Source organism: Barbus barbus, assembly GCF_936440315.1.
Source record: "Barbus barbus genome assembly, chromosome: 27".
Taxonomy (NCBI): Eukaryota; Metazoa; Chordata; class Actinopteri; order Cypriniformes; family Cyprinidae; genus Barbus; species Barbus barbus.
Window position 1 is genome coordinate 26404933 of NC_136755.1, and position 60948 is coordinate 26465880.

A 60948-nucleotide genomic window follows, 5' to 3' on the forward strand; every position below is an offset into this window, starting at 1 on the left:
GCCAGTGAGTCTACAGTTTTAAGGACGCCCCATCAGTGGGGGGCAAAGAAGCAAAACTTCCTGGATCTAAATCAGGTGAGCAAGAAAACCAGCTGCAACGGCCAAGCAGACGTGAAATAACCCTTATTATTCATGTGTGTTTCATAGGTAAACATTATTTACTCCAATTCAGTTGAACTCGACAACCTCAAGGTTGTTGGAATTCAAATCAATGACTCTGAGACATATACTCAACTTCAGTTCTCAGTAAAGCTCAGATTAGACTTGCCAAACCAATTAAAATGAGACAAAAATCATTTGTTTTAGTGCCTAAACAAAATTATTACCTGTGTCACAAACTGGCACCTCAACACGTTGGTGTAAGCAGCTTCCCACAAACTCCTCCTGATTCTTATGTTTTGGTGTCAGATGATGTATCCCACAATGCAATGCGCTTGACCTTTCATTTTAAGTATGATGAAAGTAACGATATCAACTCCAGAATTTGGTAATACTTAACTTGAAGCCTTATGTAAAATGCATCATACAAGTATTCATAATATATCAACGGTCAACGTCTCCTTGAGTTGTGCGCTGCTCATGACCTATGTTGACCGGTTGACCCATGACCGTGTTCCTTTTCATCTGGACCTATTAGATCCAAGGTTACCTGGATGCACCCCCGGTCCAAACATTGGCACCAACTTGATCACATTATTGTCAGGAGGCGCCAACTCAACGCTGTCAAGAGGTACAGGAGCATGCACTCTGCGGACTGTGACACCGACCACGCCCTTGTCCGCTGCATTTTAAGACTCACCCCAAAGAAGATTCACAGTGCCACTCCAAAGCTAAACACTGAGCTGATGCGGAAACATGAATACGTGACAAGATTCTGTGCGTGTATGGAGGGCCTTCACTTCAGAGTTGACGACACTCCTGAAAACATCTGGGCCGAGCTAAGAGGTTCCATGACGGAGGCTGCATCTGAGGTCTTCAGCCTTTGTAGTAGGAAACAGCCGGATTGGTTCCTTGCAAGCTCTGTGGGAGGGTAGAACGGTGTGCAAGTACTGGGGACATACGCGACATGTACAGCGGCATCAATGAGGCACTGGGTCCTACAGTGAAAAAAACAGCACCTTTGCGAACCAATAATGGCACCATCGTCAACGACCTTCCAGGCCAGCTTGGTAGATGGGTTGAACATTACAGCTTGCTGTATGGCACTCCTGTGGACGCTGATTTGAACGCTGTTTCTGCTGCTGTACCACAACTACCTGTCTTTAACGAGCTGGATGCGGAGATCTCAACAATGGAAATCGAGTGTGCGATTGCAGCTATGAAGGATAACAAGTCACGGGGCAGCGATGGAATTCCAGCGGAGCTACTGAAGTGTGGCGGGGCAGTGTTGGTCAGGCGGCTTCACTGCTTGTTTCGATGCTGTTGGCAGAATAAATGCATTCCTAGCGAACTCAAAGATACCAACATCATCACTCTTTATAAAAACAAGGGTGACAGGCAGGACTGCAACAACTATCGAGGCATCTCGCTCCTTAGCCTTCCAGGAAAATGCCTTGCCCGTGCAATCCTCCCAAGACTGCAGCGTGTTGCTGACCAGGTTCTGCCGGAGAGTCAGTACGGCTTCCGTGCTGGTCGCTTGACCTTGGACATAATTTTCTCGGTACGCCAGCTTCAGGAAAAGTGTGTGGAACAGCAACGCCCATTGTACATGGTGTTTGTTGATCTGACTAAGGCTTTCGATTATGTGAGTCGGCAATACTCCAAGGTTTCCATGATGGGATGCGGGCAACCGTACAGTTCAACGGTGCCTGCTCAAACGAGTTTGATGTCTGCTGTGGAGTAAAGCAGGGGTGTGTCCTCACTCCCACCTTGTTTGGCATTTATTTCTCGGCTGTGCTGCGACGGGCGTTTCTGGATCCAGGTGGGGTTCTGCTGCACACCAGGTGTGACTTCAACTTCTTCAGCCTGGCTCGTCTGAGGGCCAGAACCAGGGTGAAGCGCGTCCTTGTGCGCGAGTTGCTCTACGCAGATGACGCTGCCTTCGTGGCTCACACTGAACAAGAAATTCAGGAGATGTGCAATTCTTTTGCCGCTGCCTGCACAGAGTTCGGACTCACCATAAGCCTCAGTAAGACAGTGGTGATGGCTCAGAACGTTCCTGCTCCCCCTCACGTCACCATAAACGGCACAGTGCTATCGGTTGTCGAGAAATTTGTCTATCTCGGCTCAACTCTGACAGCAAACAACAGCTTTGATGCTGAACTGAATACCAGGATCGGTCGTGCCTCAACAACCTTTGGGCGACTTCAGTCTTGTGTCTGGAACAACAGCCACCTTTCTCTCAAAGTAAAGGTACGCGTATATGAATCCTGTGTGCTCTCTGTTCTACTATATGGAAGCGAAACGTGGCCTACATACCGGCGGGAGGAGCACAAGCTTAATGCTTTTCACTTCCATTGTCTACGACAGATCCTTGGCCTGTCATGGCAGGATCGGGTCCCGAACACCACCATGCTGAAGCTCACTAACGGCAGTGACATGTACACCGCAATCCGGATGAGACGTCTTAGATGAACGTATCCCAAAGTCCATCTTCCATGGGGAGTTAGCTGTTGGACACCGCCCTCGTGGCCGACCCAAGCTCCGCTTTAAGGATGTCGTCAAGCGGGACATGAACGTCTTTAACATCAACCCTGACCGATGGCATCATATTGCGGAAGACAGGGCAGATTGGCGGTCTGCGCTGACAGAGGGCACGACTCTGTCATGCCAAGCTTACATCAGCTTTTGCACAGAAAGACGGCATGTTAGACATCATTTAGATTGGCGCTTGCGCTGCGAAAGGCCTTGATGATGAATATTTGCAGATTCCTTGTTACATCTAAAAATTGTGTGTTTGTCATGTATTTCAATGCATTTTTCTAAAGGTATAACAATGATAATATATAAGTACTTTAACTGTGGTTATAGTTATTCATGAAAATCATACATGAATACATTCTAAGTTGCATTACAAAACATAATTAATGCATTCAAATTATTTTAGAATGCATTATTTTAAAATGATTTCACATAAAGTGTTACCCGGTCTTTTTCTTAATGCATCTGATTGTTTTACCATGACATTTTATAGTGCTGTCAAATGATTAATCACTTCCAAAATAAGTTTTTGTGTACATAATATATGTGTGTGTACTGTGTATATTTATTACATATATTTAAATACGCACATGCATGCACTGTAAAAAAATCCGTAAAATTCGCAGTAAAAAAATGGCAGCTGTGGATGCTGGAATTATAATGTAAAAAAAATACGGTAACAATATTTTAGGTTTTACACTTTTACTTAAATTTACAGTTAAATACCATAATTGTATTAACCGATATAATGTTAATATACCAACCTATTAAAGTACTGAAATCTGTTTTGTACCTTTGAAATACACTGATAACCACCAAATGCAGGTGGTGATGAGAAAGTCACATGATGAACCAAAGCCCATCACAAGCAGCTTTTAAATAATAACATTTATAGAACGTGCACAGTGATTCCTGAAGAGCCCTGTGATTGCTTCAGTCTGTCCCTGTCTGTTGTGCTGCTGAGAGGTTTGCGTTTGTAGCTCCGCTTTTTTATTGAATCTTTACCTTACTTTCACTCTCTGTTGTTTAAAGTGATAATATATAACTTAATTCCCACCATATTTCTGGTCTTATCTATCAAACTAAGCTTGTTACTAGCGGTTCAATTCGCGTTTCTATTCGCGCCTATTATTGTTTTCTTTTTTCTCGCTCCGTTTTCATTTTTCTCTCGCTCTGTTTTTCACAAGTTCATCAAACAACAATGGTAAGTGGTAAGTTCAGTTGGTATCATTCATCAGTCACGGTGAGTAATGGCTTATTCTCCTGCTATTGTTGTTTGCACTTCATGTCACATGTATAGTTTATCTCTCTCTGTGGCGATGAGGGATTCACATGTGATAAATGCAGGGAAATAGTTAGGCTGACAGAGAAGGTTTCAGAATTAGAGACACGCATCCAAACTTTAGCTGAGGATAGTAAGAATGTGAGGGCTGTAGATACTGCTTTGGATGCAATTAGCTCAGGGAGTCCTGTACATTGTTCGGTTCCGGTTGAGCCCGTGCAGCAGGGCAGCTGGGTGACTGTGAGGCAGCCTAGTCGCGGGTCAAAACACTGCTCTTCCGTTCCGATCAGAACATCAAACAGGTTCTCCCCACTCAGTGAGGCACCCACTGAGAAACCTGATGAAAGTGCTCTGGTTATTGGCGATTCTATTGTATGGAACGTGAAAATAGAGACACCAGCCACCATAGTCCAATGTTTACCAGGAGCCAGAGCGCCTGACATCTTAGCAAATTAAATGCTAATGCTAAACTTAAATTCAGTAAGATTGTTATTCACATCGGCGCTAATGATGTTTGACTTCGCCAGTCGGAGATCACAAAAAATAATGTTAAAGAGGTGTGTGAACTTGCAAGTACGATGTCAGACACTGCAATATGCTCTGGTCCGCTCCCTGCTTACCGTGGCGATGAGATTCATAGCAGACTGTCGTCACTCAATGGCTGGATGTCTAAGTGGTGCCCGCAGAATAGCATAGACTTTATAGACAATTGGACGAGTTTTTGTGGCAGACCTGACCTGTTGAAAAGAGATGGTGTTCATCCCTCCTGGGGGGGTGCTGCTCTTCTCTCTAGAAATATGGCACATAGTCTTAGAGTTCGTACTTGACTAACTGGGGCCCAGGTCAGGAAGCAGACAGACTGGCTAAACCGACCGTCTGCTAGCCACCTTACGTCACAGAAGTCAGTTAATTCTCAGCACATAGAGACTCCTTCACCCAGATATCACACTATAGAGAGTGTGTCTTTTCCCCGAACTAGAAAATACAGAAAACGTTCCAAACGAAATTAAGAGTAACAATTTAATTAATGTTCAACAAATAAAAAAAATGTTTACAATACAGAGAAACAATTTATAAAGCTTGGCTTACTGAATATCAGGTCCCTTTCTACAAAAGCACGTTTTGTAAATGTTTTGATCAATGATAATAATCTAGATTTGCTCTGTTTGACAGAAACATGGCTAAAACCAGATGAATACATTACTTTAAATGAGTCCACCCCCCAAGATTACTGCTATAAAAATGAGCCACGTCCGAAAGGTAAAGGGGGAGGTGTTGCTACAATTTATAGCAATATTCTCAGTAAAGGCAGGCTTTAAGCATAACTCGTTTGAAGTTATGGTGTTGCATATAACATTATCTAGAGAAACACGTGTTAGTGATAAATCCTCTGTGATGTTTGTAGTGGCTACTGTATACAGGCCACCAGGGTACCACACAGACTTTATTAAAGAATTTGCTGATTTTCTACCTGAGTTAGTACTGGCTGCAGATAAAGTCTTAATTGCTGGTGATTTTAATATCCATGTCGATAATGAAAAAGATGCATTAGGATCAGCATTCATAGACATTCTGAACTCTATTGGGGTTAGACAACACGTTTCCGGACCTACTCATTGTCGAAAGCATACTCTAGATTTAATACTGTCACATGGAATAGATGTTAGTGGTGTTGAAATTCTGCAGCAAAGCGATAATATCTCAGATCTTTATCTAGTCTTGTGTAAACTCCATATAGCTAAAATTGTAAATTCTACACCTTGTTACAAGTATGGTAGAACCATCACCTCTACCACAAAAGACTGCTTTGTAAGTAATCTTCCTGATTTATCTAAATTCCTCAGCATATCCAACAGCGCAGAAAAACTTGATGATGTAACAGAAGCTATGGACTCTCTCTTTTCTAGCACTTTAGATACAGTTGCTCCTTTACACGCTTAAGGAAGATCAAAGAAAACAGTCAGACTCTGTGGTATAATGAGCACACTCGCATCTTAAAGAGAGCAGCCCGGAAAATGGAGCGCAGATGGAGGAAAACAAAACTAGAGGTATTTCGTATAGCCTGGCGGGAAAATACCCTATCCTACAGAAAAGCATTAAAAACTGCTAGATCTGATTACTTTTCGTCTCTTATAGAAGAAAACAAACATAACCCCCGGTATTTATTCAATACAGTCACTAAATTAATGAAAAATAAAGCATCAACAGGTGTTGGCATTTCCCAGCAGCACAGCAGTAATGACTTTATGAACTACTTCACTTCCAAGATCGATACTATCAGAGATAAAATTGTAACCATGCAGCCGTCAGCTACAATATCGCATCAGATAGATCCCCTGAGGAACAATTTCATTCATTCTCTACTATAGGAGAGGAAGAATTGTAAAAATTTGTTAAATCATCTAAACCAACAACATGTATGTTAGACCCTGTTCCATCTAAACTACTAAAAGAGCTGCTTCCAGAAGTCATAGATCCTCTTTTGGCTATTATTAATTCATCACTGTCATTAGGATATGTCCCCAAAACCTTCAAATTGGCTGTTATTAAGCCTCTCATTAAAAAAACACAACTTGACCCCAAAGATTTAGTTGATTACAGACCGACCTCAAATCTCCCTTTTCTGTCAAAGATACGTGTGACGTAGCATTAGATGGCTATTATCAGTGGTTTAGTGCTCGGTCTCAGTATGCCGGGTACAGGTTAACAGCTCTGGAGCTGCAGTCACCTTCCTCTGGCAGCTGATGCTGAGAAATTAAAAATATGTTTCCTTTGAAATGCTGCCCTTGCCTTAACCGACACAATGTTCCGTCGTGTTGACTTCACTGCCCCATTCAATATGCTGAGAGCCCGTTCGAGATGGGCCGAAGAGATCTGACCTCTGCAGCTGCTGGAGCAGAAACAGAGGGCATTATGGGTACCAGTGCTTAATTTGAAACATGCAGTACTCATGCGCTGTAGAAAGACTTTTGTACCCAAGAAGAGAACTGAAGAATATTGTAGAATAACATAAAGTTGCTTGCATCTAGTAAATAAATAAATATAGAATAAAACAAGAAGTTGCTTTAGGTGAATGCGTGTAGTAAATAAATTAATATAGAATAGAATAGAATGTAATAGAATAATATAAAGTTAAGTTGTGTAAATGTATCTGCTAAATTAATAAATATAGAATATAGTAAAATAACATGAAGTTGCTTAAGGTAAATGCATCTAGGCAATAAATAAATATAGAATGAAATAAAACAATAGAATAATATAAAGTTGCTATATGTAAATGCATATGTTAAATAAAAATAGAAAATAATATTAAAAAGTTGATTTAGGTAAATGCATCTAGTAAATATAGAACATAACAGAATAATACAAAATTTTGTGTAAATTAATCTGCTAAATAAAATAAAATCTAGAATAATACGTTGCTTGTGTAAATGCATCTGCTAAATTAATAAATAATAGTAACATATAAATAGAATAATATGGTTGAGGTAAATGCACCTCCTTATTAATAAAAATAGATAAAATAGAAGATAATAGAAAAATATAAAGTTGCTTTGGGTAAATGTATCTACTTAATTAATAAACAAATTAGAATAATATGAAGTTGGTTTGGGTAAATGTATTTATTAAATGTGACCCTGGACAACAGAACCAGTCTTAAGTCGCTGGGGTATGTTTGTAGCAATAGCCAAAAATACTTTGTATGGGTCAAAATTATTGATTTTTCTTTTATGGCAAAAATCATTAGGATATTATGTAAAGATCATGTTCCATGAAGATATTTTGTAAATTTCTTACTGTAAATATTTCAAAACTTAATTTTTGATTAGTAATATGCATTGCTAAGAACTTCATTTGGACAACTTTAAAGGCGATTTTCTCAATATTTAGATTTTTTGCACCCTCAGATTCCAGATTTTCAAATAGTTGTATTTCGGCCAAATATTGTCCTATCATAACAAACCATACATCAATGGAAAGCTTATTTATCCAACTCTCCGATGATTCAGACAAATTTACCCTAAATACAGAATAAAATGGAACATAATTGAATAATATAACTTTTTTTGGGGGGGGGGGGGGGGGGGGGAGATAATGCATTCGTTGAATAAATAAATACAAATAGAACATAACAGAATAATATGAAGTTGATTAGGTCAATTTTCAAAGAAGTAAAATAGATTATAACCGATTTCTTTCTATAATTTTAGGTCTCATTATAATTAGATCAGGGTTTTATTCATGTGTAAGATTTACTCATGTAATTCGATTTGGATAGTGGAGTGGTATGACATGATGAAACAATATTGGTTTAACTGAGTTCACTACTTCCTTTACAGGCAGTAATCACACACAGCGGACATTACCGAACATTAAACCGCTATCAAAAATCTTGTTTGCAAAGGAAGTCTGGGAAATGAATCTCTCGGTGTGTTTGGACTGTGAAGGGTTCAGTTGAATGTATTACAGCGGGACTGAATTACTGGACACCTTTAATATTGTAACCCACATTTCCCAGAGTGCACTTCCAGCAATATTCAATGTTTTTGCGCAACAGTATGTGTGTGAGCAGTCATAAATCTACTGCTGACTGAAGACACTTGCTCGACTTGCCTGCTTAATTAATTCTGCAGGCCGTGGGCTTGCTGTGAGTGATCTATGATTTCATTCTGGCTAGAGTGAAGAGCCTTATGGGCCTGTCAGGTTGACTCCGTCTGTCTGTGTGTGTGCGCGCATATATCTATTTGAGCCTCCGTGTTTGTAATTGAACATAGCAAATGTTAATGGCACTTTACATGATTGGGCCACTCTTAATCAAATGAAGTCACTTATACAAATAATCAGTGAAAGGAAGTTGTTAACCTGCAGAAAATGTTCTTCATCCACCTCAGAAAATCGAATTTGTCTAGTTTACAAAGTTTTTTTTTTTTTTTTTTTTATGGTAATTACCTTTGGCTTCACAACAAATGTGTTATAGAACAGAACATCTCTCTTTCTATGTGCATGCCATTCAAAAGCTTGGGATCAGAAGTTTTTTTTTTTTTTTTTTCAAGTCTCATGCTCTTCCAGGCTGCATTGATTTGATCAAAAATACAGAAAAAAAACTGTGATACTGTGAAATATGTATTATGTATTTTAATATACTTTGAAATATAATTTATCCCTGTCATCCAAATCAATGTTGGAAACAGCAGTGCTGCGGAATATTTTTTTTTTTTTTATGGAATCTGTGATACTTTTAGACATCTAGAAATCTTTTCTAACAATATATTTTTCAAAAGTAGTGTAGAGATTGTGTGTGTGTGTGTGTGTGTGTGTGTGTGTGTTTTATTCCTCAAAAATCATTGAATCACTGAAACCATTGATGATAAATCATCATATTAGACTGATTTCTGAAGGATCATGTGGCACTGAAGACTGAAGTAATGGCTGCTGAAAATTCAGCTTTGCATAACAGGAATATTAAATTGTATATTAGTATATTAAAATAGAAAACTGTTATTTTAACTGTTATTTTTTCTGTAATTTTGATCAAATAAATGCAGCCTTGATGAAACGTTTTTTTTTTTTTTTCAATTAATTATATTTTTCAATATCTTTTTTTTGCTACAATTAATTGATTGTCAAAAATCTGCACACTGCATCCAGTTGTATCTTGCTGGTTGTCAGACAGGAAGTAAGCCAGCGGACATTGGCTTCACCCCTCATTTGAGTCATGGCTGAATCGATCAATAAACACACCCAGAAAGTCGGTGAGTCACAAGCTTTCTTGTAGTCAGTTTAAATGCTCCTTTACCTTCTTTGAAGGTGTTTTCCTATTCATTCAGAGCTCATTGCAACATTTATGAGATTTATGTATTTTCTAAATCTATTAAAATGCATTTTGATGCAGCACAAACTTTTTGTACTTTAAAAATGAATTCAATCGCAATGCCAATGATGCTCATCCAATACAAGAATATGACAGATATGGAATAAACCTAAACACAACAAATTCACCTTAGTCTCCACACGGCCATGGCAAGAAAGACAAATATGCAACAACTAGTTCAGTGATTCTGGCTAGAAAAGCTTAAAAAACTGCTGACTCGGCTCAGAAACCTGCCAACAACAATTTAGACGGCACCCATCAGCATGCACAATGTTGTTGGGTTTATACAAAAAATGGCAATGAATAAAGTTGTTGAACTGGAACATTTAATACTGTCGTTTGTCAACATACAGCACATTCCTTGAACTAAAATGACTTTGTATTTTCTGTTTTACAGCACAAATCAACTTCATCAGCCCTGAACTACACACACATCTCAAAAGTCAGGTGAACCTCTGTCTAACGTGAGTACACTCTGAACACTCACACTACCTACTATTTTCAAAAACAGTATTCACAAATATTAAAAGAGTAGTATGCTATGTTGTCACGTGACCTCTTTATGCTGCATGTATAATTCAGAGAGACAGTGAGATGACAGTGGTTTGGTTTGTGGTTAGATCACAAGGCACATAATTGTTTTAATTGAATGTCTAAAGCCAAAAAATGCATGATGATTCTTACTGTGCCTGGGTATAAAGAGATGGATGGATGGATAATTGAAGATAGATAGATAAATCTAATCTGCATGTCTCACAGCAGTGATATTCAGCTCTGTATAATGAAGTCCTGCAGTAGGACAATGGTGCTGGTGAAATATTTATACGGCATGCGCTTGAACCTGCGGGAATAATGTAATAGTGAAAAGAGATTAGACAAATCACATGAGAGAGAGTCACAGGACCGCATGAGCACAAACTCTTACAAATCCACACAAAGAGACCTGAGAAAACCTGACACGACACACAGTATCTGATGGTTCACACACAGAGCGGTTCACATTACAGTATTCACAGCTGACTCAAATTCTAATGTGAGAAATTGCCCTCAATAGTCACAGATGTCACAGATCGGCCAGACTCTCCTCTCCGCCAATCACAACGTTCCGCATCACCTGAGTTCTGATCACGCTCACCTGCACCTCATCACCGCAGCAATCATCCCCAGCACTTAAGCACACACTCCATTCACTCCAGCGTCCGATCTTGTACACAACGAAGTGGACTTCTCGCCAGACATCGGCTCGTTGAGTATATGCAATTGAAACTCGCCCTCTGCTACTTACCTCCTGTGTCTTCCTCCTGTGTGTTCCTCTCCTGCCAGATTGGGCGTCTCCGTGATCTGTGTGCTCCAGGAATCTCCCCCGTGCTGTCTGTATACCGATACCTGTGGAAGAAAGGAACAGGCTCATTAGACCACTCACCTCCATCAAACAACGTCTTCTATATTCAACCACTCACCTCCAGTCATCACTGCACAACCTTGGTTACTCACCTGTTCAATAAAACACCAACTCTCTTTTACCAACATCTGTGTCCGGGGCTCATGTTACAACAGATAGCAGCCTAAAATGAGAGAGATGAAATCGTGCTGTGTTACACCGTGTGTGACACAACAGGTCGTCTTTATGCTCAATTAGGGCAAAAATACTGTGTAATGCAAAGCAGAACATTAAGATTATTAATACGGAGTGTCTATTTACACTAAGTGCAAATAGCCCATCTTGTTGGCAAAGGCTATTTACACTAACTCCACCCACTAACGTGTGATTGGGTTAGTCAACATTAAAAAAAGAAAGGCGCATGCTTTTTGACGCGAGCGACCCGAGTTCGAGTCCACCTTTTGCCAAACATTAAAATGTAACTTATTCCTGTGATGCAAAGCTGAATTGTCAACATCATTACTCCCGTCTTCAGTGTCACACGATCCTTCAGAAATCATTCTAATATGCTGATTTGCTGCTCAAGAAACATTTCTGATTATCAATGTTGAAAACAGTTGTGCTGCTGAATATTTTTTTGGAAACTGTGATACATCCATTATATGCAGAAATAAACTTGCCAAGATTAATAAATGCTTTAGAATTATTTTTAATTGATAGGTCATGGTATCTACTGCATTAATGTTAACGTTATTGTAACTTTTTTTTCTTTCTAAAGAGGCGTTCGTTAAACCTCATTCAAAAATACCTAGAAATTCTGTCCTCTGAGCATTACAGAACTTTGTGTTGATTTTTCTAGATCAGATACAATGCCTAAACTAGCTGTTATTCTTTCTCCCAGCATTCCCACAAGATCGTCTCTTACGTTTTTGCCTGAAGCAGTGTGGACAGATCTGGCCGATCGGAAGTCTGCTGGAAAATCTGCTATTTTACCACATCAGTTAGAGCACGCTGGTGTCTGGGGTATTTCATGTCCTCCGGCAAGCCCGGGCCCCATCCGTTAAAGCACTCGGGCCCCTGCGGGACTTGCAAGTTTGCGTTTGAATGCCACCATCTATACGGTCCAATTGCATTATTCACAGCGCTCATTAACAGTCCAGATTATTCCAGATTTTACATCGCCTGTAAATGCCAGCCTGAGACAAAATTGAAGTCTCCTTTACACGAGTAATTTGGAAAAATAGATCCGCAGTCCTGCTTGCCAAGACGGTGCTGTGAATGTCATATTTATTGACCTTTACAAATACAAGCCAGATATACATTTAGAAGAGTTTAGATCTGTTGATCTTCTGAAACTGTCCCATTTAAGGCAAACGTCAGGATTTCCCTAATGCAGAATAACTCCAGTGGTTTTAGTGAGCTCCTGTAAGATGGAGTTTCTTGAGTCTTCAGCTGGCTGTTTTTGACAGTTCAGCCCTGCTAGAAACAACTCATTACTTGAAACCTCTCAGAGCGGAAGAAGAGATGTTTACACTCAGTTTTGTACCAGATACATGAAGGAAAACCAAAAGCCTAGATGTTTTTCCTCACTGTTACATAGAAATGTGTCATGCAAATCCTTGTCATGACTCGTATGTCTATACAGTTCCTTCAGGATTTGATTGAACTCATTCTGACCCATCAAATGACATATTAGCCATCTAACAGAACATAAATCAATGCACCTTAAATCAAATCACTCCCAACCGTGGTGTCCGGCACACTGCGTACCGCTCAAGTCAACATCAATGTCACATGCTTCAAATGCGTTGTTGTTGTGTAGAAATACAGTGCTGTGTGTTTCTGCTGGAGCCAGATGGCTGGCGCGTTGCATTGGCAGAATATGCATCCAATATGTTCCTAACAGGGATTTATGCCGGATAACGGAATATTTCCCTGCCGGTCCACCTAAGAGCGGCTTAAAGACCAGACCAGACCAGACTAGACAGTCATTAGGAAACGGCAGTCAAAAGCAAGTCCGTGAGCCAAACACAGATGAACAATAACAGAGAAAGAGCGTAAACGTCCGTCAGCTTACCTGCCTGTGCGACGACGCTGCTGCGTAACCGAGAGGCGTGATCCACGCACCCGCTTTGATCCTATGTCATTAAGTTGAGAGGGAGGGAGTGTGTGTTGAGAGCAGGAGCAGGTCTCAGTGTTGACACGGGCATGAGCGGCTCACGGCTGCTGCTGCTGCTGGTACTGATGCTGATGCTGTTGTTGCCATGGTGATCATTCAGCTCCTGCGTGTTGCGGTAGCGCGCTTGCGTTCTCCCACCTCCAGAGATGATGTCCAATCTGCCTAAGTGCTGCTGCGCCACTCGCTTGGCCCCTCTCTCTCTCTCTCTCTCGCTCTCGCTCTCTCTCTCCTCTCTGTCTGAGCCTGGATACATGATAATAAGGGATGGATGTGTGCTCTGTGTTGTCAGATGCACTATACAGGCTTACGTCAGTGTCAATAGATGTGAGATAATTTAGATTTACTCATGATTAACACCCTGAGTGTGTTTCTGCACTTACAGTTTAAGTTTAGGATTAATATTTATGTGAAAAATAAACAGCCATTCACTTAGGTTGGATCAAATTGTTTTCCTTTTAACAATATCTTTCAATTAATCAACCAATCAATACAAAAATAAATGTAAAATAGCCAATATTCTTTTCCCCTTTTGTGTTCACCGCGGCCTATTATATTAGCATTGGTTGGTATCTTATAAAAGCCATTTTATGAATGACTTTTTGCTTAAATGGCTAAATAATATTTCAGACTATCCAGACTCTAAATTTGAGAATCTTTTGCAAATCACAGTCCTAGCAATTGTCAGAGATTTATTATTAGTAGTAGCAGTAGCATTGTTACTAATAATATACTGCTACTAACATGTTAGTTGATGCTGATTAATGTTAACAATTTTAGTATTTGTCAGAGGAATTGTTATTACTATTATTATTGCAATAATTAATTATTTTCATTGCCATTTTATAGATCATTTAATCTCAGAGGCAAAAATCATATTCAATTACATAATGCGTAAAAAAGATTTTATTAAGTATTGCTGTTTCAAGTATTTTGTTTAACATTGTTTCTGAATTATACAAAATAAATGTGTATAATATGCATGTATATAGTATACTGTATATTATTCATAATATATTGTTTGTTTGTGTATATACAGTGTGTGTGTGTGTGTGTGTGTGTGTGTGTGTGTGTGTTTAAGAGGTTTACATAGATAAAGTATCAATGCAACAAAACAAAAACCTTGTTTTATGTGTACTTACAATAAAAATGTCAGGATTGACCCTGTATTTACCTTTTGTAACTCCCCTTAATATTCCCAGAAAATGGAGATACTTTAATCAGACATGAGGAATTTTGTGTTTTTAATGTGTTAATGGTATGCATTTATGATGAATATAGTTTTAATGTAGTAATAAATGTGGATCTGATGAAATATAGTCTGACGTTAACTAATATTTAATTTAATCACCTGCCCATGATGGTTAGGTGTTAGACCTCTGCTATTCAGATGACATATTTAAATTACCCAGCATTCAATGCATTCACACTGCTGGTTGTCTAAACACACAGTGTGTGCTATGCACTAAAAGCATGCAGGCCTGTTTTGGCCAGTGAACACTGCGGTCACCTTGCCCTCTCTGTGTACCAATCAAATTTTGATGCTGTATCGGTGCAGACAGTACAGTATATACATCTTTCTGAGTGTTTTTAAAAGCTTACGTGGGTAGTTGCACAATAACTCTGCATTTCTGAGTAGCAGACTGTACAGGTGTGCAGACATTGTTATGGGTTTATCTAAACTCTGCAACATCTGGTCTTGGACAGGGTACTTCCTGATTTTATCTACACACAGGAAACCCCAAATACTAAGGTTGGTGTCATTGCATAAGCATAACAAAATACCTTGAGTCCTGCAAACTTTTGATACTCGGAATAGCATTGATAACATACGAATCTTTGCCATTTTTCGCCATGTTTAGTATTAATGCTGTAAATAATAAGCACATTTTCTGTATGCATACTAGAATATGAGCTGAATATGAGAATTGCAGCAACTTGACCTTGACCAGTATAATGAATTAACTGTAAGTAATATTCAGCTCAATTTTTTTATTTTTTATTTGTTTGTTTATTTATTTATTTTTGTGGAATTGTATGGAAAGAACTTCTTCAAACAGGTTCCCTTCCCCCAGTTGTCATTGGATAAACAGTGTTTGTTTGTTTAGGAGGAAGTATTTTAATAATGCATTTAATTATATATATGCATACTCCATTTTTAAGAAATTATTACAAAAGAAAATGCACACTTTTTTGAAACGTCACTTGCTGAAGGTCATGTGACAGCAATGTCAGTGAGGGAATGCAGCAATTTAGAATATGATTGAAGACTTTTGTGTGTTTTTCAAATAAATAGTCTGCATTTATCTGATGAAAAATACAGTAATATTGTGAAATATTATTGCAATTAAAATTAATGAAACATTTTTTCTTATTATCAATTTTGAAAACAGTTGTGCTGCTTTATATTTTTGTGGAAACCATGATAAAATTATTATTATTATTTTTTTTCAGGAATCTTCGATGAATATAAAGTTCAAAATAACAGCATTTATTTGAAATAAAAACTATTTTGAAACATGAATTTATTTACGTAACTTTTTATCAATTTAATGTATACTTGCTGAATAAAAGTATTATTTTTATTTTTTTTTACCCCACACTGAACAGTAATTTAAAGACGTAGTCACTGCATAATGCATACATTTTACATATTAATATACATATACATAGTATTCATTAAGCAGTATATCAGTATTCTATTTCAATCCTGTCCTCAGGCACTGTCACTCTTGAACTGATTGACCACACATGCTCTCGGTCTCCACATGTGTATTATAGCAGCATTACTATCAGCAAACAAGAAGCCAGAGAAAGTCTGACAAAATAATTTTGCAGTGTTCACACATTCTTCAAGCTTTTTGCCTGGTGTCTAAAATCTTTAATTAATGACCAGCTATCCAGATGTTCCATGACAGCCTGAACATGCGTTTTATGAGGACATCATGCATGCTTCAGCATTTCTTTGCTTTAAGCTCATGCTATAACTTTTTCATGTGTTTCTCACTTTCTTGTATGCCTGAGATAAAACTGATAGCATGAATGAAGGTGGTGTTGAATTATATATCCTGTAAGATGAAATGCAGATTCTCTCTGGGCCCTGCGGCGATAGCATAAGTCCTCTCGTAAGGTATAAATTACATCACATTTGATGTAACAGAAGTCATTGTGGCTGACATGCCTGTGAGCACGTCACTTTCAAAGCCCCGTTTTGATGTCATTAGTATTTCCTGTCCCAGAATCCTCCTCTGATGAGGGCAAAGCTGCAAGGCAAGACCTTAATAGTGAGGGAGCTCATGCAAGCCGACACAGATTGACTTCACAGTTGTTTTAAAGCCACTTTACAATCTCCTTTCCTTTGAGAGCATTCCTAAAGTCTCTGCTGTGTCTCCTATATTATCAAAAAGTATTTTTCTTTATAATCCAATAAGGAGACTAAAGCAAAAACAAGGCTAATTAATCTACTATAAACATAAAAACGCTTTGTTGGTTTTATCATGCAGTATGTCCCATCTGTTAGATGTACTCCAGCATCCGTCACAGTTAGTCAAGATTGGCACTGCTGCTGCCTTTTCTTATCCCTCGCCTTTTTGGGTCTATTTTTTATTTTAATTTTTTTGCTGCTTTATTGTTTAAACACACATATTTTGGATATAAATCGAAGTTTGTTATGCAATATGTCCCATTTGACAGATTTATCTCAACATCCTTCAGCAATAGTCATCAGTGGCTCCAACCAGAAACCCGCGCCCACTGAATTCTGCAGAAAACTCCACGGAATTTCTACACCAAGTTCTGCTTGTATTCTTTTATTAGGTATTTTGGTTAATTAATGGTGATTGCCAAGGTAACTTAATGTATTATACATCATATTGTGCAATTGGACTTTTTTTTGGGGGGGGGGGGGGTTAATTGCCTGGCTTGTAAAAAAAAAAAAAACTGTGAAAACCCATAGACTTGGATCTAAATCCTAGAATATAAGGTTATTTTTGGCCTTGTAGAAGGTTTGCAAAGGGGCGGAAAATTTCTGGAAAATTTGGAATTCCAAAATTCTGAAAAGTTCTGGAAAAATTGGAAGTCTGAAAATTTTGGAATGTTTCTGGATATTTACCAAAAAGAAATTCCGCCCTTTTGTAAATATCTTTTTGATATTTACCAAAAATAAATTTCCACCCTACCTAGTACCTAGTCAAAACGTTATAACATTGAGTTTTGCATGGACAAACAATGCTCACACTTATTTGAATGTATAAAAATCTAAATATTTACAGTTTAGTTTTAATTTTTTTTTTATGCTTGTCAATTTGATTTTACCATTTTTATTTTACTTAAATTTTCTTTTATTTTTACCATTTCTTAACCATTTTTTTTATCTCTTTTGTAATTTTTTAAAAACAATTTTACAATTGTTTTTCTTTTTTCTGCAGATTTCCCCCTATAATCGAAGAAGAAAATGTGACAAAATGTAGTGAAGGACCACTACAGGCATTGCAGTGCCAGTCTTCCCAGAGAAAACTTGGTCTTTTGTTGAAGTACACTACCTTTCCAGATTTTGCAGCAACATCTCTACCTGCATATGCAACCTTTGTGCAATCAGCCCAGATTTATTCATACAGTTTGAAGTATGATTTGTGAATAATGCTTGTCAGCCAGATGGGATGCTGAACGTATTTCTAACCAGCGTCACACACACACAATCTAACTTGTTTATGACAAGCTTTCCCTGCAGTAGGGTTCCCCATTAGCAGAATTACCGCCATGTGTTATTAGCTCCTGTGCAGAAATGAAAAAAGGTGCTCGTAACACCCAAGGCTCAACACCTCTTTAAACATCAGTCGTAAAAAAGCCTTGCCACCACCCCTCGATTCTCGCCCAGCCAATCGGACGGCAGGAACCAAGCCAGGTCGCCCTTGCAAAAAAAACCTTAATGTGTCCCAAAGGTTTGGCATCTCCTGCACAGGTTGTCTTCAGTCAGAGAGGCCCGTGGGCACTGCTGAAGACGGACTGGAGGGGGACGACACATCTCTGGGACAAAGGACAGAACTTCTGCATCCTCTCACACTCTCACATCCCCGTTGAGGGACAAAAACATGGCTCCTCACCTCAGCATGAGCAGGTAAGATCTAAAACACTGGTGACACTCATGAAAGACATGGAAAAAGACTTAAACACTTTCTTGTGGCTAATTTTTGTTCTTAAAACACTCAGGCAGTGTGGAACAGAATTTGGCATATCATTTCAAACAACTTTACCGTTTTTAGTGCATTAGATGTTTAATACACTTATTTAGAGCCTTAACTGCATTTTATGTTCTGTTGGTGTTTTTATATTTGAGTTTTCAAGGCAGGTTCTTCTCTATTTGTGCAGTAAAGATAAAATGCTTCCACCATCAAAGATTTTTCTTTCTTCTAAGCGCCTTTGTAATTATAGTTTAGAAGAAAGTTGAGGAGGAAGTTCCCTCAACATCTGGATGAAAAACAGCAGTTGGTTTGCTCAGGAAAACAACAGTTGCCTAGCAGGAAAATTACACGCCCCAACAAACATCTGATGATATTTCCCATATTTCAGTGTGTTTGTTTGCTAGATGAATATGTCAGGCACATTAGGCCACATGATTGCTACTCAATAGATTGTTTTATTTTTTTATCTGATTATCATGGTCAGAGTTCCCATGATCATGCAAAAAATGTAAATTGTGGCCAGGTAGAGTCATAAAAAGGCTTCAAAAGGCTTCAAATTGTTTGGTCAAAATAAGTACCAAGTATATGATGTGTTACTGCCACAGATTTGTAAGGGCATTTACTTTGCATGGGTCTTTGTAATTATTTGACCAGCTTCTGAGCACAAGCATATGAGGGAATGAAGTGTATAAATTTACACGCAAATATAAATTTACTAGCAAAATTCAAAATTGAAACCCATACCATATCTGTTCTTTATAGCTCACGTTGAGTGAGTCAGATGTTATATAAATCGTTCAGAGTTCCCCCTCAGTTTTGGTATTTTTACGCTGTTGCTGGTCACAAATCTCTTGTACTATGATTAATCAGCAGCTTGTGATTTCCAGAGCGTTCCTTCATACGCTTGTCCTGATGACGGCTGTGAGTGGGAGGAGATATTCCTCCCTGCATGGATTATGAGTGTGTCAGCAGAACCAAATCCAAGATTTAGATAGCGCTGCCTCCTAATCTCAGCTTCACCCGCTACTGAGAATCAGACAAAACCTGCGCTATCAGATGCTCTCAAATGACAATACCATACTGCCTTCATTTATAGTGGATAATAGGACTAAATACTAAATGATTGCATATTATAGTTAAATGATACTGTAGTACTCCCAATGTTAACGTCTACAGTATTTATTTACTTATTTTATGATATGCATCTTTAGTCTTTGAAAATAATATTTTGAAGTGTTTGGAGAACTGTGATCACTAACTACCATTTTGTACCTTTCTAACAAGTTGTTCTCACAAAGACAGTCTAGGTCACATTTTTTCCCAAAATCTAAAGGATAAAATTATATGTATATTTATATATATATATATATAGAGAGAGAGAGAGAGAGAGAGAGAGAGAGAGAAAAATATGTAGTTTTTTTTATATTATTTTAATATTTTTCATTTGCTTCAGGTTTTTCCAAGTAGTTTTTTTTATTTTTATTTATTTTTTTATGTAACTTTATTTTTATGGTAATTAAGCATATTGTAGCCACAAATTCTTATTGCAGTAATGTGTCAGGATGTTCAGTTTTGATTTAAATAGTAAAATAATTAAATAATAATACAAAAATAAAGTATAAATATATTTCATATATATATATATATATATATATATATATATACATGCATGTGTGCATGTGTGTGTATTATCAATATGTATTGTTTATAATATATATAATATCTTTGTTTATAATATATATATACACACACAGAATTTATTATAATTTGTTATATATTATTTTTTTAAATTGTTTATTTTAATTTCACTAACAATTAAATTTGAGAGTCGTAACTGTAAAGGAGGGAAGGTTGGGAATACTTTAATTAAGACCCTGTGACTGTTCAGGAAAGCTGCCAGGGAATCTGGCTCACACACCAAAGCCACCACAGCTTGGGGGCCACTGCCATATGTGTGACACACACACACACACACACACACACACACACACACACACACACACACACACACACACACACAAACACACACACACACACACACACACCTCTTTATTTTTTATATTATAGTGGATTATTTCCCTTCATATGCACATTCGATCTTTTATTTCTCTCTATGGCCGTGAAAAATCAGTGATCTGAAGTTGTATAATTATCTGTATTGTGCTCTCATCCTTCTGTTGCATTATTCTGTCATCTCCAAGCACGCGTCTGCCTCAAGCTGCAAATGAAAAATACAAGCTGTTATTTTTGTATAATAGAACAATTGCTTGCAAAGCAAAACCATTTTTCAAGGGAGTGAGATTAAGCAGAGATCATTTTGACAGTCGTATGGTGTATGTGAGTTGCATTGTATATATACAAATATTATATGCCATTCAAAAGTTTGGGGTAAGTAAGATTTCATATTCTTTGATTAAAGAAATGAATACATATTCAGCAAGGATGCAACAAATTGATCAGAACTGACAGTAAAGACATGTATAGTGTTACAAAAGATTTCCGTCACAAATGCTGTTCTTTTGATCTTTTTATTCATCAAAAAATCCTGAAAAAATTTTCTTGTTTCCACAAAAATACTGAGCAGCACATCACAGGAAAAATAACACACTTTAATATATGTTCAAATAGAAAACGGTCATTTGAAATTGTAATAATTTTCCATAATATTACTGCTTTTACTGATTACTACCCTAAATGTTTGAACAGTATTTCATGTTGTTCCAAACCTGTAAGATGTAGAGTTAATACAATTGTTGTTCAGATCTTGACATCGGCCTAATCACATTCATGAGATTTCATCAGACGAGTTCTGGTGTCTCAGTCATTTTTTTGAGGCAGATATTTTTAACGAATCAGTGCCAGCAAACTCAAACACATAACGACTGACAGGCAGAGAGCTTGCCAAGTTTTGGATCGACCAACACATGCATAGGCCAATTCGTTTGTGCTGCACAGAGAATCTAGTGCTGTCAAAGAGACTGCTGTGAATTTTCACAGCATCTATTTCAGGTATATGTCAGGGAGCTGGACATTTTGTTCATAATATTTGCAAAAAGACACCTACAGTGGCTTTAACATGCTCACCATTAGTCCAGTAAGTGGAATGACTCTGCATGCGTCCTGTAGATAGATGGATGGGTGCCAGGGTTAGGTGTGTGTCTATGCTGTGGATAGATTGTGCATATTGTGTGTCAGTACCTCTGACCCAAGAGAATGACTCATTCATCATTGCTGTAGCAGAATATCTTCCTGTCACCTTCCTCTGCCTCTCTAGCCAATTTAAAGCAACACACACACACATAGGGATGCTAGAGTGGACAGGTGGCTCAGGGTCTGATCAAAAGCTCAGTGTCTCCATCTCTCTCAGCATGGCTCTGTTCCAGTGAGGAGCTGCTGAGGTTTCTCGAGGGTCTGTGTCTGACTGATTTTAATACTATGCTTTTCAGTGCTGTTAGATTATACCATTCAAAAGTTTGAGGTTGATACGATTTGTGTGTGTGTTTGAAAGTTTTTATCAGTTTCCTTGCTAAATAAAATGATTGATTCCTAAGATAGAAAGAAAGAGAGAGAGAGAGAAAGAAAGAGATTCTGACTGAACCCAAACATCTGAACATTTTGATTCAGAAACACCAAACCCAGTCTCAAACCTTCCATAGACACATCTCACCAATATTCAGAATAATAATTTTACAAGTTTCTCTTTTACATTGCTTTTTCCTCAGTGTAGAATATTTGTTTGCATGTATTAGTTTTATATTTTGCGAGTGTGAATAGTGCACGTCTCTGTCTCTGGCAGGAGTCGGGTCGGGCGACGGACGTTGGCAGGATGTTTAACACGTTTGATTGTCTTCATGTTGCTCTGTGCACCAGCTCTAACTCGTGAGTATCTTCTCAAAAGATTGTTTGATGTTTAATGTGTCCCAATGATAAAATGCTTCTCATCTCACAATGCCTTTGTCTTTCTTGTGTTTTTTGTTGTTTTTTTTTTTACTTGATATTTTCAGGTATCTTAAATGGATATGAGGAATCGAGAAATGTTATTTTTAAAGATTGATGATTAATTAATATTCTGTTAAATCATTTAGCAGACATTTTATTTAAAGCCATTTCATCCTTGACAACTGCATTGTTTTCCCCATTAGATCTTTATTAAAGGAACAAAGACAAAAATCTACCTGGAAATCTACCCACCCTCAGGCTAAGATGAAGATGAGTTTGTTTCTTTATCTGAATAGATTGGGAGAACTTTAACATTAATTGTATCACTTGCTCATTCCTTTGCAGTGAATGGGTGCCGTCAGAATGAGAGTCCAAACAGCTAATAAAAACATCACAATAACACACAAGTAATCCACACCACTCCATAATCCATAATAACAATTCTTCTAGTGAAAAAAATCTCACAGCGATCTAAATCCACCAATATATTTGTTTAGAACTGTTTTTGCTGCTTGATCTGTGCATATTTCCCCCCTGATTAAGATGAGACTATTTTTTTTTTTTCACTGGAGAAATCAATATTATGGATTATGGACTTGTATTTTAGCCAGAAGCAATGGACTAAAGAATGTCTTGATGGATTTGTTTCTTACAAACCTGCAGCTTTTCTCTTCAGGATGTCAATTGATGGACTGGAGACATGTAGATTACTTGCGGATTATTGTGATGTTTTTATCAACTTGCTTTTATCAGCAAGTGATGTAATGCTATTTTGTTTTTCATTTTTTTTTCTAAATTTGTTCAGATAAGGAAACAAACTCATCTACAACTGTCTTTTACGTTTTTATTTAAGCCTTTTACTTAATAAAGCACAAAAAAGTGTTCAAAATATACTAATATAATTATATTATATACTTTAATTTTACTTAAATATACTTTAAAAAATATACTTGGATAAATCAGTCGAATATAGTGATCACACTAAAGGACTTCACCAACCTCGAGTGATTTAAGCCCTGTCATGTGACCTTTACAGTTGTTTTGTTATGACATCGGTGTGTGGTCCTCATTGAATCACTGTGCATGTCTACAATCACGTATAAATGTGTGTGTATGCAGTTGCTCCAGCGCTGTGGCTTCAGTCTCAGCTTAGTCCCTCATTTACACTAATGGGTGGTTTTAAAACGGCACAAGAGGATATGAGGGTTTAAAGCACCCGGATAAACAGCACTGTAAAAACACAGGAGAATGGCCTTTTTACTCTGGTACCTCTCGCTAGTGCCTTTTTATTTCAGGCTTTCAAGAAGTTCCAGATGTCAGTGTGTCTGTTCGTACTATATCATGACGCATGTGCAAAAACATGGTAATATCATGACGCATGTCCAAAAACATGGTAATATCATGGTGCATTTATGACAGAGGGCTTTAGGGAATTGTGGGAATTATGAAGTGATCAAAAAGTTAAACCAACAACAAAAAATATATATGTAGCCAACTTTTGAGGATTTGGAAGCATTCTGAGAATGTTTTATATTTAGAATTTATTGTTGTTTTTTAGCATCTTTTTAGGTCATAGAACAGTGGAAACAAACTAAACAAATGTTTTAGCATCTTAAATCATGGTTATTATCTTTAACTAAACTAAAACCTTAAAAAATCATGCTCACTACATTTTTAATACTTTAAGCTTTAAATAAAATAAAATATAAAAATATATTTGATGTATTTTAGGGCAACATTTCTCATTTTTATTTAATTTACATTAAAGTACAATAAAAAAATTAAACATCAAAACCCAATAAAAACTATATACACATTTAATTACCTAACAAAAATGACAAAAAACACAACAAAATTGCTAAAATTTTAACTAAGATTAAAATTAATATACATAAAGACATCTAATTCAAAACATTAGACAAAAACATAATATTAATTATTTTATATTATCATTGATATAAATAAAATATATCAACTGTACTAAAATAATACTGTGTTGAAAGTTTTTCTTTAATAGACAATTCATATGAAAAACTAAAATAGCTAAAGTCTGTTCTCAGGGTATTTTTGGGTGCATCAGAGTGTCACATGGTAAATATAGAAAGGAATAAGAGCTGATCATAGGATCTTACGTTCATGGGAGGAAACTGTCTTTGTGATGGATGGAGTGTCACATTTGTTTTCCCGTCGTGTACTTACAGTAGATTAATACAAATGAGCACAGATGACTATATCTGTCAGTCTGACCTTCTGAAAGCTGTCCTGCAGGCCCACACATGTACACTTACATCCGTAATTTCAGAAAATACTTCCTTACTGTAATTATGACGCATTTATCAGAATCTTATACTCAGCCGCCCACATTTAATGCGGGTGCTGATTATGACTCCCTCTTTTGGTTAAAAAGTCATTTAGATTGAGTGGTGGGCTTTGCATTAAAAAAAAGCTAATCAAATTGAAAAGTGAATATATATTTGATATGTATTTATATTTAAATAATAGCTGTAAAATTGAATATTTATTCAATATATTTTAAGTCTCTTGTGTTTTTTTAATCTAAGTTTTTATTTAATAGTTTTAAATCATTTGCTGTTTATTGTTATTATTATTTTGTTGTTGTTGTAAAAGATATGTGTTTGTGGTACAATTTGTCTTCTGTTATGAGGTGGGTGAATGTCACATTTTTAACAATCTGAGCATATTCTCTGGTGATATGTCGCTGCAGACAGGCCTGAAATGACACTCATGTCACTTATGAATTTTTCAGAGCTGGATTTGAACAGATTAGATGGGGAAACGGTGTGCCCAACCATGAAGAATGGACAAGATGACCTTCCAGGTAAAATATAATCACTGTGAAAAACCATGCTGTGATGTGTTTTCATCATATGTTTGCATGCATACAATATAGTCTTTTGGGGATTGCATGTTTTATACAAATTGCATGATATATACAGTATATATAATTACATCTCCTTTATTTAAAAACATATCTGCACACTCGAGCACTTCTCATGACTATTTAACAACCATGCTTTATGCATCATCATTAAAACACTCTTAATTAAGGCATTGTTTACCTATAAGTAGTTTTCTGTATGCAGGACATGCAGCGGCACGAAGCTGTTTGGTTTATTAGGTAAAGATGCTGAAGCTGATAGTCACCTTGTTTTAAGACATCTTTATATCAAATGAGGCAAATAAAACTTTGGTCTCTGGCCGGCCAACTTCTAGCTCAGCAAGATCTTAATTGGTTGTGACTCCTTCGCTTTTAACAAATAATGCGGAGGTTGCAACCTCAAATCACAAACATGTGCTGCTCTGTGCACAGATGGAAACGGGGAGTAAGCAAGTTCAAATGCAATTACTGAAGTAAACAGATGTAAAGAGATCTACTGGATGTTTTTGGACTGGATATGTGCATAAATGCATATTAATGTTTCTATAAATAGTGTATTGCATGAATTTCTCACTAATGCAAATGGAATTTCTATAAAAATTTGGATATACACAGAATCAAAGGGATTTATTGTAAAATGCATTGTACCGGGCAGACAGTTGATAGTTTTAATTTGTTTTATTTTATCCTTTTTCATTATTTTTTATTTATATTTATTTATATCTATTTTTGAAATTATTGGATGACAGGCCACGAAAAAAGAAAAAAAAATCCTTTTAATTATATTTTAATGTTTTGACACTCTGGTGTTTTGTTTTGTTTTGTTTTGTTGCAGAAGTTATTAGGGGTTTATGCTTTATGACAGCAAAGATCAGATATTTTGATACTTTTAAATATTTTCGATTAAAGTTTATTATAGTTTTTTCCTCTATGTGAACAGTAGTTTGGTTCATATTTGGACAGTCTGAACTGTCTATCTTATGAAAGACAGTCCATCCAAAAGATCCTTTCTGGGAAAAAAAAAAATAATTATATGTAGTGTGAACAAAGACTTCTTATTTGATCTGAAATGATTCTAAATTGTAATAGAAATTCCATTATTATTGCTTTAGAATTTTTGAGTATTGAAGTATGTATTTGTGTGTGGCAGGGTTTGACCTGATCACGCAGTTTCAGTTGGATGTCATTCCCATGAGGGGCGTCAGAAAGGTAGAAGGATCCACAGCCCTCCAGGTGGCGTACAGACTCGACCGAGAGGCCAACTTCCAGATCCCAACCAGGTACCGATACATGGTTTAGTGTGTGGTTTATTTTAGTTATAGAACATGTTCATATGGTACGAAACGCATACAACTGCTTAAAACTTCTCTTACATCTTATATGCATCCATGCACTACACGAACTAAAGCTAGAAATGTCACATAAGCACACATACATAACCTTGTTGACATCCATAATCTTTGTTTCAGGTGTTCCATTATTACAGGTCAGAGACAGGTGTTATCAGGCTCTCAATAGCTTCTAATAATGCAAAAACAGACTTGTCTGAACCCATGCAGATCCGCTCGAGCAGAACACTGCATACCCAGACAACCAGTCTCATTGACACACGAATAGTCACGTTTTAGCTTGGTTGTCAAGTCTTTTGGTTTATTTCTCTGGCCTAGTAAAATGTTTGGCATTTGAGGAGCAAGAAACAAATCCATCATTTTTAACTTCAAACCATTGCTTCCAGCTAATGTACGAGTCGTCTATCCATAATATTGTTTTCTCCAGTGATAAAGTCGTCTCATATGAATCAGGAGAGAAATCTATACGTTTCAATCGCCGTTTACAAGCCACAAGGGTAATTATAGTGAATATGACTGTTATGATCATAGATGGAAACAAAGTCACTGGTTCAATATAATGAATTCAATAGAAGTTAAAATATAGAAATGTAAATGATGTTACAGAGATGAAATCTGACAGTGTTTTAATGTGGCATAATGTGACATAAAAGACAAGGCCTGGGTGTTTGGATAACGCCAATCTCCATTAATACAGTCTAAAAACTGCTGTAACAAAAGGAAAATGTTACGTAACTGACACTACCCGGCGAATTATGAGATGGACTCTGAGTCTTTGAAGTGCTAATATCTATTCGGGAAAGCATGACTTGGAAATGGAAATGTAGAAAGTGATTTCTTGAGATTAGAGATTATTCCAAACTGTGGCCCTCATTTATTTTACAAGCCAACAGGAAGCTCCATATTTATGGCCTCGCTTGATCCATTTACAAGCTGGTTAAAGGGCACTGTAGCTTCATTTGTAAGAGCATCTCCCGCAGAGCGCCTCTGCCTGTTAAAACGCCACACGGGTCAAGCCCAGAGAGGGTGCGTGTAAAACCGGACAAGGTAATTGATTCTCAGATGCTGTGGTGTCCCGTCTCTACCTGCGGCCCGGCCTCTGATTCTTTAACACAGTGCAATGAAAGCCAGCACCGTTCCTTTGAAATAACTCACGGACAACACACAGGCTTTGAAGATGAAAGTGCACTTGGCTCTGATCTGTTTGGCATTCATAATTTTATCTCAGAGCAACTTGAAGCCGAGCTGCTCTGTGTGTATAATGCAGGGCTATTCCCTTGATGATCAGACAGTAATGGAGGTGAATTACTATTCTTATCGGTAATAGATCCCTTTTATAAATAGATGTGCTTTGTGACAAGAACGTAACTTCATTACAAATTTTCAGAAGCATTTTCTGCAATTCTTGAGAAACACTCAAGAGTTTTACCTGCTATTAGTTTAGAAAATGGGCAGGTTTTCTCATTTGAAATTAATCACTAGAATGTTTATGAGACAAATGTTCAATTTCATCTAATTTTCTCTTATATTTCACTCTTTATTATTTTATTTTATTTTATATTCACTAAAACCACCCAGCCACAGACCATAACTCAATACATATTTAAAAATTTAAATGTAAAAATTTAAAACAGGTTTCAGAACCTTATTTTTTCATCACTACGTTATCACAAATGTACAATTTCATTTAATTTTCTCTTTATTGTATCTTTTATTAATTTTTATTAATAGTCACTTAGCAGATGCTTTTATCCAAAGCGACTTACAAATATTTAATTTCTTTTCACTAAAACCACCCGGCCACAGACCATAACAATTTCCATGTAGATTTATATATTTAAGTTTTTAATTTATATATGAATTTTTATCATTTATTTTTAATTTATATATTTATATTTAATTTTCTCTTTATTTCATGTTTCATTTATTTCACACTTTATTTTGCTATTTTATTTTGTTATTTATTTATTTTAACTTTGCGCTAAAACCACTTGCTTTCACATCGTAACTCAATATTCATATAAATTAAAATATGTATTTAAAACTTCAAAATCATTAGAATGTTTTTAACATAAATGCACCATTTATTTAAATTAGTTTTATTTCACTCTTTATTATTTTATTTTGCTCTTAAATTATACTTTTTTGTTATTTTATTTTAATTTTATTTCACTAAAACCACCTGCCTTCACACAATATCCAATATTCTTTTACATTAAAATACATATTTGTTACTTTAAAATGGACTTGAAAACTTTTTTTAAAAATAACAGTACACATTTAATTTAGTTTACATTACATTTACTTTAACATTACACATTATTTTTGCATCTAACAGTAGATTACAGATAGATAGCCACCAGTATCTTGATTCCTGCTTGCAATGCATTTGTGAAAAATAAGACATATAGACACATATTCAACATATATCAATATTTGTTGCCCACCAGGCTGAACTTTCCAAGGGGCTTCCCAGATGAGTACTCTTTCATGACCACCTTCCGCATGATCAAGAACACCGTCAACAAGGTGTGGAACATCTGGCAGGTGGTGGATGAAGACGGTTTGAAGCAGGCAGGTATGCGTCTGAATGGAGATCAGCAGGCCCTGGAGTTCTTCCTCACCACTATGGAGGGAGATGTGCAGACCGTCACCTTCCCAGGCCTTTCTGACCTCTTCAACACTAAATGGCACAAAGTGATGGTTGGTGTGGAGAAGGAGCTGGTGACGCTGTATGTGGACTGTCACCCTGTGGACCAGAAACCCATCAAGAGGAAGGGCTACATCAACACGGAGGGAGACACTCTGATCGGAAGACTGGATTCTGATCCCAACACCTCTGTAGTGGTGAGTGTCACCAGTTCAATTTGGAATATTTACTAATAAACTATATATTTAACTTTCTTAAAGGTGCACAAAAAAGTTTTACATTTCAAAGTAAGGAAGATGATTAAAATGCATTTGCCTGTAGATGATGTAGGAAACAAATAATTACATTAGATATTTATTTGTTTATTTATTGCCATATTTGCCAGCATAACATTGGTTAACAGTGTTAATTCTTTCTTGAAAATTTTAATTTTGAAAGGGTTCATTCTTTCTTGGAAGTGTTAGTTTTTTTTATATATAAGATTGAAGTTTTGGAAGGGTTCATTTTTTTTCTTTGAAAGGGTTAATTTTTTCGATTTTGTTTTCTAAGATTAAAATTTTGGAAAGGTTTGTTCTTTGAAACGGTTCATACTTTCGAAGATTGACATTTTGAAAGGGTTAATTCTTTCTTTGGAAGTGTTAGTGTTTATTTCTAAGTTTGAAGTTTTGGAAGGGTTAATTCTTTCTTTGGAAGGCTTAATTCTTTCTAAGATTGAAGTTTTTGGAAGAGTTAATTCTTTCTAATAGTGAAGTTTTAGAAGGGTTAATTATTTCTAAGATTAAAATTTCAGTACGGTTAAATCTCAGATCAAAGTTTTAGAAGGGTTAATTATTTCTAAGATTCAAGTTTCGGTACGGTTAAATCTCAGATCAAAGTTTTAGAAGGGTTAATTCTTTCTAAGATTCAAGTTTCGGTACGGTTAAATCTCAGATCAAAGTTTTAGAAGGGTTAATTCTTTCTAAGATTCAAGTTTCGGTACGGTTAAATCTCAGATCAAAGTTTTAGAAGGGTTAATTCTTTCTAAGATTCAAGTTTCGGTACGGTTAAATCTCAGATCAAAGTTTTAGAAGGGTTAATTCTTTCTAAGATTCAAGTTTCGGTACGGTTAAATCTCAGATCAAAGTTTTAGAAGGGTTAATTCTTTCTAAGATTCAAGTTTCGGTACGGTTAAATCTCAGATCAAAGTTTTAGAAGGGTTAATTCTTTCTAAGATTCAAGTTTCGGTACGGTTAAATCTCAGATCAAAGTTTTAGAAGGGTTAATTCTTTCTAAGATTCAAGTTTCGGTACGGTTAAATCTCAGATCAAAGTTTTAGAAGGGTTAATTCTTTCTAAGATTAAAGTTTCGGTACGGTTAAATCTCAGATCAAAGTTTTAGAAGGGTTAATTCTTTCTAAGATTCAAGTTTCGGTACGGTTAAATCTCAGATCAAAGTTTTAGAAGGGTTAATTCTTTCTAAGATTCAAGTTTCGGTACGGTTAAATCTCAGATCAAAGTTTTAGAAGGGTTAATTCTTTCTAAGATTCAAGTTTTGGAAGGGTTCATTCTTTTGTGTTCTGATTAGGTTTTATTTTTGCTTAGGTTTTGCAGTGAATCTTTACTGTAATTGATGAATGTTACTGTCACCCTGCACCTATCACATCTATCACATCCTGTTACAGTCACTACCTGTGATAAAGGCAACTGTCAGTCTGTGTAACTGTCACACTGTCTGATATGTGTTACCATCAGTCATTGTAACTGCCAGATTGCTGGACCTCAGCACCTTGTCACTTCTTGTCCAGGACAGATAAAAATAAGTCTGATAGTGCTGTCAGTCAAACTTACAATGATTTAAAACCGAAAAAAACTAATTCTGATACATGTAAATCATAAAAGCCTTGTGGTTTAGGATTTGTTTATATAGTCAAATAAAGAAATAACTTCATTGTTTTGTGTTTTTTTCAGTTTGAGTTACAGTGGATGCTGATTCACTGTGACCCAAAGAGAGCTCAGAGAGAAAGCTGTACCGAACTTCCTCAGTCTGAGGTAACTATGCTTTTATCACTTCCTGTTTTGTCTAAAATGAGAATCTGACCATTCACAGTCTCTCTTTGTTATGTTTTAACCACTTAAATATGGAGAAATCAGGTCGGTTACCTGTTGAAAGACTAAAAAGTGGTTTGTCGGTCTCCTATCCTCATCAGCAAGCACCCAAAACGTCACTAAAACTATTTAACCTTGTCAGCTAAGATCATCAAACCACCTTAGGCTGGTTTTAAAGGGATAGTTCACCCCAAAAAATTATATTTCTGTCATCATTTACTCACTCTTGAGTCGAGCCAAACTTGTATGAGTTTCTTTTTTCAGTTGAACACAAAAGAAGATATTTTGATGAATGCTGGTAACCAAAAAGTTGATAATAGCCATTGACTTCCATAGTTTATTTTATTTTTTCTCCACACCACAGTAGGCAATGACTACCGTCAACTGTTTGGTTAAAAAATATATTTTGAATAACGTTGGTTACCAAACAGTTGATGGTAGTCATTGACTTCCATATTTTTTTTCCATACCGTGGAGGTCAGTGGCTACCTGTTTGGTTAACAATATTTGCCAAAATATCATATCATAAGAAAGAAACTCATATAGGTTTGGAACAACTCAAGGGAGAGTAATTGACAGAATTGTCATTTTTGGGTGAACTATCCCTTTAATTTTTGTAAATAATTGTAAATATAGTTGTACAATTTAAGACTTTATGCAAAGTTCTGAATAAAATTATCAACAGTATTACTCTCATTCTATCTAATACATGTGCTGCATAACCGAAGTATGGCCTAAACATATTGATAGATTATTGCTGTAGCAGTCTGGATAGGTTAGTTGCCTCAAAAGACCTTGTAACATCTCACTTTGCCACAGTTGGCATTAATGTCAAAATCCATGCATTTGCTTTGTTTTTGATGAGTTGGTCGGCAGGGGCGCTTTTGTTGGCCGCATGTTGTGGCGTCATCAACAGGTGTGCTTTCTCTTTTTGGTGAAGGGGTTTCATCTTCACTAACTCTGCAATAATCTTAATTCTCTCTCTCTCTTGCTTCTTCAGATGTATGCCAATGCTGAGGTATTTGATTTTTTACTTTGTTTTTCTTTTTTGTTAATCTATTAATAAATTATTTTTTTTAGCAAATAATCTACTACATTGCTTTGTTGCTGAATTGACTCATTTGCTACCTGCTATACTTACTTCAATCAACAAAACATGACCCAGAACAGCTTTTATGTATTTATATGCTAGAGGTTATTAACGCTGCAAAGTAAATAATGTGTTATTTTATTAGGGTTAGGTTAAGTTTGCTTAACAATGGAAGTTATTTTGTAAATGTGTTGTTCCTTGGCTCGTTTAAACCTTTAGCTAATAAAGAGAAGCTGGCAGCGGAGAGCGAATGATACATGTTTTATTCCTTATTGTGTTAAAGTAATTTGTTAAGGTCCTTGGTAGAGAGAGATTATTTGCAACCCTTCCAGTTATTGATTTTGGCATTCAGTGGATTGCTTTTCCTTCTTTTGCTCCTTCAACCTCCTACAGCCGGATCCCAAGCCGATCCCCGGTCCCCCCGGTCCTGGGGGTCCTGAGGGGCCTCGTGGAGCCCAAGGAGAACCAGGCAGAGATGGGAGAGATGCAAGTCTTTCTGCTCATTAAAAAAATAGTTGCTCGTTAGAGATTTTCTTATGTCAACTCCTCTGTCCTGTCTCACTGACTTACTTATTGTTTTTTAACACATAGTGTCCTTTTCTGTTTTTTGGGGGGTTTTTTCCTGTTCTTTAGGGTATTCCAGGCACCCCAGGCACTCCTGGAGCTCTGGTAAGTGTGAAACATTGGAGGAAAATCTTCATCTCCAACCTCTTCAAGAAGACATTGGGTCTCATTCACTAAACATGTGTACGCACAAATTTTTGCGTGAAATGTGCGTACGGACATTTTCACGAATACATCATGATTCATCAAAAACTTTCGTACTAAAATTTACTCTACATGTACGAAAAAATTCAAGAACAACTTATGCCACACGTACGCAATAATCATGTATGCCCGGGGCCTTATAAGCATGTATAAAGAACCCCACATATAATTAGATATGTTATGTACAGGGTGGGTGAAAAGTAACTAGACATTAAAATTGATAATAAAGTATAATTAGAGGTCCAATTATATAAATATATACATATATAAAATTAGAGGTCCAAACAACAAATCACCTGATCTATCCTTATATAAAGGTGATTATTGTTTCTCACCTTGTGTTTGGAGGCATGGCACACTTGGTACTGCTTGAAGACATTGGGCGCGTGCTCTAAGGAGAGAGAGCACGTCTTTAGAAAACGCACAGCAGGGCCGGCACCAAGGGGGGCACTCGCAGGCCGTGGCCCCCCAAACGAGTTACTGTGCCTCCCCACCTTCCATCCTCTCCCCTCCTTGCTGAACGTGATCGATATTGAAAGCGAAAGTACCAATTAAACAGCCCACATAAGAAAGCAATTGAACGATTTAGCTAGCGTCAATAACTGCACGCGATCACAGATTGCACGCTCTTCACGAATACACCCCCCCCACATACACAACGTGATATAAGTATTTGTTTAAAATAATATTTAAAAATAAAATTTTATTAAAATAAATTAATTGTAAGCTAAAAAAAAAAGATTATGAAGCTGATATAGATTGCATTAGTTTATTCAATAAGACTGAATATTGCCTTTATTGAACTTGAATGTTGTTCCCAATAAAACAATTTTGTATTATAATTTCTAATCAGAAAATGCATTTACAGGTTGTCAGATCTGAAACCCACCCAATCAATCCAGTGTGGTTGAATTGCACCATCATCTGATGTGCCATAAATAGGTCAAACGCTGCTCAGATCTGACTCTGGTCCTATCAGATGAGGACAGATGCACTGAGGAGTCCAGCATGGCTAATTATGTTAGCATAGACCCGCTGTATCTTAGCAACGGCTGCAGTCGATGCTGAATGATGATAAAGCTGTTTGTGTGTTGTAGGGCAGTAAAGGAGATCGAGGAGAGATTGGATTGCCAGGACAGAGGGGACTGCAGGGGACCCCAGGACTAATGGTCAGTACTGAGACACATGACCTTTACCATTTAATAACACAACCTAAACCAACAATACAATCAATATTTTGCAGATTTACACATCGGTTTCACACAAACTGTAGTATTTCACTGTGCTAAATGAATCACTGTGGAATCTTTAGGGACCGATGGGCCCCATGGGACCGCGAGGACCGGTGGGAGAAAGAGTAAGAGATCTTAATAGACAATAATTCTGCAATAATGTGTAACAATGTAACGTCAATAAAAGTGTTTTTGGTGATTCTGCATAATTTGCAGCTAAATAATCAGTAGGTTTATTAATGGAGTATCTTTAGATCAAATAGATACAGCCTTGATTAGCATAAGCAACTTCCTTAAAAAACATTAAAAACCTTGCTGATCCCAAACAAAATCGTTGCAAAAATGACAATCCAAGTAGGACTGCTGACATTTGTTTTCTTTGGGTTTGTAGGGTCTCCCTGGTTTCCCTGGACCTGCTGGACCCCCTGTGAGTATTTATTTATTGTATTTCCATTTAGGAAAACAATCAAATCATTCAATGCTAAATGTGTTTGTGTTGTTTTCTTGTCTTTAATTGAATTGTATTTACTTGCAAAGTAAATAATGTTTTTTTTTTAAGACAAATTATTCATTCTGAAGATTTGACTTATGTATTTTCTTTTTCTAGGGACCAGAGACTGTTGGGCCTCCAGTATGTGAAAAAAAAACAGTTTTTTTTATTTGTGAAAAACCTGGTTTGTCTCGCTCTCAGCTTTTAAATTTACATTTTCACCTTTTAACACTGTTTTCCACTCATGCAGGGACCCCCAGGGAAGCCTGGTATTCCAGGAGATGAGGGAAACATTGGACCAGAGGTCAGAATTCATTTCAAAGTAGTACAAAATACATTAAGACACATATAAAGGCATCTTTATACACCTATGCACGGAGCTTTAAGGCTGCTCTGTGCCTACTAAGAAAACATAATGCTAATAAAAGCCATAGATAAATTATGCCTGCTTTGACCCACTTCAGCCTCTAGTATCAAAGTATATAGTTATCATTGCTGTGTAAATGTATTCATGCCACCTCTGAGCTGCATGTCTGTGTAAAAACACCTAAATGCCACTTCAGAAGTGCTTCTTTGCCACCTTTGCAGTGTGAATTTGGCATTGGATATACGTCTTCATACTTAATCTTGTTATTGTAGCTTGATTGTTTCTGGTACCTAAATTAAAGTGTTCTTTATGGTATTGAATTTTCCAGGGTCCTCCTGGACCAAGAGGAGGACTTGGGCTCCCAGGACCACCAGGCCCACCAGGACCTCCAGTAAGACCGGCTTCTGCCATTGACATTTTTAGCATTTTACATATTTCAAATGCTTTCTTACTAACTTACAACTGTACACAACTGTAATGAGTTTAATTCAGTTTAGTCTAAATATATACATATTTAGCTTTCATTTATGTATATGCATAGTATATGTATACATAAATGGGTATATATACATGGGGGTGTGATTTGTTTAAAAAGGGGGGTTGAATGAGAATATCACATTCCAGTGTAGGCATTTAGACAAATCTAGATATATTTGATCTAAAATAAACAGTAACATAGGTTTTACTGAACTAAATAATTTTTTAACATGAACAATGGCTATAGAATGATTTTTTACAGTTATTTGATTTTTACATTTACCTCGTGAGTTATTAAGATAAGTTGTAACACTGAACACATTTCAGCATCTATATTGACAAATTTGTATCATTTTCATTCCATCTTATTCCAGGATAAGTCATTTTACTAGTCTGCTTTCAACACTGAAAATAAAATCTGTAACACAAGATAAAAATAAGATATTTTTGAAATTGATAATGAAATTGATATAGTACTTTAGTACAAAATTGTATTAGATCAACTAAATTTTGTCAGCCTTTTGTTAGTACAATAACATACAAGTTACTAAGCATACAGTCCAAGATACAGACACAAATTTAGCCTTGAAGGGAATTTTGGCTGAAGGTTTGCTATTGACTTTCAAGTTCACGTTTTGTTTTAGATATTCTAAGATGTTTTGAGTCTTTTTGTCCCTTCTGTTGACCCTTACTTAACTGGATCAGGTGACTTCTGTTGGCTTTTAGAGGGTTTAAAACTAATGCAGAGATGTTCTGACCACTGTAACATTTGAGGTTTTGCTTGAGCGTGTGTCTCTGAATCTAAACTACGCTGCTGTCATTCTGCTGTCCGTAGGGACCACAAGGTGCTGGGAACCCTGAGGGAAGTGGGGAGACTGTGAGTGCGTGTTACACTTCAATAATATCAGACCTAGATCTTAAAACACAGAAAGATTGAGTATGTGACATGTGGAACTTGGAAAATGTCAACGTGCTCTATAATTTGTAGGGCTGGGCTGAAAATATTGAATTCTTGATTTTAATCAATTCTCATTTTAATGAACGAATAGATCTATACTGCTTTCGTTTAATTCGAGAACAAAACTTAATAAAACATTATTTGTAGCGCACCTCCCATCCAATAAATATTTGTCAGTTTTGATATGAAACAAAGTCAATTGTATTACAAAAGTCAAACAATAAATAATGTTTTGGCACACTTTAATGTGGCGTGGCAGATCACTGTAGCATGAACAGATCATCTCTTCCTCTTTACTGCTACTTATAGCACCAAAAGAACATGAATAAAAAGAAAATAATGAAACAATATAACTACCAAAATGTATAATGTCTCATATAACCGCCCAATCAGAGTTTCAACTGCAGAAAGACATCAGTGAAACAGCTCGTAAACAATATCACATGATACATTTACCTCAGAAAAACCATTCAGTGAACATAAACTTGATAGCATTTTGCTAAATTTGTATACTATATTACATATATTTTTACTTAACCTGTCTATATTTAATGTTTAAATAGATCCATAATGAAAACAAGTTATGACATCCACTATTTAAATGTTTATATTTCAAAAACAAACTGGAGTGGAAACATAATAATCATTTTAAAAATTCGAATAAATATGTTTTATAAAAAAAAAAAAAAAACTTTCTAGTACAATTTAAATGTTTGTTTACAAATAACTTAAATATAGTAGTGTGGTAAAATAGCATTAGTTCAGTTTTTTTCCCCATGAAAAACAAAATTGATATGTACTGTACCTGATTGCTAATATCTAAATGAACCGATGTTGAATTAAATTGATCGAAATTGAATTGAATGATGAAATATCAAAACCCAGCCCTAATAATTTGTCATTGGCTCGTGAAAAAAGCTGACAGTCAGTTGCAGTGTCTGTTGTGCTCCCTCATCTTAAATCGTCAGTGCTTGGTTTACATGTCTCTGGTGAGCTTAATGCTGGTTGTGGGTTATTGTTCACTTCCTGTCTGATCCTGCAGTTGATGATGAATAGACCTGATGCATTTGTGTGTCTCATTTTGTTAGCAGTACCAGACAACATGTCCAGCTGGACCGCAGGGTCTGCCTGGTCTGCCGGGGATGAAGGTGAGGCGCCAGCCCTAAGGATTAAACTTTGACTCAGAAAACAAACGTAAAATATAATTATAAAAATATAAAATTGTAAGAAATTGAAATATTACTTTAAAATAAAAATAAATTATTGAAGACAAACTTTAACATCTCTTAAAAGGTTCCATTTACTTCTCTCTGCAGAAAGACTAAATGTGCTTTCTGGAGCAGCTATACATCATTTTGTTCACTGAAGAATGTTTCATTGGCCAAACACCAGCTACTTTTGTAACGAAATGAGTGTATTATTAAATTGAATCTCTCTTCCAGGGACATCGAGGTCTTCCTGGTGTGGACGGTGTGCCAGGTACCCAAGGTGAAAAGGTAAGATTGCTTTTAAAGCCTTCTTAAGAATGATACAAATCAAGAAACCGTAATAAACAAGCTCTCCTGAACTTTAAATCAATAAACACCTTAAGCATTTTCTTCTTTATTAACAGGGAGAGCGAGGGGCCGCCGGGGAGCAAGGTCCTCCTGGACGTCCAGGAGATGATGTATGAAAACTTGTTTATTTGTTTATGCATTACGGAGTATGGTGTGTTTTCAATATTGTCTGTGACCAAGAATATCAGTGTCACTTTAAAGTATTATATTGGCATGATTGTGTTTACATATAATACTGGCAAAGCACTATACACAAAACAAGTTTTGAAGAAAAAAAAAAGAAATATAAAATAGCAAATTTCCATGCAGGGTCAGCGGGGGCCAATCGGATTCCTTGGACCTCATGGTGATAAAGGAGATCGGGTAAGACTTACAACACCTTCATCTGAAACAGACCGAGAGAAGAGCGAGAAACCAGAGGAATGCTTACAGAGCAATGTCCTTGAGTCTGATCAATGCGTGAAATAATATTTACATTTGTTAAAAACTCAATACAGCCAATCGAATAACGTCTGCAGCGATTGTAAAACTGCTCTGTGTGCAGATATACAGATATCTCTTGTATGCAGAACAAAAAGCAGATGTGGGTATATTATCAGAGCTAGCCTGTGTGTTATATGTCTGCAGGGTCCTCCCGGATTCAACGGGATCCCAGGACCTACCGGACCACCAGGATCACCAGTACGTGAGCTGTAGTTCATAGATTTGTTTTTTCTTTTAAATCAAATATGTGATCAAAATGTTAAAGGCTGATATCAAAATACAGAGGTTTTAAGTCTTATATTTATGAGTTAGAAAACATGATTTCAGAGCTAGCCTGTGTGTTATACTCTATTCTCAGATTTGTGATTTATACAGTTCAATGTAATATTTAATAATATTAATATTTGTGTCTTAACAGGGTGTTGAAGGCATCAGAGGGCGACAGGGACACCCTGGGCCTAAAGGAGACGATGTGAGTTATTGCTGTCCAGATGATCTACCCTAATCTAAAACACTGTGAAATAAATATAAAAATCATTTTAAGATTAAAAATCACATTAAAATCATTTTAAGTACCTTGTTTCTGTCTGAAGAATTCTAATATGTTGTTTTAGGGTGCGATTGGAGCACCGGGAGAGAAAGGAGCTTCTGGAGCCAAGGGTGACACTGTGAGTGACCGATTCATCAGATTTATTCTCATAAGTGAAGTGAAGTGATATACTGCCAAGTATGGTGACCCATACTCGGAATTCGTGCTCTGCATTTAACCCATCCAACGTGCACACACACAGCAGTGAACACACACACACACACACCGTGAACACACACCCGGAGCAGTGGGCAGCCATTTATGCTGCGGCGCCCGGGGAGCAGTTGGGGGTTCGATGCCTTGCTCAAGGGCACCTCAGTCGTGGTATTGAGGGTGGAGAGAGCGCTGGACATTCACTCCCCCCACCTACAATTCCTGCCGGCCCGAGACTCGAACCCGCAACCTTTGGATTACGAGTCAGACTCTCTAACCATTAGGCCACGACTTCCCAAATAATGACCTTTATATGCGCCATCACTGGAATAAATATGAAACTGTGCTGGAAGAGTTATCTGAAATGTCAACTTTAAAGATGATGAAGATTGTTTATTTGTAGGGTGAGCCAGGAAAGCATGGATCAGATGGAGCACCAGGAGCTCCAGGAGAGAAGGTGAGTCATGATGATCATTTTCTTGATAATGCATAGAATTCAGAATGTATAGTTGTACATGGTGCACTGCAATGTATATTTATTTTTTATTATACTGAATTTTACATATTTGATTATTAAAATGCATATTGTTATGTGACAAAATTATTCCCAAGTCTGGTTTGTTCAATGATAAAAACCGAAGAAGAATTTGAGAATTTGCTGTCTGCTTGACAGGGAGATCCAGGTCTGCCCGGAGCCATTGGTGTCAGAGGAATTGTGGGAATTCCAGTGAGTTAATCAGCATGTGCATATGTTATTCTGCTGTGCTTTTCCTGAAATGATTCTCAAAGCTGCTGCGATGAGTTTGCCTGCTATACAGTAAACACTGCATTTACCTGAGTATGTGTGTATACTGACACCAACAAACTTTAAATGAGGAAATCTGCAACTCACCTTGGCTAAACAATGCTGCATCTCAAATTTAGGGTTTACCAGGAAAACAGGGACTCGTGGGGCCTGCAGGCCAGAAGGTAAAACTTAATTTACATGAAAATTAAATATGCTGAATCTCATTTAAATTTGAAAACAGTGATGCACGACAAGCAATCGCTATCTCTTTTGCAGGGTGAAACTGGCGCTGTAGGACCGACTGGTCCAGTTGGGCTTCCTGGTAAAAATGTAAGTATTATTATAGTAGCTTTTTGTTTGTGCATACATGTAAGACATTGTTATATTTTGTTAAATGTTAATTTTATATTTAGGGAGCACTTGGACCACCAGGAGAAGATGGAACTCCAGGAACCAAAGGAGCCACTGTAATAAAGCATAATTTGAACATATACATAAATATTTGTGTTTTCTTTTAAAAGTTTTGAACATTAAGAGCTTTTTTTTTTTTTTTTTTTTTTTTTTGCATTGGTTACAATTGGTTAGATTGCAATTCATGGTACTTTCTTAAAAATGGATTCAATTAAACAACAAACTTCTTTTCTCAGGGTGAACCAGGAAAACAGGGTCCAGTTGGCCCAATGGGCCCGCAAGGAATCCAGGTGGGTTGGACTGTTGGTCTGATTATGGCTCTTTACATGGTTGCGTCCCAATTTGCATGCATACAGTATACTATGCACCAAACACAGACATTGCTGGAGATGGAAAAGACAGTACATGTAAGCAAATAGTAAGTGTGCAAGTAAAAACAAACTAAATTGTGTATTAATAGCACCTTTTGTTAAGTTCTAGCATTTATTTTAGCATAAATAATAAATTTAGTATCAATACACAATTAATTAATTATTTTATTCTTTTATTTATTTATGTTTACATTTAAATTCAATATTGCTGTTTTTAGGCTAAAAACAAAAATTCTAAAACTGGCAACTTATGGTTTCTGCAGGTCTTAAAAAGGTTTTAATAAGTCTTAATTTCCCTTCCACAAACAAAGGGCTGAAAAGGTCTTAAATTGGACCAGAATGGCTTAAATTCAAATATTGCATGCACTGCAAAAAATGAATACAGTAATTTTGTTCTTTTTACTAGTACCAATATCTAAACATCCTTAAGTAAATATATATTTACTTAATATGCAAACACAATATATGAAGTCTTTTTTTCTGAGAAATTATACAGCATAAAGTGAGTTGATGCATGCTTACAAAATGTGGATAGGGGAATAAAAACTTGTTCTCCCTTTCAAAAATGAGTTTTTAGTTATTTGTTCTTGTTTTAATCATGAACTTTTCATTTTGATCAATTTCTCAGAAAACAACACTTTATTTTACAGTTAAGATGAGGAAATATGGAGGAAGAACATGACTTTTGTGCAGTGTGTCTAGATTTTCTTTTATAATAAATTAAAAATAATAGAGATCTATTGGAAATTGATAAAAAAAAATTAAAGCATCACTAATACAATTATTCCTTTTATTTTTTTTCTTTGGTCTTAAAAAGTATTTTTCTTTCATAAAACCTGCAAGACTCTGTTATATACTGTAGTCTCTGTTGGACAATATTAGCTTAAAAGCATGCAGTCATGCACCCTTTGCATGCTATTTTCAGAATCAAATGATCGGTGATGCACTAATACAAACTGTGCATAATAATTATACAAAACATGTTTATGTAATATTATATCTAACTCATTTAATGAATTCAGAAATAAAGGGTGGCTATTCACACCATTTTCTCTATTTATCATAATTACAGTACATGAATGAGTACTGTTAAAAGGCAATTATTTGATGAAGTGCTGTACAATTGTACATTGTTATTGTAATTCTTTATCTTGACTACTTCCGCAGGGAGATAAAGGTGACCAAGGACTCATGGGCCCTCGTGGAATCAAGGGTCACACGGGTCATAAAGGAGACCAGGTGTGCTCATTGTTCATTGTGATAAACATAACACAGAAGCGTATTATTGCCCGTTCTGTGTGTATGATCATGTATTTTTCTTATTTTAGGGTCCGATGGGTCCCGTTGGTCCCAAAGGAAGTGAGGTAAATTAGAAAGTACTCAGTGACCGTTTAGATTCAATTCAATTCAAGTTTATTTGTATAGCGCTTTTTACGATACAAATCGTTGCAAAGCAGCTCTACAGGAATTTAAGTTTCCACAATATATTTATATATTGTGGAACCTTAATATGTTTGAGTTATGGCTAAATTTGGTAACTCTGTATGTTGTCTGAGCATTGGCATCCTCCGAAGTCCTCTGAGGGGTTGGCATCATCTTTTCTCAGGTGTTCGGTCATCTCAGATCATTTAAGGGTTGGATCCAGACTGAAGCTTCTGTAATTCCTAGTTACCACGGGATGTTAATCAACAGAGAAACAAATAGAGACATAATTAGCGTACCTGCTGTTCCATCTAAGCAAAAATGATTTGTTCAACCCAAGCTAAAGAATAATAATAAATGTACATTTGATCAGATATAACTTCAGTACAAGATTATACGATGCATTATGTGAATGCTTGGCTAAAGAGATGTGTCTTTAATCTAGATTTAATCAGAAGGCTATTCCAGAGTTTGGGAGCCAAATGTGAAAAAGCTCTACCTCCTTTAGTGGACTTTGCTATCCTAGGTACTACCAAAAGTCCAGAGTTTTGCGACCTTAGGGAGCGGGTTGGAGCTAAACCATTTAGGGCCTTATAGGCAAGTAATAATATTTTGTAAATGATACGGAACTGAATAGGTAGCCAGTGCAGAGACTGTAAAATTGGGGTAATATGATCATATTTTCTTGACCTGGTAAGAACTCTAGCCGCTGCATTTTGGACTATCTGTAGCTTGTTTATTGAAGATGCAGGACAACCACCTAGCAGTGCATTACAATAGTCCAGTCTAGAGGTCATGAAAGCATGAACTAGCTTTTCTGCATCAGAAACAGGTAGCTTGTTTCGAAGCTTGGCAATGTTTCTAAGATGGAAGAATGCTGTTTTTGTAACATGGGAAATATGATTTTCAAAGGACAAGTTGCTGTCTAATATAACACCCAGATTTTTGACTTTAGAGGACGTGACAGTGCATCCGTCTAGTTGCAAATTGTAATCCAAGAGATTCTGTGTACTGTTTTTTGGTCCAATAAGTAATATCTCTGTCTTATCTGAATTTAATAGGAGGAAATTATTGATCATCCAATATTTAACTTTTTTTACACAATCTATTAGTTTAGATAGATTAGAAGTTCCATCTGGTCTTGTTGAGATATATAGCTGAGTATCATCAGCATAACAATGAAAACTAATCCCGTATTTTCTAATAATATTACCAAGAGGCAACATGTATATTGAAAATAGCAGAGGACCTAGGACAGATCCTTGTGGTACTCCATACTTTACTGGTGATAATTATGATGACTCTCCTTTTAAATTAACAAAGTGGTAGAGATCGGACAGGTAGGATCTAAACCATCTTAAAGCCTGCCCTTGAATACCAGTATAGTTTTGTAATCGATCTATGAGTATATCATGGTCTATAGTGTCGAACGCAGCACTACGATCCAGTAATACTAGCAATGAGATGCAGCCTTTGTCTGACGCAAGAAGCAAGTCATTTGTAATTTTAACAAGTGCAGTTTCTGTGCTATGGTGAGGCCTGAAACCTGACTGAAATTCTTCATAGAGATCATTTTTTTGCAAGAAGGAGCACAATTGAGCAGACACAACATTTTCTAAAATTTTAGACATAAACGGAAGATTTGAAATGGGTCTGTAATTTGCCAGTTCATTAGAATCTAGTTGTGGTTTCTTAATAAGAGGCTTAATAACCGCCAGCTTGAATGGTTTTGGGACGTGACCTAAAGATAACCATGAGTTCCCTTCCAGGAACGTCGAGCTGCGTCGGAAGACGCTAGGGGAACGCCATCAGCGTAACCGACGCTCTGAATATCGTCTACACCTAGTCCGATAGAAGGGCGAGGCGTCACGGGCGGAGTGACGTCACGACCAGGAAGTATATAAGCACGTGAGGCAGAGCCCGCGTCAGCTTTTTGTCATTCAGCAAGCGCTCTGTGTGTTGTCAGTCCATATCTGTTTGTGAGTCTTATTTAGTGTTGTATGTCCTGAAAAGAAATTAGACATCCCTAAAGCCAAGACCAAAACAGGGGGCGATCCTAGATCGCGTTTCAGATTGTGTGCTAGTCCACTGCCTGCGTTATGAAAAAAAAAAGCATTATGAGCGGGGACACACATGATCTGTGCGTGGTCTACCTGAGTGCGGAGCGCGAGGCAGCGGCTCTCGAGGGAGCTGACTGCCCGCATTGTGAGCGGCTCTCGCTGCGCACACTCCGCACTCGGAGGGCTCTCTTCGAGAAGAGAGTCTTTGTGAGCTCCCCGCGTGGTGCTGGCCCCGCTTTTGCCTAGGCAGAGCGGCGGCTGCGCTCGTGGGACTCACAGGCTGATTTGGCGAACGAGAGTGAGACGGGAATGTCCCTATCTCCTCCCGTATCCGTCAGATCTGGCGCCCCGTCTCGCGATTCGGAAGCGGTCTCTTCCCCCCGAGACGAGGGCTCAACGCTTCGTCTGTCTTCCTCCGAGGAGGTTGACGTGACGAGCGTTGATGAGGTTTCGCCGCCTCTGTCGCCCCAATTTATATAGAAGGAAAGCGAGCTCTCCACGCGCTGTCGGCCCCGCTTTTGTGCAAAAGAAAGATAGAGCGGTGGCTGCGCTCGCGCGGCTCGCAAATGGATCAAAACAAATCCAGCGCCCGCTCTCTGTGCTCGGAAGCGGTTCTCTTCCCCCAGAGAGAGGGCTCGTCGCCCCGCTTGTCTTCCTACCGAGGAGGTGGATGAGAAATGATGAGCGTTGTAAACTCTAGTGTTGCACAAGCACAAATAAAGCCAGCCCCACTCTGTCGAGGCAGAGCGGTGGCTGCGCTCGTTGGGCTCGTAGAGAAAAAAGGCTGATCTGGCTGGCGGGCATATAGAAGAGAAGAGAAAAGAAACTATCTTCTCCCGTATCCACCAGATCTGGCGCCCCGTCTCGTGGTTCGGAAGCGGTACTCTTCCCCCCGAGACGAGGGCTTGACGCTGCGTCCTCCGAGGAAAAGGGATGTGACGAGCGTTGACGAGGTTTCGCCGCCTCTCTCGCCCCAGTGTGAGGAGCCACAAGAGCCTTCAGTTTCCCCCGATCTCCACCGAGGTGTTGAGATCGCGGGTGGAATCTTTGAGGGCAGATGGTATGCGCGCTCTCGAAATTCAGGCGGCTGCTGAGCGGGCGCAGCCTCCTCCGCATACCAGCTCCTCGCGCAGCAGGTCCTGACGGGCGAGCCCCAGGACCGCGGAGAGCGACCCCTACTGGGGTGGAGCGGCTTGCACCGCGGTACACGGTGACCGTCTCCCCTCGGTGCTCTCCGGGGATTTGTCTGTCAACCCTGCAGTTCCAGGGCACAGCAGGTCCCAGCGAGTGTTTTTCTCAGAATTCCCCGCCGGTAGTGACTGCGGGCCTGAGAAACTCGCCTCAGTTGCCAGAGACCGCGTCTCCCTCCGAAGCTCCGCAGCGAGACAGCGGTCTGGCCATTTCTCGGACACCAGAGGTCAGTTTCGAGAGCCTGATTCCCTTAGTAGACCATTGGGCAGTGAGCTGCCGAATGCGTCTCTTTGGGCCCTGCCTGGCAGGGTCTGGTTCGTTCAGAGGTCCTGACGGGCGAGCCCCAGGACTGCGGAGGACGACCCCTACTGGGGTGGAGCGGCTTGCACCGCGGCACACGGTGACCGTCTCCCCTCGGTGTCCTCCGGGGATCTGTCTGTCAACCCTGCAGGTCCAGGGCACAGCAGGTCCCAGCGAGTGCTTTCTCAGAATTCCCCGCCGGTAGTGACTGCGGGCCTGAGAACCTCGCCTCAAGCGCCAGAGACCGCGTCTTCCTCCGGACTTCCGCAGCAAGACAGTGGTCTGGCCATATCTCTAACACCAGAGGTCAGTCTCGAGAGACTGATTCCCTTAGTAGATCATCTAGCGGCCAGGCAGCGGCTACCAGATGTGTCTCTTTAGGTCCTGCAGACGGTAGAGCATGGTTATTCCATCCAGTTCGATGGGCCACCTCCGCCGTTCAACGGGGTTTGCGTGACTCCGTTCCCCCCGAGCAGGCTCTGGTTCTGGGACAAGAAGTCGAGAATTTAGTAAGGAAGGAAGCCATCGAGTGGTTCCTCCTCACGGAGTTCACGCCGGCGGCTCAGCCGGCACTTCATTGTTCCAGAGAAGGATGAGGGGCTGAGGCCCATACTGGATTTGGGGTTCTGAACCACTCAGCCAGAAAGCTGAAGTTCAAGATACTCACTGGCAGGCAGATCGTGTCTCAAATCAGGTCCGAGGACTGATTTGTCACGACAGACCTCTCCAGTTACCCATCCTTCCCTTTCACAGGGAGTTCCTGAGGTTCGCTTTTGGGGGCAAAGCGTATCGGGTTCCTCCTCTCGGCCTTACACTCTCACCCCGCACTTTCACTAAGTGTGTGGATGCGGCACTAGTCCCGTTGCGACTGCAGAGCATCTGCATACTCAATTGCATCGACGATTGGTCGATCCTCGCTCAATCAGAGCGGGTGGCGATTCGGCATCGAGGTGTCGTTTTCGCCCACGTGAAAGATTTGGGGGTTAAGACTAAACGCCGAGGAAAGTGTGCTTTCTCCAGCTAGAGAACCACTTACCCAGGCGTAGTGAGGGATTCGACCACGATGCAGGCTCGTTTGACCCCTGCTCGGATCGAGTCGATCCTCACGGCAGTCAAGAGAGTGCGAGAAGGCCAGCCATTCACTGTCAAGCAGTTTCAGAGACTGCTTGGGCTCATGGCAGCTGCGTCCAGCGTGACTACTTCTGGCCTGCTGTACATGACGCCCCTACAGTGGTGGCTCAAGACCAAGGGGTCTCCCCGAGGGGAGACTTGCTCCGCGCTGTCTAAGTGTCACGCCGCTGTCCGTGCCTTAGACATGTGGAGGAATCCTTGAGTCTTGTCTCAGGGCCCGGTGATGGGAGCTCCTTGTTGCCGCGTTTCGCTAGCGACGGACGCTTCCCTCACCGGCTGGGGTGCGGTCATGAGTGGCCACCCTGCCCGCGGTCTGTGGAGTGGTCGCCACCTACGTGGCATATCAACCAGCTAGAGATCCTAGCCGTGTTCTGTGTGCGCAGGCACTTCCTCCCAGACCCAAGAGATCACCACGTGCTGGTGCGAATATGGGAGCAGACGTCCTGTCGAGACAGGGGCTGAGGCCCGGGGAATGGATGCTTCACCCCGAGGGGTGAAGCAGATTTGGAAGGCTGTGGCCAGGCACAGGTGGACCTCTTCGCCGCTTGAGAGTTAGCGCAATGTCCCCTCTGGTTCTCTCTAGCCCCTCCAGCTCCTCCGGGACTGGACGCTATGGTACAGACGTGGAGACCGAGGCTCCGTCCGTACGCCTTCCCCCCCGATCGCTCTGCTCCCGGGAGTTCTGGAGAGAGTGCGCCGGGACGAGGTCAGTCTACTGCTGGTAGCACCGTTCTGGCCGGGCCGAGTATGGTTCTCGGACCTGATTTCTCTTCTCGACGGCACCCCGTGGCCGGTGCCGATCAGGAGAGATCTCCTCTCACAGGCCGGGGGCACCATGGTGCACCCCCGCCTGGAGCTATGGAAGCTGTGGGTATGGCCTCTGAGGGGGCACAACTCATAGTTTCCGGTCTGTCAACCGAGGTTGTCGAGACCCTCCTCCAATCCAGAGCTCCCTCCACGAGGAAACTGTACGCCTGGAAGTGGAAGCTTTCACTTCTTGGTGCGGAGACCACCAGCTCGACCCAGTCAACTGCCCGATTCGCGCAGTTCTGGAGTTCCTGCAGGCCCGCTTCTCCGCAGGGTTAACCCACTCCACTGTTAAGGTCTACGTGGCAGTTATCTCTTTGTACCACGCCCTTAGCGGTGGCCAGTCAGTGGGCAGACACCCCCTAGCTACACGTTTCCTCCGGTGCGCTGAGGCTGAGGCCTCCGGTACGATCATGCGTCCCGACTCGGGACCTGGCTGTGGTTCTGAGGTTCGGTGCGAGCACCTTGAGCCTATCGAGGAGATAACAGATGGACTCCTCACCATCAAGATCGTCTTCTTGCTGGCCATCACTTCTCTGAGGAGGGTGTGTGGCCTTCAGGCCCTGTCTGCGGCCCCTTCGATGTTGACTGTGCGCCCGGTTTGGCGAAAGTCTTTCTCTACCCCTGTGCGGGGTACGTTCCGAAGGTTCCAACGGTCATACCACAGCCGGTCGTACTCCAGGCCTCTGTCCTCCTCCCTTCGGGGAGCCCGGCCAGGAGAGGCACAACTATATGTGTCCAGTGTGAGCACTGGGCACGTACATCCACAGAGCTGCCCTGTGGAGGAAGTCGGACCAACTGCTCGAGGGCCTTGGTCCGCCTAAGAGGGTAGGGCTTGGTAGCCCACTCTTAGTAAGTGATGTTGGATGCTGTCAATTTTGCTTACGAGGCCTCTGGGCTTGCCCATCCGTGGGAGTCAGAGTGCACTCAACCAGAGGTATGGCGGCCTTCAAGGCCTTTTTGGACAGATGTACCGATCAGGGCATCTACGACGCTGCTGGGTAGTCCACGCCCCTGACTTCGCCAGGTTACGACCTCGACATCCGAGCCACTACAGGCTCTTCTGTCCTCTTGGCCTGACATCAGGCAGGGACTTGTCAGTCTGGCGGCGTTGGTATAGCGTTCCCCTAGCGTCTTCCGACGCAGCTCGACGTTCCTGGAAGGGAACGAACCAGGTTACGTATGTAACCCAGGTTCCCTGAAGGGAACGAGAGCTGCGTCTCGCAGCCATACTTCCGGCATCCCTGCCAGCGCTTGCTTCATGACATGAAGCTGACGCGGGCTCTGCCTCACGTGCTTATATACTTCCTGGTCGTGACGTCACTCCGCCCGTGACGCCTCGCCCTTCTATCGGACTAGGTGTAGACGATATTCAGAGCGTCGGTTACGCTGATGGCGTTCCCCTAGCGTCTTCCGACGCAGCTCTCGTTCCCTTCAGGGAACCTGGGTTACATACGTAACCTGGTTCGTTAATAATGTTGAGAAGCGGTTTTTCTGCTACAGGTAACAACTCTTTCAGTAGTTTAGTGGGCACATATCTAATAAACACGTTGTTGGTTTAGATGCACAGATAAGTTTATTTGGCTCTTCCTGTCCTATAGTTGTAAAGCACTGCAGTTTTTCTTTTGGGTGCGATGAATGAAGCTGAAATACTAGATGCAGTAGAATCTACATTTGATATTGTATTTCTGATGTTATCTATTTTATCAGTAAAGAAATTCATAAAGTCATTACTATTTAACTGTGAGGGAATATTTAGATCGGGCGGTGTCTGTTTATTAGTTAATATAGCCACTGTGCTAAATAAGAACCTTGGATTGTTTTGGTTATCATCTATGAGTTTGCGGATATGCTCTGCCCTGGCAGCTTTTAGAGCCTGTCTATAGCTGGACATACTGTTTTTCCACGCAATTCTAAAAACTTCCAAGTTAGTTTTTCTCCATTTGTGCTCGAGATTGCGAGTTTCTTTCTTGAGAGAATGGGTATAACTGTTGTACCATGGCGCAGTACGTTTTTCTCTGACCTTTTTCAATTTGAGGAGGGCAACAGCTTCTAATGTATTAGAGAAGATAGTGCCCATGTTGCTAGTCATTTCGTCTAGTTCATGTGTATTTATGGGTACACGGAGCAGTTGAGATAAATCAGGCAGGTCATTTGTGAATCTGTCTTTGGTGGCTGGAACAATAGTTCTGCCCAGACGATAACGCGGAGCCATATAACTAATATCAGTAATACGCAGCATGCACGATACAAGGAAATGATCGGTAACATCATCACTTTGAGGTACGATATCTATATCGGTAAGATCAATTCCATGCGATATAATTAAATCTAGCGTATGATTAAAACGATGAGTGGGCCCGGTGATGTTTTGCTTGACTCCAAAAGAGTTTATTAGGTCAGTAAACGCAAGTCCTAACGCATCATTTGTATTATCAACGTGAATGTTAAAATCTCCGACAATTAGCACTTTATCAACATTAACCAATAGATCTGAGAGGAAATCTGCAAATTATTTTAGGAAATCTGTATATGGCCCTGGTGGTCTATACACAGTAGCCAGAGCAAGAGATAGGAGAGATTTCTTTTGCATATCTAACAGTGTAGCATTAAGCAGAAGTATTGCTAATGAGTTAAACCTCCTGTATCCTGTTTTCTGAGTAACATTGAGAATATCACTATATATTGTTGCCACACCGCCGCCACGACCAGTCTGACGGGGCTCATGTTTATAACAGCAGCTCGGTGGAGTAGACTCATTTAGACCAAAATATTAATTTGGTTTAAGCCAGGTTTCAGTCAGGCAGAGTACATCAAAATTATTATCTGTGATCATTTCATTTACAATAACTGCTTTGGGTGCGAGTGATCTAATATTTAGGAGCCCAAGCTTTAAAAATAGATTTTGTTAATTTATTTTGCGTAGATTCCTGCTGCTTCCTGCACTTGTATGAGTGCTGTGTCAATTTTTTTCTCTCATCGTTCTACAGGGAGATCCAGGTGTTGCAGGAGAACCAGGCATAAAGGGTGATGAGGTTCGCAATATTTATAGCAGCATACTTGTCACAACCTCTAATTATGAAATTTCAGTATGTGTACAGTAGTGTGATGGTTTTTGATTAATGGTTTACAGGGGCCTCCGGGTATTACTGGCATCAAGGGTGAGGTAAGTGTGCTATCATTCATAAACACTAAATAAAAAATAAAAATAATAAACTAAAAAATCTAATGCATTTATAACCAAGTACAAAAAAAATACATTAAAATAAAATGTTAATATATAAATAAATACATTAAAAATTTTTATAAATTTCTTTCATAAATTATTTTTTCCAATATTTTTCCATATATGCTGCGACGTCCCGAACTAAATGAAATGATTCGCGATACGTGCTTTTAAGTCCCAATCTGAATCAAATGATTCGCGATGCACGATCCGATTGGAGCGGATCATTTTGCGATGCAATGGTTTAACTGATTTGGAGTTTCAAAAAGCTCCGTTTATACTGTGTTCTTTGCTCGCTTTCTCTATATAATTTATTAGTTGTTTGAATAACCGTGGAAATAACGTACAATGTTTTTTATTAAACTGTAATCACATTAAAACAGTTTCTGTCATAATAAAAACAGTGTAGTTGGGTCAGCCTGTGCCAATAGAGTTTTATAGCCTATGCCTATAAAAAGTTTTCAAAAGCACCCCCCCCCCCCTGTTTTTTTGTAACAAATTGCACCATATATATATATATATATATATATATATATATATATATATATATATATATATATATATATATATATATATATATATATATATATATATATATATATATATATATATATATATTAAACTATTATTATTTTTATTTACTTATTTAATTAATAATTAATTAATAATTCGATTTGTTGATCAATCTAACCATTGTTTTTACAGTTAATCTATCAATTATTATTTAATTAGTGAACCATTAAATAAATAAATAAATAATAATGGCATTTTCTGCTATTAATTTTTATTTTTTTTATTTATTCCAACATTTTCTCATAAAATACATACTTTACAAATGAAGTCCCCCCCAACCACAAAATGACTTCATATAGGTACAATAAATGCAATAAATCAGTAATAGGTTTAAAAAATTAATTTAACTTTTCATATATACAGTGCCCTCCATAAGTATTGGAACAGTAAAGATAAAATTGCTCTGTTGGCTGTGGAGTCAAGACATTTGCAAATATGATTAAAAGATGAATATGAGACAAAACTACAGTATGTCACATTTTATTATTAGCCGTTTCAACACATACATGTTTTACCAAATAAAAAGAACAGCACTTTTAGAGTTCATCCCACTCATTGATGTGAGCAGAAGTATTGGGACAGTTGAACATAAGGCAGATATAAAAGATTAAAAGCTATTATTTAGTTGCAGATCCCTTGCGCACAATCACAGCAGTGAGTCTGTGACCCATAGACATTACCAGACTCTTGGTCTCATCCTTTGAAATACTTTTCCCAGCCTTTAATGCAGCCAATTCCAATTGTTGCTTGTTTTGGGGAGTTTCTGCCTTTACTCTCCTCTCCAGCTGGTGAAATTCATGTTCAATTGGATTTAAATCTGGAGATTGACTTGGGCAATCCAAGACTTTCCATTTCTTTGCCCTTATAAATTCCTTGACTGAATTGGCAGGGTGTTTTGGGTCATTGTCCTGATGTAATATGAAGCACTTCCCAATGAATCTGGTAGCATTTTCTTAAATATTGGTAGGCAAGATGGTTTTGTACCCTTCCAAATTCATTCTGCTATTGTCATCATACATTAAGTCATCAGTAAAGTTGAGAGGGCCTGTTCCAGAGGCAGCCATGCATGCCCATGCCATGACACCACCTCCACCATGCTTTACAGATGAGGCTGTATGCTTGGGATCATTGCAGTTCCCTTTTTTTCTCCACATTTTTGCTTTCCCATCACTTAGATAAAGGTTCATCTTTGTCTCATCGGTCCATAAACACAGTTCCAAAACTCTTCTGACTCACCTTTGTGCTTTTCTGCAAACTCTAATCTTGCCTTTCTATTTTTGGTGCTGGTCAGAGGTCTGCATCTTGCTGTGTAGCATCTGTAATTCTGTGTCAAAGTCTCCTGAGGACAGTAAATTGTCAGAGCATCACCCCAGATTTCTGGAAGTTGTTGGTGATTTTACAGACACGTCTTTTAGGATTCATTTTCACAGCTTTTATGATTTGTCTGTCATTAACTACTGTTGTTTTCTCAGCCGATCAGGTCGTTGTTGGTTGCTGGTGTCGCTGGTGGTTTCCAAACTCTTGATTTCTCCATGCCCTTTGTTTTTGCTAGAGCTCTAACTGACTTCCTCTTTTCTTTTAACATCCAAATTGCTTGCGTTTCTCTCAAAGTCAGCTCCCTCTTCTTCATCCTGGTTTGTGTGTGTCATCATCGAATGCAAGATTCAGAATGCAGAAGTAATGGATATAACTGATACGACACATTCCCTGCTTTTAATATCTGAAGAATTAATGCTACAGGACACAGCTGATCACTTAGAAAGACCTGTGAGACAACTGTTCCAATACTTATGCTCACATCAGATAGAGGGATGAAACTCTAAAAGTGCTGAACTTCTTAGCTGGTAAAACATCTATTTGTTGAATCGCCCAATAATAAAATGTGACATTGTGTAGTTTTGTTTCATATTCATCTTTTAATCATATTTATAAATGTCTTGACTCCACAGCCAACAGAGCAATTGTGTCTTTACTGTTCCAATACTTTTGGAGGGCACTGCATATCTATATATATATTCTTGTTTGATCTAAGCATGGAGAGAAAGGTCAGAGAGGAGCTACAGGAGCTGATGGTCGTCCAGGACAGCCGGGTCATGAGGGTCTGACCGGACCACAGGGAGCCAGAGGTCTGGAGGGGGAACAAGGACAACCAGGACCCGCTGGTCCCAGAGGACTACCTGTGAGTGCGTCGCTTTGACATTGTTCATATTTGAATGGAAATGTTTGCTCTGCAATTGTTGCTGATGTTTTTCTCAATTTACTTTAATAGGGGCCCAAGATGAGTGACGAGAAGATCCGTGAAATTTGCTCTGCTATTGTTGAAGGCATGACATTTCATTAGTTAATAATCACTTTAAATCACCAACATCAACTTTATTTTGCTTTATAAATGGCCACTACAGTATAACATTGTATTGTATCAAACAGAACATTTAGATGCCTACAAGAAGGAAGTAGCCAAGAAGCCTCTTCCCATTGGAGCCCCTGGAACTCCAGGACCCATAGGACCACCTGGACCACCGGGAGCAGCAGGTCCTGCTGGAGAAGCCGGACCCAGAGGAATCATGGGCCCCAAGGGGCCTCAAGGATACTACGGTCTTCCTGGAAAACCAGGAGTCAAAGGTACCATTAGTTTGAATCTCACTTCCTCTGATATCTCTGAACCATATATTACTGTCCCAATTAGTGCTCTGCTGTCAGCTCAATTACTGCTGAGCTCTCGAGGATGCATTTAACGCCGAGTCTTTGATTGCTAACTTTTTTTTAGTTTTTTTTTATTGCGTATGAATTCTCAATATTAAACACTCATAACTATGAAATATTGAGTTAAGCTTCAGCTGCATCATGCTAATAGTTTAGATTGTCTGATTATAGTCGACTAGTAGTCCACACTGAAGTTGAGTTTTAGATTTTTATGCTTTAAATATGTTTTTGTTTCCATGTTTTTGAATGTCTTGCGCCATTCATATTGCATTTTTAAGATACTGTGATATATATTTTTTTATTTCTGTTACCATGGATAATTGTGATAATTACCATGATTTTGTGAGGACTATGGTAATTTTGTGCAAATTTTATTTAGCCTATTTTTTACTAGTTTAGAATGTGTTTAATATATATTAGAAGAAAAATAGTTAAATTTATTGTTCATTTTCTTTTCAGTTTATCATTGAGATAACTTACCATTTAATAAAAATGGTAAATTCTGTTATTAATCTTTCAACTACAACAACAACAAAAACAACTTAAATTACAACATAAAAATTGAAATACAAAATTTAAATCAAAAAGTGTGTGTGTGTGTCAGGGTTATTATTATATATACTTGGAATAAAATAAACTTTAACTGAAAGAAATTAAAATATAAAACACTAAAACTTATTTTAATTCAACTAGTTGTCAAAGTAGCATTTCTCGTTTTCATGTAGATAAATCTGATGTACTAAAACAGCTAAAATTAAAACTAACATAAAGATGAATAAAAACGATAAACAATTTTACCAAAAATTGAAAACAGAAAAAATAAAAAGTAACCCAATGATACTAATGATTATGATATTTAAGTATAATTATACAGTGCTTCCTTAACACTTACCAAAAAAAAAAAAAAGATGGGTAGTTTAAGAAGTTGAACGCATTTGTTAATATCCTCTTTGGCAATCCACATCGTGCTGATGGTGTATGCTATACTTCCTTAATATCATATAATGTGCACAACTGAATACCCCTGCATGAATCAGCCGTTTTTATAATATTTCATGAGTGGATTTTGCCTCAGGCAGAATTTACAGGCTAAAACTGCGAGCACATGTTGATTTCCATCAGTCGCTGGTCACTGAAGGGTAGCAGCCTCCAGAATGTTTAGCACTGCAGTTCTTTTGTCCTCACAAGCGCAGGCTGTTGTACAGTGAGTGCAGTCGGCGCTAATTGCCAGCGAGCCGAGGAGGAATGCTACGCTTGCTAATGAGACAGAGATTGAGAAGCAATAACAGTAATGATTAGAAAATAATTAGACAGCATCTCAATCTACCTCAGCTATTTCTGCAGAACCTCTGAGGATGAGAGCACGTTTACTGATGTTTATAAATGCAGAACACATTCTAGTATTCAACACTCGTGCCTAGCAGGGTTTTTGAGTTTATAAATGTCAGCAGTCTCACAGAGGTTTCCCGGGTCCCTTACAAGAGCTTTATATATAAGTATTTTACCATTAATTCAGGCCAGAGACTGAGGTGTGATTGCAGCACTTTTGTGTTCAGTACTACAGTGTGTATTTGTGCTAGCATTGCACAATTAAACCATTGCCAAGTTTTTATGGCCCAACAAACACCTCTTTTCTAACCAAATATTAAAATGCTCCAGATTCATATGTCAGAGCGAGTAAAATTACACTATTACCAGAAAGAAAAGCAAAAGAATGTTGGCCTAGTAAACCTATGTAGAAGAGATGTTTGTCTATGTTCTACTGATAGAAAATCATTGGTTTAAATTATTCCTCTTTTAATTCAGCAAGGATGCATTAAAAATGAAAGTAAAGATGTTTACAAAAGATCTCTATTACAAATAATGCTGTTCTTTTGAACAAAAAAATTATCAAAATATCAACATTAAGCATCAGAAAAATTTTACACATTGATAATGTTAATAATAATAATGTTTTTGAGCAGCAAATCAGCATATTAAAATGATTTCTGAAGGACTGAAAATGGAGTAATGATGCTGAAAATTCAGCTTTGCATCACAAGAATAAATTACATTTGAAAATGTATACGCATTGAAAACAGGTCTTTATTTTTTTTAAATAAAATATTTTTTAATATTTCACAATATTACTGTATAAATGCAGCCTTGAATATATACTGTATATATATATATATATATATATATATATATATATATATATATATATATATATATATATATATATAAACTTCTTTCAAATACATCTTTCTGACCCTAAAAATTTGAATGTTAATGTACCTTAAATTCTAAATAAATAATAATAAATATTTAAATCAATTATATATATACCCCCCATATATGTAAACATAAAAGTGCCATAATATTATCTGATGCTGATTATGATTATCTGACTAAGGCCTGAGCCATTGCTTTTTGTTTTTAATGTATTATGCATCTTTTTAAGTGTCTATTTTATTTTAATTGTTTTATTGGTAAAACACTTTGAATTACTGTTGTTTATGATATGTGCTACATAAATAAATTTGCTGTGCCATCCTGCTAGATTGTGTTTTGCCTATGGAGAGTCACAATGTGATTGACTTCTTTGTCTAAAATGTTTCCGTTTCTGTATTTCTGTAGGTGATGCTGGACTAAAAGGTAATAAGGGCGATAACGGAATTGGAATTCCAGGAATTCCAGGAGAACCCGGACCTCAAGGTACGAAATGCTAAACCTTGTGAAGATCCAATAAAAAAATGGTACTATGTTACTGTCGACTTCTTACATCAACATTTTCAAAACCCTACCAGGAGCAACTGGCAAGCCTGGCATCGGTAAGGACGGTCAGGACGGGGCCAGAGGAGACGCCGGTGTGCCAGGAACCCCAGGAAACCCTGGAGTCAGAGGACCTCCGGGCGCCCCTGGTCTTTGTGATCCTTCAAACTGCTTTAGGCCTCAACCTCTTTACCTGGTTGGCGGGAAGAAGTCCATCAACATCAAGGGTCCATGAACAGAAACCTAGAAACCTTCATCACAGTCATCATCAGGTGGTCCATCTCAGACAAACTTGAAGAGACTTCAGATGGCGAGCAGACGGTGAGAGAAACAAACGTGACAGATGTATAGAGACATACAGAAGCAGCTCCTGATGGTGGATCCAGTTCACATGGTTTATTGTCGTACCTTGTACATAAACTAGAAGAAAATGTGTTTGTTCTTTCAGATGGTTTACAGTAAATCGCAGATAAATAAATTAATTGGAAATTGTCGTTTCATCTCTTTGCCTCAAACTGGTTACACAAACCACTACATGCCATAGAATTGCAATTCTGCATGTGATTTTATATATTTTTTTCATGAAATGTGATTGTAAAGACCGATTTTTAGACATGGTGCCAGACGTTAAGCTACGCCAACACAACGACAGTGTGATCCAACAACAGCTTTAAATAAAAGCTTTTCACCACCAGTGTGCAACGGTTTATTTATCATGATAAGCTTTAATGAGAGGTTTCTGTCAGCATACCTGCAGATGCGATCCCCATATTATTATACAATTAGTCACAGGAAATGTGTTTCTCATACAAGAACTGTTCTTTGTTGATGTTTTTTAGGAGGCCGGATTATGTTACATTCTGGATTACATAATCAGATTCCAAAAATAAAGTACTTGTAATTAGATTACATTTTAAGAATCACATAATCAGATTACGTTACTTTTTTATAGATTACATAAAACATTATTCATTCAATGACCGTAAATTTATTCATTCACTCTACTTCAATTCCCTTAAATTTTCTTTTGGAAAACAAATCTTCATTTAAGCATGTATTATATGTCTTTGGAAGCCTTATATGTTCAGTTATGTCAGTTAATAATCACATTTACATGCAGGAAAACAAAGTAATTCCATTTTTACTATTCAAGTGTTAATTGTTTTGTAACTAGTTGCTTGTCAACTACATATTTTAAGTTTTTAAATTGGCCGAGAGAGCTCAACGCGCTGCAACTTCAGAAAACACATGCAAATAGACAAAACACCAGCAAATCAAGAAAACATCTTCATCATTTTGACAACACATGCGCTGCAAATGCTCACAACACATGCAAATTGAGAAACGCTGCAAATCCTCACAACACATGCAAATTGAGAAACGCTGCAAATCCTCACAACACATGCAAATTAAGAAATGCTGCAAATCCTCACAAAAACGCGCTGCATGGACCACAATGGAAATGTTTCAAGGGGACCCAAAAAAAGTGACGGACCAGCTGGGATTTGCTTATTGTGCAGTGGCTATTGGTTGAGTTGTTGGTGAACTGAAAGGTGAGTGTTTTTTTGTTGTTGTTGTTTATTTTAACACCCTGATTGCATGATTTCTGTCTTTTGGATATTATTTGATTAATAATGACAAATTAGACGATTAACGTTATTATGTAAGATGGCTAACTTATCCTGAACTAAATATCATTTCAAGGTTAATGAAAATAAATTCGCAATGCTTCATTAATTGTTAAAACCAGGTCAAAATAAAAATGTCAGTAAGAATAATATTGTGAGGATTTGCAGCATTTCTTAATTTGCATGTGTTGTGAGGATTTGCAGCGTTTCTGAATTTGCATGTGTTGTGAGGATTTGCAGCGTTTCTGAATTTGCATGTGTTGTGAGGATTTGCAGCGTTTCTGAATTTGCATGTGTTGTGAGGATTTGCAGCGTTTCTCAATTTGCATGTGTTGTGAGCATTTGCAGCGTTTCTCAATTTGCATGTGTTGTGAGCATTTGCAGCGTTTCTCAATTTGCATGTGTTGTGAGGATTTGCAGCGTTTCTGAATTTGCATGTGTTGTGAGGATTTGCAGCGTTTCTCAATTTTCATGTGTTGTGAGCATTTGCAGCGTTTCTCAATTTGCATGTGTTGTGAGGATTTGCAGCGCATGTGTTGTCAAAATGATGAAGATGTTTTCTTGATTTGCTGGTGTTTTGTCTATTTGCATGTGTTTTCTGAAGTTGCAGCGCGTTGAGCTCTCTCGGCCACCGTAAGATACAGATTGCCAGAACTATTCCAGAATGACGCTTTTATTGGCACATAATCATTTAAGGTTCAATACACCTTAGGTTATGTGTACAGCATCTCTGACATATTGTAAAATACAACAGAAAATGTAATTTCCACTCACATAGGGTTTAAAATCATTTGACTGCATTGTCATTAAAGTACCTAGGTTTCCATAGAATTTGTCAATGGACAAATAAGGGCTTTGCTCAAATAATGGTAAGCGATTTTAGCAATCTTATTGTAAGTGTATTACTGTGATAATTATGTATAAAGAAAAGACATAATTCAGAATTTTGAAGCGTTTAAGAAAAAGAAACTCACAGAACATTAAGGTCTTAAAAATCTTAGCCATATAGGATTAGACCAAGACAACAGATATGAAAATTGCATGCATTTTTTTTTTCCAATGAAACATTTTCAAAACTCAAAATCAACATGGACTAACTTAAAGTCATTTTATATTAGTTAATACATTTCATTATTCATGTTTTGTTCATTTAGACTGTTTTGCAGGAATAAAACATGCAAATTGTAAATTCATTACTGAAGAGCACAGTATATGGTATAAACTTCGATTTTTTTTTCTCTCACAATAAGAACCCAATTGTTGTAAATGGACCTGATCCAGTCTTTATTAACACACGTGCGCTCTCCCCACACATACACATACATTAACCTAATTAAGAATAACTGTAGCACCAGAGAATCAGTATAAACAAGTGGATTATACCATGCATAAATTATACTATTTTACATCACCTGCACCTGTACTTCATTAGAATAATTTAATGCAAATTGATATGGAAAAAAAAATACAGTCATTATCGGCTTGAAGAAGCCAAACTAACAGGAGTAAACAAAGTAAAAAAAACAACTATATTTGAATAAAGTGGAGGAGAACATGATAGCAATGCTGATAGCGAATATTTCTTTGGCTAAAGCAACATTAATTTACATACATTTGCATCAATAATAAGCTCAGCTTTTCAAAATACATCACCAAAACATCATCTCTTGAGTGTGATTCTTGAAGGCAGGGCAAAGGTGGGCAAAAAAAATGATAAAGTGTGTATATTACACTCATTACTAAGCTTTATCATGGACATTGAATTAGAAAGTAAACAACAAGTCTATATAGTGTCACATCTGGTTTTGCATTCAAATATAATTAATCAACATATTCAAATGATTCTTATCCACTAATGATGCTGCACGTTATTTCAGCCATTTAACTAAAGTCAACACATGTTCTGTCTTTGCAGGGCGAGGTTTTTAAAGAAAGATCATGCAAAATAATGGGAAAAGTGACTTTCTGA

At 38.1% G+C, this 60948-nt stretch overlaps 1 protein-coding gene across 1 annotated transcript; it reads left to right on the forward strand.

Moving 5' to 3' along the window:
- Nucleotides 1-25245: 25245 nt before the first annotated feature.
- On the forward strand, nucleotides 25246-57586 carry LOC306847469 (uncharacterized protein; the record flags this gene model as incomplete). Its single annotated transcript, XM_079381414.1, has 36 exons — nucleotides 25246-25309; nucleotides 26520-26649; nucleotides 29169-29565; nucleotides 31315-31395; nucleotides 32453-32470; nucleotides 32936-33028; nucleotides 33176-33211; nucleotides 34408-34479; nucleotides 34623-34667; nucleotides 34934-34969; nucleotides 35150-35173; nucleotides 35283-35336; nucleotides 35728-35790; nucleotides 36712-36753; nucleotides 37926-37982; nucleotides 38277-38330; nucleotides 38447-38500; nucleotides 38700-38753; nucleotides 39018-39071; nucleotides 39292-39345; nucleotides 39488-39541; nucleotides 40019-40072; nucleotides 40289-40342; nucleotides 40540-40584; nucleotides 40679-40732; nucleotides 40816-40869; nucleotides 41050-41103; nucleotides 42352-42423; nucleotides 42513-42548; nucleotides 51086-51130; nucleotides 51229-51261; nucleotides 53927-54073; nucleotides 54164-54218; nucleotides 54322-54516; nucleotides 57217-57294; nucleotides 57387-57586. Exons 1-36 carry the CDS (start codon nucleotides 25282-25284, stop codon nucleotides 57584-57586), a joined length of 2676 nt encoding a protein of 891 aa, XP_079237540.1. The 5' UTR covers nucleotides 25246-25281.
- Nucleotides 57587-60948: the final 3362 nt, after the last annotated feature.